The sequence below is a fragment of the Eucalyptus grandis genome, chromosome 4, assembly GCF_016545825.1.
Source record: "Eucalyptus grandis isolate ANBG69807.140 chromosome 4, ASM1654582v1, whole genome shotgun sequence".
Classification (NCBI taxonomy): Eukaryota; Viridiplantae; Streptophyta; class Magnoliopsida; order Myrtales; family Myrtaceae; genus Eucalyptus; species Eucalyptus grandis.
In genome coordinates, this window is record NC_052615.1 from 17528701 (window position 1) to 17589628 (window position 60928).

Consider the following 60928-nt stretch of genomic DNA (forward strand, 5'->3'; position numbering starts at 1 on the left):
GCTCCACCGGCAGCCCTTTTTTTTTAATAGTTTTATTTTTTAAATAAATTTAGCTTTTTCTTTTTAGTTTTTTTATCTAATTTTTAAAGATTTTGAATAAAAAATAATTTTAAAAAGCCATATATAAAATAAAAAAACCATTTAAAATATGACGTTAGCGCTACGTCAGCAATTTCCGTTAACTTTCTTGACGGTGTTAACTTTAGGATTCAATTGAACCAACTTGACAAGTTTTAAGACTTGATTGCATTTTTTGTAAATTTTAGGACTCAACTGCACTTTCTTGACAAGTTTTAGGACTTCTGCTGAACATATCTCTTTAAATAATTATAAGTGCATTAAAATGTGTGAACATTCTTGATTTATAATGAGTCTTTTGGGTCATCTTATCACTTAAAATTATACAAATAACATGGGGTGAGTATACTATCAGTGTAAAAAGTTATGTAAGACGCTTACTTTAGTGCCAAAAGCTTCTGTCGGATTACTTAAGTGCCAAATTAGAGAAAAAACGATCACTTTGATGCCACCGGCGAGAAATTCCGACCAAATTAATTACGTGGCTTTTATATTAAAAAAAAAAAAGTTGCAATGGCTTTAAAACGATGTCATTTTCCATCTTCCTCAAGAAACAACGTCGTTTTGCTGTCATATGTGGACATTCTCACAGAAACGATGCCATATAGCTCATATGGGGATTGAAATTAGGGTTTCTTTATTGTTCGCCGCCCGGCCACCATCGCTCGACCACCGTCGCTCGGCCACCACCGTAGTTGCTCGACCAGGTGAGTGAGGAGAGACTGAGATTGTTGCTCAAGCAAGAAGTAGCAAGAAGAATATGAGGCAATGTCGAAGGTGTTGCTACTAGTGTGCCGCCACCGCCGCACCTGTTGATGCCATTGCTAGTGCCGCTGTTAGTGCTGCTGCCGGTGTCATTGCTAGTGCCGCTGCCGGTGTTGTTCTTTGGGGAAGAAGAAGACGACATGCCTTCTCTCTCTCAATTTGGGGATTAGGGTTTCAAGTTGGGGAAAGACGCCAAACAGCATCGTTTTGTTGTTTGGTTGCTGACTATACTCTCCGACGAGCCACATCAACTTTAAAAAGTAATAAAAAGTGTCACATCGGATTTCCAGTCAATTTGATCGGTGTTAACACTGAAATGATCGTTTTTCAAATTTGTTAGCACTTAAGTGATCCAAAATAAATTTTTGGCACCAAAGTAAGTGTCGTACACAACTTTTGGCACTCATAGTGTACTTACCCCCAAATAACATGGTATATCTTTATCTACAATAAATTCATGGTTATATATTATAATGAGCAATTACATATTATCACTTCTTAGCCTCAAGTATCCACATCAGATCATCCAAGTGGTGGTTAGTCAATTAAAGGCATTAAGTACAATAATATATAACTCACATAAATGAAATTACGTGCAAAACATAATAATCATGAAATTAATATCATTGTGGTTAGATTATATAGTAGCCTAACAAAAGAAAATTAGAACATTATAAAAGAACAAATGAAAATATAAATTGAAGCCAACATCTTGAATTAAACTTTTGAGTAATAAGACTATTCCAATACTCGTGGAGAAAGAAACGTAATAAATGCAAAGAAGAGGCATCGTTCACCCAGTAGCAAAGGGTTTGAACCAAGATTTCTAGATGGATGTGGTTTGCCCGTTCTTTGTACATAAACTCTTGTGATGAGGGAAGATTTCGTGAGACTCTGCTTGGCAAACGGATCAATTATTCGGGTCGTTCTATCATTATCGTAGCCAGAAATCTTTCTCATTATCACAGCGGATCCTAAAAAAAAGAGAGTTTATATTGAGTAAAATATATACTTCGACTTTCTTGTGTTAAAACTTTGGCTGTAAACACAAAAAGACAAACAAGAATTATGTCACAACTTCTGTCTTCTATTCAAAATACGAAGAACTCCCTGAACAATGAAAAAAAATCTAAAAATAAAAGCCTAACGATCTCTCCAAGCTCTCAATATTCTCCTATTTAGAAAATCTAAAAATAAAAGCCTAACGATCTCTCCAAGCTCTCAATATTCTCCTATTTATAAGATACATCCAAGACTCCTATCACAAGGTAATTGTTTTTTTTTTTCGCATAAAATTATAGAATAACTCATAGAATCCCTAATTTGATATCCACCTTCTAACGCTTTCTTATTTGAATTTTTGAATCATAGAATTCTTCCTTACCTTCTTTATATCATTATTTTCCTTATTTTCTCCATATCTCATTATGCTACATAAATAAAGAGAATTTGAATAAATAGAAGAAAATCCAAATATTTTCTTATAGATATTGCATTATTTGTTTCCTAAAATAGATAAAATAACTATATTTTCAATTAAACTCGTGGCCCTCTCTCGGTTTTGACGAGGCTAGCAAGCCCTCATCTTTGGTCGACGAGGTTGCTAACCTTGGCTAAGGTGCCGACACCCCATCAGCGATAAGGCAGTGACCACAAGTAGGGGAGGGAGGGCTACTAGCCTTCCCGCCAGTATTTTTCTTTTTTTTTTTAGTAGTATCCTTTTTTTTTTTTTTTTCTATTTTGAGTTTGTTTTAAAGAAAAAATAGAAAAAGGAAAAATAAATAAAATAAGAAAAAGTGAAGGATGAAAATGTTGGTTAAGTCCTTCTGTGAGATTGACTTGACCAATCTAAGTCATTATTTGAAACAAAGTCCACTTTAACTTCTTTTTGAGAAAATAATAACACTTCATGCTCCTATTTGAAACAAAGTTCAAGCTTTTATTTAAGAAACTGAAGATGTTATTTGAAATTTTACTAATAATAAATGAAATTGATTGTTTTGTCAACTTCAAAAAATCATAGGAAGGTTTTCCAAATGAAGTGTTGTAGCTTGTGCGTAGAATCTCAAACACAATCAATCTTGTATACATGCATTGAGTAAGATTTACATCCACGGGGTGAAAGACACAATGCTAAGACTATTTCGTGTGTAACAATTAATGTCCATATTACAAAAGTGAGTCAAATACTTTACATATTATTTTATTTGTTTGCAATTTAAAGGATTTTGTTTATAGGCAATAGGTGAGTTATTTTTCTTGTCAAATACACGATAGCTACTATTGTAAAGCTAACCTGATAAGTATATTATCGTGAGAGTCTCATATGAGAATGCTAGAAAAAAAAAAGGATGCTAGAAATGTCATAATGTTAGTATGGCGCTCACTTTAGTGTAAAAAATATTTGCCAGAACACTTCAGTACCACTTTAAAAAAAAATATCACTTAGGGCTTTTTTCCATATTTGACATCAATTTTTATTTTCTTTTTCAATTTGCAGATAATCAAATAAGAAGAAAAGGTGGAAGATGACGAGGAAGATAATAAAAGCCATCACCTTAGTGGAAGCTGGATCTAAGCTCAGTGACCTTCCAGACCTTGGTTCATCCCCAACTTCACCCCCATGGATTCTTGACTTCACGGCCATGAAGAGCTCCACCTCTAGATCATGAGGAACACCTGTTGGTCCATCTCCAGATTTGCTATTGGCTATTTCAACAGTTTTTGAAATATTTTAAAGTAATGACTTTGATAGAAGTTATGACCATAATGAAAACCATCATTATTTCAACAGTTATATAATTGCTTTTTAACGGCTATATAATGTTGTACCATTTATTTTTATTTTTATTTATAAATACTCCATGATTTTACAAAGGCTTTATAGCAGTTTCCTAATGACTCTTTTTCGTTTGAATAAAAAAAAAAAAAAAATTCAAAGGACAATCTTGGAAGATACACCGAAAAAAGAAGAGAATATCATTTTCTTTTCAAATCTTTCCATCCGTTGCTGGCTTATACACATAATATTGTTCATGTTCCTTATTTTGTACAAAATAATAAAGGTGGTCTATTTTATCTTGAGAGTATAACTACTAGAGCGTATAAGATCAATTTTCATACTCCAAGGTAGAGTTATCCTTAATGATAGTGCCTGTACGACTTAAACAATTAATCTTACTTTCTCATCTTTTCAACCAATTTCTAACAATTCTTATTTTTCATATTATCTATTAATTTGGCGATGGCACCAATCTAGCCAACGCTAGAAAAGAAAGCTTCTTCACTTTTGAAAGGCAATAGACTGCACTTGATATTGGAGAATCAAATTGATGTTTTGCCTTTTATGTTTTGATGTTTTTGTGATGTTAAGTGACGATGTTCTACCTTTTATGTTTCATGTGTTGGAGAAAACTCATATGATATTTTGAAGCTGACAAAACTTATCTAAGTTCTATTCTAAATAATGTTAAACTTTTGTGTCAAAATCTATCATACATCAGAAATCTACCCACTCTGACAAGTTCCAAATTAAATGCAAGAATGAAAACTTAATCAGACTTAGGATTAATTTCTTCAAGGTTTTAGTACGTACAATATATATCAAGCTTTTGATTGGAAATATCATTTACCATCTTGGTTATCTTGATTGGAATCAATTTCAAAGAAGCAAATCATTTTGGAAGGCAAGCTTATTTGGAAATAATCTACTTATGGAAACCAAGATCCTAATTGTATGGGCAAACATGATTGATGGGCTTTCATCTCAATCTTCAAACGGCTCAAGGTCTCCTTAATTGATTATGTTCAATGGATTGATTGGGAGAATTCATTTGAAAAGTGCTAACAGTCGAAAAGGCATAGAGAGTATTTAAGGAGGTTCTTCAAGTCATTCGTAGAAGAGTGTAGAAGAATTCCAAAGTCTGAAACTTCCAAATCACTTGTCCTTCATTATTTAGTACTTAAACTTGTATTTGAAAGAGAGAAACTTAGAAAGTAATTTTGTGAGAAAGTAGAATCACCTCACTAAAGAGTTGAGATCACAAAGCTCTAACATTCTCTTTATATTCATAGTGGAATTCAGCTGTCAGCATAGAAGAGTGGACGTAGACTTAATTTAAGTCGAATCACTATAAATTTTGTGTTTATTTTTTTTCTTCCCCGAACTCCTTTACTTTATCTACTACAGTATACTTCTGTGTTTTGAAATAGTTGTTAAAGTCTGAATCTGCAAAGTCTATAATCATTTAGACTAAGCTTAAAAGTAAAAAATTTCATTGCATTTTAGAAAAATCTGTTTTCAAATCTATTCACCCTTCTAAGTGTTTTTACTATCCCTTTCATCATGTGTAACTCAAAAACAATCAGAAAGCTAGTTGCTTATACAGAATTTAGTATAAGAAACTAGCCAAGCTTTAATAAAACATAAGATATTATGTGGGTATGGTGTGGTGTCTGAATCTTCTATTTTCGAGAGACTCGCCCTCGCTTGATCACCAGTCCAAAGCTTGAGGTCACCACCACCGAGTCACCTACCATCACTATCTCGAACAAAAACTCTCCAAAATGGAGTTCAAGGTCGTTATTTCATTGAACACCTTCCTAGCAAACTCAATTTCACCCTCCACACCAACCAGCGGTGATGGAATTTGACAGTCAGCAAGAGAATGGGAAAAAAAAAAAAAAACAGAAAGTAGAAGATAGATGAGGAAGGAATGAAGTCATATTTAGAATTCATCGAACTTCATGAAGAAAGTCCGAACTGCGGTGCACTGTGAAAGGCTTTCCTCTATTGTCATTGGATGGAACAACTCTGGGATTGAATCGACTGCTCGACTACCAGCGCTATCATAGCGAGTAAGCAAGTTGATAGAGTCGTGCCAAAAGTCGCTCAAAGAAGAATGGCCAAGTGCTCGCCTGTCTTCTCAACACGAGCCACTCGTCCAAATTTGGTCGGCTCTGCCTTCCCGCTGTCGGGATGACTCATAGATCCTGTCGGCCAGATATGATCTGCCACAAGCTAAGGCCAGGGGAGGACGACCTACCTTGTCGGTCATGGAGTAGCTACGGCGGCCACGAATAGCAAATGCAGAGAGAGCACGACCCGCCCCATCGGTCATGCAGCAGCTACGGTGCCCATGGATAATGGCTCGTTCAACATCTTGAACGACGACATGGTGTGTTTTCCTTGTGTGCGTACACTTAAGGTTGGATTTTTTTTTTTTTTTTTTGAATCTATAACAAAACATCTCATATGGTGTTTGGCGTCATCCTTTGGACCGGATAAGACTAGACATATCCGAATAAAATGCCGAATAAAAATTCCGGGCTAGAGGCTATCTCAAATTAAGATAAAAAAAATAAAAGATGACTTAACATTTATCTTTCAATGATGAACACATCTGGTTTTGCTGACCACCGCACAAGGACAATGATATTGTTCGCTTTGGGTTGCAGGACTCACCTGCCCCATGCCCTCATGATTTTGTTTTCTTGGGGCTTTGCCCATAAACTTATATAGAACGTTACCTCACATTCTTCGAGCGATATGAGATTCGGTTTATTCTTGCCCTTTTGCCATCGCCATCGCCATCTTCAAGGCGAAGCCGCACTCCCATCCTTTGCAAGACCGGGTCGATGCAAACCCATCAGCTTCCGCCTAGTTCATCCCGAACCGCACACTTTCAGCTAGGTTTGGCTTTGATATCATTGTAAGGGTCAATCTTTGATCCTTGCCCTACTTGCTAACAATATTGTCTACTTTAAACTGTCCATGCCCTCACGGTTTAGTTATTCTGACTCATTGGTAGTTAAGACATTAACTCACCATCCCCAAGCGATGTGGTAATTAGTTCATTCTTATCCCATTCGCTTCGAGGCAAAGGCACACTCCCATCCTTCATAGGACCAGATCATTACGAGGACAACCTCCGCAACCGTGGCCGATGTTAATCATCTCATCAACCGGCCAATCTTGTTAATACACATCGTGATAACATGATATAAGAAAATTGACGAAATCGAAATTTAAATATTTCAAGAATATGGCCAATTATTCTCCTAGTATCTCACTTTCCCAAATTGAGTTTAAATCTTCATCATCATGTCATCATTCAAGTTAAATTCTTTCCTAGATAAATTTACACAAATTCTTCATATCAACGTCAACCGTATCACATAAGATGCCAAACACCCCATATAAGACGACTGACATCCACGTCAACAATTTCTAATTAAAATTGACCGGAAAAACTACCTATCAAATTCAAAAGTTTAAAATTTAATTGATATATGTATGTAATGGTTTCAGGATTTTTTTGTGATTATCCATAGTACACGCGTAAATATTTTTTATACCAATAATGAATTCAACAATGATCTTTTAAATATTTGCTGGATTGCTTCCCTTTTTTTTCCTCCCCTCCTTTGTCGCTGGATTCTTTTCACATGCTGGATTAGCCTTGGAAGATTATCGCTTTGCCACATGTTTGAATTTGGAAGTAGATGAACGGTGGAAACTGAATCTAATCATATCCCGATAAGCACGGCCGATTTCCTTATCACATTAGCTGTCAAGCAGCTAAAACAGGGGAGAGAAAGGGCAAGATGGTCATTTCAGCTGACCAGTGAAATCCTCATGGGAATCTCTAAAAGAATATAAGAAGGCCCACCAGGAGAGATTGCTTCATAGACTTGCAATCATCTCAGATCCCAAGAAAATTAAGGAGCCTCTGCTCTCATGAAAGTTGTTGATCCATGGTGATCCATGGTAGAAGATGAAGATGGAAGAGGAGGAGGAAAAGGAGAAGGAAATCAGCCTGTCATCATCCATAATCATGAGAATCATCATCCATAATCATGAGAGAGAAGATGGGTTGAGGAAGATGGAACAGAACCCTCTAGTTTCAAAATCTGGAAGCTTTGGCCAGAAATCCAGGTAAGGGGTGTGAAGTTCTTCATGATTCTGGATTGTTTTCTTCTTAATTTAAGATGAATCTCTTTGAAAAGGGAAGAGACTCAAAAGATTAGATTTAGGAAGCCCTTGGAAGCCCTTTTCATACTCATTGAAAAGAAGAGTAATAGGTTGACATAATTTTTCATTTATTTATTCATTATATTTTGTTTGCTGGGTTATAAATAAAGACTTCAAGATATGAACATCACCTTGTTATTTTTACTTATTTTGAGAACCCTTGATTTTTCCATCAAATTTAACAATTTCAAATAAAACTTGAGTAGTATAGGTTTGATGCAGCTCCTCATATTAGAATGCTGCAGCAAAGCTACACCAAATAGTTTTTGTCGTGATCCTTTTTGCTACACCAAATATGTTCTATAATTATTACTTATATTTTTCATAGTCCTTTGAAAGAGTATAGATCAAGGCTAGAAAATTGCATAAAAAGTCATAAAAGTCCTAAACCTTCCAATCAAATCTTTTTTTTTTTTTTTTTTTTAGTAAAGGGAAAATATATTGAGCTTTAACCAAATTATATAAAAGGCTTAGTGCCAAAAACTTACACTCATAATGATAACAAGTCAGAACGAATGGAAGAGAGCCGAAAGAAAACAAAGACGACTATGAGCAAGGCGGCAGCAAGCTAACCAGAAGCAAGAAGCAGCCTATATATCAGGCGCAAACAAAAATAGCAAATAGTCATAAACCTTCCAATCAAATCTTTTTTATGTGCATGTCAGTCAAAAAGCTCTTGGCTCAACATAATTTAACTGTATGTTTTTGATAAATGCTAAGAACTTCATGTATTTTAAAAGTTGCGACTAGATTGCTCCAAACTTTTTCTTTACACCAAAAATTTCAAATTTGTGCTTGTATGACACATATGACACATCGGAGCATTCTTAAAAAGAAATCAAATAGGAAAAACTTTTCTTTTACACCAAAATCCTAAAATTGTACTTGACGCATTACTCATCAATGAGAATTCTTAAAAAGAAGTCAAATAGATGCAATGTGGATACGACATGCAATTATCAATTATCATCTTACAGATGAAATAGATGGTTAGTTCTATGGGAAATTCAGCTCTTTATTAATTTGGATTAGACTCTAATAGGTGTTCTACATCTATCTTCAATTATTAGAATCTACTAAAAGTACCGGTGAATCACACATTTTAACCATTGAGAGTTGCCTTAGTGGTTACCCTTCCCATGTGGAAAGGGGAAGGTGGGGAGTTCGGTTCTGGTTTAGGGCAGGGATATTTAGTTTCAAGTGTATGGTTTGATTCTCATGTTCTGTAATTTGAATTGGACTTAAGTCGGTGTTCTAAACTATCTTCAAACTAAAGTTGTTTTCAACTTTTGGAATTTGCTATAAGTAGGATTGCACTAGTGGCTACCCTTCCCATGTGGGAAGAGGGGAAGGTGGGGAGTTCGATTTTAGTTTGGGGGTGGGGATATTTTGTTCAATTTTCGCACTCTAATTTGAATTGGACTTAAAGTTGTGTTCTATAACTATCTTTAGACTTTAAGTTGGTGTTCTACAACTCATGGGATCTGCTAAAAGTGGAGTTGCCCTAGTGGCTACCCTTCCCATATGAAAAGAGGGAGGTGGGGAGTTTAATTTTGGGTTGGGGTGGTGAGTTCAATTTTAGGTGTGTGGTTTGACTCTCTTGCCTATCTAAAGAAGCATAAGAGTGAGTTAAGAGTTAGATTATGAAAATTAAAAAAAAAAAAAATCGCACATATTTTTCCATTTGTCAAATAAGCTGAAAAGATATTAGGCAGATTGCAAAAGTTCTATTTTGGGAAATGGCCTATGATAAGATTCAAGAGCAAGAGAGAAATAGGCAGAATGAGATAGAGTCGATCATGGCCTCCGCGTTGGGGAATTGGTAGATGGAGTAAGAGAATTGGTAAGCTTGAATTGCAGTGGACCAAGGAAGAACATGAGGGAGGAAGGAAAAACAAAAATAAGAAAAAGAAGAACTCAAACATATAATGAGTTGACACCACTGGCCATGGTAGTTGGATAAGAGCTCCGTTGATCATTGCCCAAAGGTGAGGGGTTTGAAACCTAGTGGTGTCTTAAGTGTGACGTCAGGGTGGTAGGTGCCCACCTAGCGTCACTCATGGTTTACCTACCTTCGGCCGTACGGGATTCTCCAGTAGTAAAAAAAAAAAAAAAAACATGAGTTGACTCACGCCATATCATCATTATTTGCTATCTACATATTCATTGATAGAGGGTAATTATGTCACACAATACAATTTTGGTGTCACAAAAAAAAAAAAAAAAAAAAAAATCTAGAGTAAATATGTGGTTATAATTTTGAATTTTTATTTGCTTTTTCCCAATAATTAAATATGTTAATTTTACCCCACCTCTTTCTTTCATGTACATTGCGTTCATGCCACTTTCTTTCGACCTAATTTTACCGTGTCTCTTTATGACTTTGCTCCATTATGGACACGAAATATGAAGTACATTGTTCAACGTTTTTGCACGATGAAACTTTTTTCCCAATAACTAAATATATTTTACCCCACATTCTTTGTGTAACTAGTATTTTTCTTTCATTTACATTGCATTCGGGTCACTTTCTTTTGACCTAACTTTACCATACTTTTGAGTAATCTGAACTGTCTATATGTAGATAATGAAATCTCTTTGTGACTTAGCTCCATTATGTACACGAATTATGACGTACATTGTTCAGCGGTTTTTGCATGATAATACTTGTGTCATTAAAATTTGGATCATTACTTTGACATATGTAATTATCTTAGGCTTCATTTGTTTCATGGAAAACAAATGATTTGAAAAATATTTTCTGAAATAGAATTGCTAATATCACTTGAAATGATTAGTCAATGAAAAATATTTTATTATTGATGATGATTTAAATTTAGATATTTTCATAGACAACGAAAATTCTCTTCCTTCATTCATTTCTGTAGGTAATTTGAGCGATTTATCTTTAGAAACAGATTTTTCAAATCATTTGTTTTTCATGAAATAAATGCACTTTTAATTCAAACATTTTCTTGAGTTTATTTTAGACGTATTTCTCTTAGTATAGTTACACATATCTGTAGTACTAACTTAGCTAAATTAGGTGCGAGGATTGCGATCCACTTTCGACTTAAACGAAATTATGAACCAAAATAAATTATAGATTTAAGGGGCTAAATTCTCGATCTTTAAGATTATCTCAAAATAATTATCAATTTCAGGACATAGCTGTAAATTCCCTTATATTGAATTTGATTCTCCTTTTCTTTTATTGCTCCCACTAATCTAAAGCGCTAACCCCTAATCCTCCTCCTTCTGACTTAATCTGACAAGCATTATAAAGGTGAAGGTTAGAATAATCATGAAACAGATGGACAGCTTAAATATCCCTCATTTTCTTCACCTCCTCTTTCTATTTATCAAGTGAATTCATAAATGCAATTTATGATTATTTTTGTTAAGGTGTAATTGTATTGTGGGATGATTGATAATACAAACATTATTGTGATGGTACTCCATCAGTATGTTAGTGTGTCTCAGATGGAGGGTTATAAGACTATTGTTTCCTGCAATAGACCATTGAATTGGAGGATGTTTAATTATACAAAATAATTGCTAATTAAAATTTTCCTTGGTGGGCAGGTTTATTTAACGCATGTTGATGGGGGTAATCAATGTAGATTCTTGCTGCAACTATGTTCCTGGATCTGATTCTCACTCCCTCGATGATGATCAGGTCATTCATCCAATCCACAACCAATCATTTTATCTTACTTTGGAGCACAAGTGGAAGTTGAAGGTGGAATTTGGTTAGTATATGCTGAAAGTGATGAATTTTTCCTCTTAATACATCCAGTGGTTGATTATAGGGATTGAACCATGGACATTTGAACAACGCTTAGGCGAAGCAGTTTTTATTTTCGCCAGATGCCCCCACCAAGCTAGAAATCTGAAGGTAAGAACTGATTCTTCAAATCTTTTACCTGTACCATCGCCTCACCTTGTACTGAAAGTCCTCTATATTGTGGGCACTAGCATTATTGGTGACTAAGGAGTTTCAGACAACTCCCAAGGAATCATAAAGCCAGAGAGGACAAACTTGAGGGAACGCATAATAAAGCCTTATCATAATAAAGTTTTCTGATTCTTTTTGTCAAGGCGTAATTGTATTGTTGGATAATTGATAATCCAAACATTATCATGATGGTACTCCATACAGTATGTTAGCGTGTCTCAGATGGAGGGTTCTGAGACAATTGTTTCCTGCAATGGACCATTGAATTGGAGGATGCTTAATTATAGAAAATCGTTACTAATTGGAATTTTCACAGGCGGGTAGGTTTTGGTTGATGGGGTAATCAATGTAGATTCTTGCTGCAAATTTAATTGCAGAATCAATAATCGACTAAATTTGTTCCAGGCAAAATTTGTGAGCTGGCAAAGTTCTTGCACTTCTCAACAATAAAATGGAGACAAGATGACTATGTACAAAAAAAATTTATAAGACCAAAAGACCAAAAAGGTAGCTGTTGCAGAAGCTAACTCTCGGTGTTAGTATCCTCTTCCCTCTGCTTTGAGCAGATCCCGATGTTACTTAAACTACCATACTACCGTGGATCTCCTTCTCATCTGTAACAAGTCCTCTAAATCTTTAGTTGCTTGATCGACTGCATATATAATCATCTTTTTAATCTGTTTCACAGAGAGATCAGAGAAGGGTAAGAACAGCTGGAAAAGCAAAAAGATGCCACAGCCAAACAAAATATAAGGCATGATGTAAGGCTATACTTATGTGTTACCTCAAGTTTGTCCTCTCTGGCTTTATGATTCCTTGGGAGCTGTCTGAACTCCTCAGTCAAACGGAGGCACTCACCGATATTCTCAGGAGAGACAAAGTCGGCAGCAACTTTTGTGCATGACTACATGAAGAATGATGATGGTGCCCACAATTTAGAGGACTTTCAGTACAAGGTGATGGTACAGGTAAAAGATTTAAAGAAGCAGTTCTTACCTTCAGATTTCTAACTTGGTGAGGGCATCCGGCGGGAATAAAAACTGCTTCGCCTAAGTGTTGTTCGAATGTCCATGGTTCAATCCCTAAAAAGTTTCACAAGTTATCATCAACGATCAGATACTGTATTAAGAGGAAAAATTCATCACAGCATATATACTAACCAAATTCCTCCTTCAACTTCCTCTTGTGCTCCAAAGTAAGATAAAATGATTGGTCATGGATCGGATGAATGACCTGATCATCGAGGGAGTGAGAATCAAATCCAGGAACATAGCTTTACATAAATATGCCAACAAGAGCACAGCTTAATTGTTCTGGGAAATTCACCTCTTTAATTGGAGCGCAGTATGTATGCCTGAATTCGTTATGGTGCTTCCTAAGATATGCCTCCAACAGGGGGACGTCCTCTCTTCGGAAAATGTCCCACAATGCACCGCCTCTTTGCTTGATTTCTTGGTCCGAACAGAGATCTTTTCTGCATTTCTCTCCTTTCTCCCAGCCTCCCTCACGGCCATCTTGAAAATATACACCGCCGACAAGACATTGAAGTTCCATCACATCCTGTAATTTGTGCTTCTCTTTCAAGGTTTTCACTGCAGATTGCTGCTCCTCACTTAAGGATACCTCTGATGTGTGCGTCAGGATATTCACCTGTTAAGACAACACATGCGAGTGTCTGATTATGGTGGCAGATGGCAGACATGGACTGGTAGTAGTTTCCATCATATATCAATCAAAGAAGCAATTACTGTATTGGACATCACCAGTATAATAATATCGAGCAACTTTTGCCTCTAAATCGTGCTTGTGGCAACACATTTTCTCTACTGTTTTCTCAAAAACTTTCATTCCAGATGTTCTTATAAATATTCCATTCTTGCAAAAATCTAGAGATTTATTGCAACACTTTATGAATAAGGCATACCGCGTCTGACATATCGCAGTGAAGCTTGGTCACAGAGTCACCTCTTCCTAGCTCTTCAGCCAAACCATAGGCGATATAAGTCTTCGGCCCCATGTCTGGCTTCAAGACACTTGGTGGTAACTTCACAGCAAGGTTGAGGAAGCCCGATCGAGGGTCGGTATATGCATGAAATGGCAGTGCAGTTATGAACTCATCACAGTGGCGTGGTAAAAGATCCTCAAATTTGTCCGAAGGAGGCCAGTCCTTCAGCTTTAGCATCTCAGGCCAAAAGTTAGCATATCTTCGCCCCTCTGAGTAGCCTTTGAAGAATTGGCGTGTGCTAATGTCCACCTGAAAATTCAATCAAGTGCCATAAACAAAATATTCTAGGTATGAAAAAATATGATTTTAAATGCATGAACACAAAAAAAAGATACACTTGAGCTTGAAGCTTCCAAATATATGGTAAAATTACTTAGGAAATAATATTTAGTTATCACATGTATGGTAAGTACTGAGATAACAATATCTCCAAATATCCGTTACCATGAGTACATGGACAGGTAAAAATGTCTTTACATGTTATTTAAAAAACTAAAGGTGGGATAATGATATTTACTTCACAACCAGCTAGGCAGTCAATGGCTCTGACTTCAGAAAATTTTGAACCAGATGCTGAATCCATATTCTCACATAATGCACGCCACATTACCATGGGTTCCCAGCTCAAACCAGGGGTCCGCTCTAGAACATTTTGAACAATCACAGGTTCACCCTTAATCCAGTGACGTCGGAAGCATAGAAGCTCCTCTTCATCCAAAAATGCACTTGATGCCGGACAATACAAGTAATTGTCAGTGGACCCTTCTCTGGATGCGGCTTTCCTTAGCATCTCATCCCCAATTTCAGAGCAGTTATGCTTTTGAATGGTCTGTTCAGGTTTGCCAATTTTCAGCAAGTTTCTTGCTCGCAACTCCAGCCTGCGAATCCAATCTTTATCAAGTATGCGTTTGAGCTCTAACTTATGATTACCACATCCACCCATCTCTTTTGAAGCACAGTTGATGCTCCCATCAGTGTTGGCCTTCCATTCAATGGATTGAGCAACATTACTTCGAAAAATTTCTGTATTTGGCACAAGAATTGGCGCAGGATCTCCACCATGGATATACTCATTGCCTCTGTCCTCAAACTGAAGCTTCACCTCGGCACGGGAAGGGACTTTTCCCCGGCGAATATCTTGGCAGCAATTGAGACACAGTTCAAAAGAGCATTCTGGACAGCTTCTGTGGAAGTCCACAATTGAAGTAGCACAATTGTCGCTGCTCCAAAAATAAAAATATATTCTGTTAGTTACATAGGAATGAAAACATGCAAAAGTATGTGTTTGTACTCTTTGTATGGACACTAAACATCTTACCAGTAGACACGCTCCCAATTGTGACAAAGAGACATTGGCACTTCAATCTCATCAAACGGCATTCCTGAATATATTAATTATATAAGCCACATACTGACGTAAGATAAATGGGGAAGCAAGTTTTACCATCCACACCTTGTATGTTAGCTTCAATTCGTGTCTCCTGAATTTGCTCTTTGCAAATTTGCCTTAAAAATGGATGCAGTGCTTTTATTATGTACTTCAGGTGCTGGACCTTTTCATCATCAGACATGCTCATTTTTGACGCCTGAAATTGTATAACACCGTGAATTAGTCAAAAAAAAAATGACAGTTTCTGACAGGGCATTTCCATGAGTAATGGTATTAAGCATCCTAGAGTTTGATAGTTTGTTCCAACCCATTAAGTACTCAACAGATAGGATGCCTGGGCAAGTTCAGTTTTTAACATCACAGCAGCTATATAATCTAACAGATAACTAAACCATGAGGGAAGACCATGGAAACTCTCCCAGAAAATGACAGGTCATTAGTCTTACTGATTGTTGATTGTTTTCTGTTTTTGTTAGGAAGATCAAGCAGCTAGCCCAAGACCTCTTTGATCTAATTATGGGTGGACCATCACTTGACCAAGCACTTATTTCTAATTGATGAGAGATAAAGAAGTGGAAAATTAGTGACTGAGAAAAGATACAAACAGTCATCTCAAGAAATACTGATGAAAATTGGAAACACCGTTACGTCACCGGTTTGGTTTTCCATACACCATACATTTGAGTAAATCTGTTCTCATTTCATACAAAATAAGATAACCTACCTTTATGATGCCTCTAGAGTGCAAGCAACAGCTGCAATTGCAATTTCCACGGCAAAATGGGCAAAGTTCTGCGATGTCTATTTCTGACATCTGAGGGTACCTTTTAAGCGAAAAGAAGACTAGCCTCAGTAAGTAAATATGTAATATTCGACAATTAGACAGATAAAAGTATCGACTCCAACAACAGAAAGTGTACCATTGCTTGATGCACTGGATACAATATAGCTTCTGCTTACAGCTGGTACATGGGACTACGATCCTTCTTTCTTTCTTCATGCATTGATGACATCTCAATCGCTGTTTTCCTTGAGCCTGCTCGAAGCAAGTCACAGTTAGAATTGAATAAGAAGCCCAGAAACCTTTGTCCTGAAGTAGAAAGCAACTTTGTGAAACCAAATGGTAAATGAACAGACAACAAATAGGTTACCTCATACTTTCCCTTCGAGCAGCCAGTATCCCCAGTGTAATCAATTTTCAGAGTTGAATGAAAGGAGCCAGAGGAGGATGGCGATGCCGAAGAGGAATCATGCAGTGAATCATTCATCAGATCAAACTTGTTTTCTCTTCTCCTGCGGGTTCTCATTTTGACTATACGTGCTTCTTCCGAATCTTCACTGGATCCATTGTCCATGGACTCAACATCAGAAAGTCCCTCGCTACTGTCCCTCCGTGGCTTGTAAGTTCGGAACTTTCTGGTTCTGCTGCCTGCTTGAGGCTTTTCAGACTTGCTCAATTTCTGCATCTTGAACGAGGACTTTACTTGGTCAAAGCTTTCCCATCTAGTCCGGGACGACCCATTCACCGAACTTCTCTTTCCGGTCGCGCTCCTATACTTCTTTGCAATATTCTTACCATTTAAACACTCATCAATTCCATCCAACTTTCTCTTCTTCATTCCTTTATCCTGTGACACAACTTCAGTTCTCTTCGCATGTGTCACCATAATAGGCTTCCCCTTATCTTCCAACGTCCTACTATCCATTCCATCCAATGAGCTCCTTGGGAATCTTCTGCTTGTCGCAAGCTTCTCGGCCTTTGAGGATCTCGGGATGTTCAGGTTGGCATTACCGGCATAATGACTGAGCTGCCGGTGCTTGGGGAACACGGCAGCTACCATTCTCACTGCAGGAATTAGATAGATCGATTCAATCATATTAACACGTCCACTTTAAAACCAACCACACTTTTCGCGATTTTCATTCTTCTTTTTTTCAACGTTTTCATATTAATGCCCCAGAATCTATTTCAAAGCAGCACTCTCGACATAAAAAGAAACTCAATTCAAAAGAGGAATGCGCGTCAGGAAACACAAAAGTTCAGAGAATTTCCAATTCCGAGCAAAGTCCGAAGCTTGGAGACGCCGCATCTAATAAAATCAGCAGCACAATGAGCCAAGTCAAACGAGAATCGTATACAAAACTCAAAAAAGAAGAAAACCCAGAAAAGGAAAAAGCAGAGGCCACTTCATGTTTATCAAAATCCGACAATCAAAAAAAAAAAAAAAAAAAAAGATTCGTTTTTGCCCAAGCAGAGCAACTCGTTTCCAGAAACAGGACGGAGCGGAACTGCGCAAAGTCAATACAACAGTCAACGGGGGGCCGAGAAAAGAACACCAAACGAAGAAAGATATACCGGAACAGAGGCCGCAAGCGCTCGCGCCGATCGCCGAACTCGACCCTCTGCCGATCGCCAAACGAAACAGAACCCACGACACCGATTCTCACATACTGCAGGACGGGCACCAAAAAAAAAAAAAAAAAAATAGAAAAAGCAAAAAGGGAAAAGCGCGGCCCCGTTGACTTGAAGTCAACGCGAAGTCCAGACGTGTCGATACCGTCGAAAAGGCGGATCCAGAAGAGAACAAAACAGAACCACCCCTCCTCCCCAAAGCGCTTCCAGAAAAAAACCAAAAGAAAGGAGGCCCGTAATCGCGTAGCGGAACCTATCGAAACCAAAACCGAAACCAACCAAAAAAAAAAAAAAAGAAAAGAAGAAAACAGAGAGAGAACCGCGAGAAGAACGGGCGAGGGGGGCGCGGGAGTCGCTCGATGCAACTCACCCGATCGGAGGAGCGCGGCGCAGGTTCCGGCTCCGACGCCGGGGGCGGATCAGCAGCGCGATCGCGGCGGCGGCGGAGGCGGCGATTGCGGCGGGGGGAATGCGATCGGGGGGTAGGCGAGGGAACGATCGATCGATCGAGCCGGCAAGAGAGAGAGAGAGAGAGAAGATTTGGTAGAGGGAGGTAGTAAATAAGGAGTAGGCGGGCGGGGGGGAGCTGGAAAAAAAAAAAAAAAAAAAAGAAAGAAAGAAAATCGGACCGAATCTTCGGTCGTTAAGGCGCACGCGGAGGCGCCGTGGCCGGTTATCATCTGCTGCTGCTGCCGTTGGTTTTACTTCGCAGATTCGGAGGAAGAGGAGGAGGTCGCCCCCACGTGTGACGTCCCCCACCTGGCCAACTGTCGGATTCTCAACACACCCCCAATTTTTTGCTATTTTTTTTATTTTTTTTTGGTTTCCTTTTTTGGCCTTTTGTGATCGGGGTAGGGGGAGATTTATCAAAGGAATGGCGGGGGCGGCCTCCCCGCCTCCGGGAATTTTCCCACGTGGTCCCCGACTCCCGACACTAGCTTTGAGCTCGAACGTCTTTCGGCTCTTGTTTTTTTTTAATCGAGCTTTTCAGCTCTTGTTCACGATCCAGCTTTCTATTGAATCAGCGTCGGGAGACGTGGACGAGGGTACAATATATATAGTTAAAAGAAATTGGCTTTGGTTCGGAGCTGATGGCGTTTGACTAAGCCGGCGTTGCCAAGGTTTTCGAGGCCGGGTCGGATCTTGAGAGCATTTCGGACCGACCCAGGAAACAATTTCCTTTTTCTTCTGAGTCGTGACCGATCTCTCGTTTGGATTTTTGAGGTTTTTTGTGTTCTTTTTTTTTTTTCTTCTTCGTTTGATCTATTACCATCGTTATTTGCAAGGGTGGGTTCGGGATAGGGCCTTGAATCGGAAACTAACCTTGTGACTCTCGATCACGAAAAGATTTGAATCGGGAATTGAATTATTTGGTTTTTTTTTTGGGGGGTCCAAATCTAACCCAATCGAACAAGAGGGGAAAATAATCAGTTGCCTAAAGGCAGAACCAAAATTATGCTCCCGTGGAGTACATTCGCGAGATTGAAAAGATAATATATAGTTGCCGATCTCTTTTCAATAGATGATAGAGATATGAAGCCTTCAAATTTAGATATGATTGATGATCAATATTGTAGGAAATTATTGCATGGATAAAGTGAATAAATTCAAATGTATCTTAATCATTCAATCTATTATGGTATGCTCATGTTATTTGTTTGATCAATCGGATTCGACGGTTTAGATAAGCATTGAGAGCACCCGATTCTTCTCATAATATTTTGAATTTTTTATGGACATATCAAAGAAAAGCCGAGATGCTTGTATTTTCATTAACCTTGTCCAGCCTCTCTAACCGTTACCTAAGATTGACCATAGCAAAAAAAGAAGGAAAAAAGAAAAAATTTCAGAAAAAGTTAATAAGTTGTCAACATCAACACTAATATGCTACATAGAATAACCGACACTAACTATCGTCAAATTAGCGTTTTCTAGTCAAAATTAGCCAAATTGACATAATGGTAATATGTAAAAAGGTCTAAGATTCAATTAGCACAATTAAAAGATAAAATTGAATTGACATGAGTGCAATAAATTTAAAAGTTTATGGTAATTTTCTCCTATATTTCATGATGAAGTGGGTTTTTCTCAGCAAGCTCTCAACTTTATTTAAGTTGTAGAAGTCACCTTCCAATGATGAAGTTTAGTCCAATATAGAGATAGGCCAAGTTTCAACCGCCTAATTCATTCAATTAATCAAAAATTGTCACCTGGCCAATTATCATACTCTTGAATCTTTCGAACGCAAAGCACATTAGCTCCCTCACCGGGTCACACTCACCATAGGAAGTAATTCTTTTAGCGGGAGGTTATCATATCGACTGCCTAGTGCAACCCTCAAATAATAAGTGGTTTTTGAAAAAATATTACTTTAATTATTACTGATACAAAGACCTAATGCACATATATCATGCTTTAGATTATAGGCAATGTTATTTTAGTCTTATTTGGAATGGAAATTGAAAAAAAAAATTGCCTAAAATCTCATCAATAAATGGTATTACAAACAAAGCATAGGGATGAAACTTGATCATTTCAAAAAGTACAAGGCCTTAAGATGCGATCTTTATTTAGAGATTTTCACAGGCAAGATTCCCGCATTAGTAGTAGAAGCTTGCTCAGTAATTTCCAACGAATTTTTTTTATGGAAGTCTGATAGAATGTTATACTGTCAACCCGAATGGTACGAGAATCAAAATTACAATTAAATAGAGTACAAGGATCAAAAGGGAATTCCCCAGAAACTGCAGATCAAAAATGTACTTTCTCCTCTCTTTTTGGTATGTTTTTCAGACTTTTTAACTTTAAAACTGCCCACCTAGGATGCCAGAAATGTATGATGCCAAGAAAAGTTTGTTGGGTCTCAACAGTCAGTCTCACTACTGACGCTTCTTCCTCCTCCAGGCGGAAAGTAAAACAGCATTTACATTTCTGACAATCTATCCATCCAACGACGTCCCAGGCGGTCATAAAGGAATTTGCATGGCCGCCCATCTTTGGTCAGAAATGACAAGCGAGAAAAAGAACAAACTGAACAGGTGAAAAGAAATTAAGAGGGTCAAGAAATAGAAGAGTAAAATTCGTAGCTTGGAACGATCTGAGACGGTGCGCACTATTCGGTCGATTTCTCGTTTGTACTGATGTCAAGCCGCAAATTCAGGCGGCAGAACTTGAGATTCTTCACATACCTTCACATTCTACGACTAGGGAGTCGGTATAGGGCCTTGAATCAGAAACTAATGTTGTGACTCTTGCTCACGAAAGATTTGAATCGGAAATCAAATTAGTTGGTTTTTTTTTTGGGGGAGGGGGGTCCAAATCTAACCCAATCGAACAAGAGGGGAAAATAATCAATTGCCGAAAGGCAGAACTAGCAATTATGCTCCCGTGGAGTACATTCACAAGATTGAAAAAATAATATCTAGTTGCCGATCTCCTTTCAAGAGATGATAGAGATATGAAGCCTTCAAATTTAGACATGATGATCAATATTATAAGAAATTATTGCGTGGATAAAGTGAATAAATTCAAATGTATCTTAATCATTCAATCTATTATGGTTTGCTTATGTTAATTGTTTGATCAATCGGATTCCACGGTTTAAATATTTTGAATTTTTTATGGACATATCAAAGAAAAGCCGAGATGTTTGTCTCTTCATTAATCTCATCTAGTCTCTCCAACCGTCACCTAAAATCGACCACAGCAAAAAAGGAAAAAGAAAAAAGAAAAAATTTCAGAAAAATGTAATAAATTATCGATATCAACACTAATATGCTACATAGGATAATCGACGTTGACTATTGCCACATTAGTATTTTCTACTCAAAATTAGCCAAATTGACATAACTGGCAATACGTAAAAAGGTTTAGAATTCAATTGACACAATTAAAATTAGGGGTGATCATGGTCCGAGTTGGGCCGGTCCGACGCCTAACCCTAGGATCATGGTCCGGGTTGGGCCGGTCCAACACCTAACCCTAGTTACAACCCCCACAGTGTTAGTTCCCAATTTTTGGGACCGAGAACCAACCCGATCAAGTCTAGGACGAGGACTGGACCGACTTTATGGGTTCGGTCCGGTTCCAGAGTCAATCCGAGACTAACTGATAATTTTTTTATTTCATTTTTTTTAATTCCTTAAAAAGTAAAACTCATTTTTTCAAATTACATATCAATCAACATTATGATCTTGAGCAACAAACTATAAATATAAGTACATAGTCAACATAAATTTAAGATAAGGTGATCATAAAAATTCCACACTAGTTAAAAACAACAAACTATATAAATGATCAAGATTGCTAATAGAGATAAAGTGTTTCCATCACTAAAGCGTACTATAATTTTCTTGCTTTTGATTTGTCTTTGAATCATTCTTCCTTGAGGGAAATGGGATGAGATGGGAAGTTTAAGAGAAAAGAATTTTAGGCCACTTAAGAGAGGCAAGCAGTGGGGCCGTTAAGCGGGGAGCGGCATAGGCGTTGAGCGAGGCAAGTGACAAGTGGCCAACGGCGGCAAGCGACCAACGGCAAGCAGCGCAAGCGTCGAGCGAGGCAAGAATCCAGCGGCCAGCGCCGAGCGGTGAGCAAGTCGAGCGGCCAACCGTGAACGACAAGCAACGAGCCATGAGCGACGATTGGCGAGCGGGTGAGTGTGCACGGCGAATAGGGCAAGGTTGCTCTTGCTCACAAGGGAAAGTTTTGTTTTTAAGTGAAAAATGAATAGAATAAAGACGGAAGAATAAGACAAGAGGCTAAGGACATTTTAAGCCATTTCACAGTGCTATTTACACCGTTTCACGCCGTCATTCACGCCATCATTCGAGCTGTTCAAGTGAAGAACACTGACTGGGTTTGCTATTTATAAGAAAAAAATTATTATATATTAAATATCTAAAATATATTATATATGAATATATTTTATCGACGGTTAGTGCGGGATTGGACCCTAAACTTCCAAGTGACCGGGACCAACACGCACAAGCATGATCTGGGTTCGGGAATCTTAGGACCAAGGACCGACCCGGTCCCCTTGGAAACCAAACCAGGACCAATAGGGTTGGGCCGGTCCAGGGTCGACCCTAGATCGCTACTCACCTCTAATTAAAATATTTAAAATTAAATTGGCATAAGTGCAATAAATTTTAAAAAAAAAATTGGTAATTTTCTCCTCAATTTCATTCGAAGTGGGTTTTTCTCGGCAAGCTCTCAACTTTATTTAAGTTGTAGAAGTCACCTCCCAATGACGAAGTTTAGTCCAATATAGAAATAGGCCAACTTTTAGGTTTCAACCACCTAATTTATTCAATTAATCCAAAATTGTCACCTAGCCAATTATCATCCTCCTGAATCTTTCATACGCAAAGCCCATTAGCTCCCTCACCGGGTCACACTCACTATAGGAAGTAATTCTTGTAGCGGGAGGTTATCATATCGACTGCCTATCTCAACCCTCAAATATTAAGTGGTTTAAAAAAAATTACTTTAATTATTACTGATACAAAGACCTAATGCACATATATCTTGCTTTATATTATAGGCAATGTTATTTTAGTCTTATTTGGAATGGAAATTTGAAAAAAAAAAAATTGCCTAAAATCTCATCAGTAAATGGTATTAAAAACAAAGCATAGGGACGAAACTTGATCATTTCAAAAAGAACAAGGCCTAAAGATGTAATCTTCGTTTAGAGATTTTTACAGACAAGATTCCCGCATTAGTAGCAGAAGCTTGCTCAGTAATTTCCAACGAATTTTTTCTCATAAAAGTTTTGATAGAATGTTATACCGTCAACTTGAATAGTACAAGAATCGGAATTACAATTAAATAGAGTATGAGGATCAAAAGGGAATTCCCCAATTACTGCAGACCAAAAATGTAATTTCTCCTCTCTTTCTAGTATGTTTTTCAAACTTTTTAACTTCAAACTGCCCACCTAGGATGCCAGTATGACATTTAGCGCCACGTCAGTAATTACATTATAATTTTTGTCTAATGTATTATTGCCCAACGTGAAATGTATGATGCCAAGAAAAGTTTGTTGGGTCTCAACAGTCAGTCTCACTGCTGACGCTTCTTCCTCCTCCAGGCGGAAAGTAAAACAGCATTTGACATTTCTGACAATCTGTCCATCCAACGACGTCCCAGGCGGTCATAAAGGAATTTGCATGGCCGCCCATCTTTGGTCAGAAATGACAAGCGAGAAAAAGAACAAACTGAACAGGTGAAAAGAAATTAAGAGGGTCAAGAAATAGAAGAGTAAAATTCGTAGCTTGAAACGATCTGACACGGTGCGCACTATTCGGTCGATTTCTCGTTTGTATTGATGTCAAGCCGCAAATTCAGGCGGCAGAACTTGAGATTCTTCACATTCTACGACTAGGGAGTCGGCTTATCGATATCACAAAGTACCACGATGACGAAGCAATCAGAAACCAGAGCGGAACAAAGAACCGAAAGACTTTGGAGCCGCTGAGTATTTGCTATCGTATCTTGCTATCTCATTAGGTCGAAGCATTTCCAAAATTCGTCCGGTAATGACGTAATCGAAGATGAAGAAAGTACTTCATGCACGATGTGCTTAGAAAATACCGAGCAAAAGCAGCTTTAGACATCAGAGGAGACGACGGGCCTGCACCAACGTCGCACGTGATCGGACTCTTGATTGTTGCGTTCAAGCACACCTACCTTCCTGAAAAGACTTCGGTAGACATCTTGATTCACCCATTTTTCCGTGCATTCTTCGGAAAATACATCGACATCTGAAGGAGGATCAATACCAAGTCATCATCGACAGGCTTCCATACGAAGAGCCTTTTCATCTAGGCAATAACTCGGGGCGCGAATTATGTCAAAAAATTTCCTATTAACTGAATCTAACGGGGCTGACATGTAGTAGTATGCCCCATTTGTTACATCTTGTCATCTTGATTTTTGGGTCTCACATTATGAAAAAAATTTGGAGCATCATTGGATGTTTGGGCAACATTTTGAAAAAAAAAAAGATGTATTTGCTGCTGTTTTCCATCAGCTGGGCAATTTCTCCTCCTGCTCAACGGGTACACACGGTCTCCAAATAGTTTCCGTCCCGACATCCATGAGCGCAATCCCCTTCACAGTTAAGTCGGCCCTGATTCGATCGCTTTTTGCAAAATCCTTCTCTTTTCTGGCTAAAATTCTTTCCTCGATCAGACGTGATATTTGCTCTTCTGTCAAATCAGCCCGTATCAACGCCTTGCCTTTCAACTGCTCCAGAATCTACATTGAAGAAATTTCACATTTAAAGCGAATTTGATCCAAGAATAACTCAATAAGTATTCATTCATAAGAACTTGCATCACCTCAGAATAAGTGATAGGGGGCAGCAAACCCAGAATATCTAAAACGCCCTTTACTTCTTTCTCTATCTCAGTAAGGGATTGAATTATTGCCAATTGCCGTTGCTTCTGTTGCTTCTTCTGGAGTGCATTAGAGAACGTACCAACTTTAAAAGTTAGAGAAAGTAAAGCATAAACGATACACAACAGAGAGAACGTTTGAAAAGGTGCAGCTTCTTTTATGGGAAAGAAACAGTAAACCTAATTACCTTGAGGGTGTTCGTATTGTTGTTTATGAACTTCAAGGCATCCTGAAAAGCACCTGTCAGCACATGTGAGGTGTTCAAGTCGTCGGCCATTTTGTCGAGAAAATCCTTCTGCAAGCCTTTGATGCATTTCTCGGCATCAGGAAGAACCCGGACTGTTTTGCCTTTTGGTTCTGTACCCTCACTGGGAGTTGCCTCTTTGAACGACGACAGAGTATCTTCACAGTCTTGTAATGTCTAACATTGAGAAGACATCCCAAGTAAATTTTCTATCAGAGAGCAGAGTCCAAGATTGCTTGCATGTCACTCATACAAATACATCCAACATAATCAAGGAAGAGCATTTCAGTTGCCACTTTGTACGACGACAGAGTATCTTCAGAGTCTTGTAATGTCTAACATCGAGAAGACATCCCGAGTAAATTTTCTATAGAGAGCAAAGCTCAAGATTGCATGCATGTCACTCATACAAATACATCCAACATAATCAAGGAAGAGCATTTCAGAGTGACTCAGAGTAGTGGCTGCTGGCACTAGAATTTGGCCAAAACCATCCAAAAATCCATACAGATCATTGCAGAGACAATAGGAATGGTTTCTTCTCTAACAGCTTCAAATCCCCACAGTATCTTCTAATTAGTTCGATCAAGCTAGCCCACCCTTTCATTAGCTACATATGAGTCTGAGACCAAAGACTATTGTATGAGTAAGCAGCCAGAAAGATGAGAAGTGATTTGCAGTTAATAAAACACGATTAGCTACATATGAGTCTGAGACCAAAGACTATTGTATGAGTAAGCAGCCAGAAAGATGAGAAGTGATTTGCAGTTAATAAAACACAATTTATACCTGATATATATAATAGACAGCCTCCGATGCACCCTCCAACTGTAAGACTGAATAGTTGAGAGGAGATCTATAGTGTGCACTTATCAAGAAGTGTCTCAAAGCCAGTGGATGGTATCGCTCTGTAATCTATAGTTAATACAGATTGAGTATTTTTAGACACCAGGAATGACGAGAGCTCAAGATAGATGTTAAAACATCAAGAAAGAAAATGGAACAAAATTTGCAAATAGTACCTGACGGATCGTAAAAAAGTTACCCAGTGATTTTGACATTTTCTCATTGTTGTTGGTCACATGCCCATTATGCATCCAATAACTCACACAGCTCTCTTGGCATGCAGCACGACTCTGGGCGACTTCATTCTCGTGATGGGGAAAGATCAAGTCAATTCCACCACCATGGATATCAAATTTGAAAGACAGATAATGAGCACTCATTGCGCTGCATTCTATATGCCACCCTGGTCTGCCAGGACCCCATGGGCTCTCCCAACTTGGCTCGCCAGGCTTTGCAGCCTACAATAACCATATACCTTCAGAGTTACATACCCAGATAGTAATTGAAACAAAGAATTTACTGATGGTACAATGCATTTGCACACCTTCCATAATGCAAAATCAGCAGGATTGCGCTTTCTAGAGTCCACTGCAACACGTTCACCTGCTCTGTGATTTTCTAGCTTCTGCCCTGACAAGCAGCCATAATTTGAGATCTTATCCACAGCAAAGAACACATCTCCATCCACCACATAAGCACAATCATTGTTAATAATCTGCAAACAGCCATAAGGAATATTATTAGTTAAAACTCTCCCTCTTGATCCTAGCGACTTTCAAAATACACGCTGCTGAAGATGCTCCATGTGAAAGTAGAACTTTAGAATAAATAAATAAATATAAAAGCAACTTAGGCAGAGATTTTCATATGGCTATCAACTCCAAATAACTCATCACATGGAAACATACAGTCAAGTCAAATGTACGAACATCAGTTGCTTCCTCTTCTAATTTATATAAAAAATTAGCCCATAAAACATGGTCCTTAAGTTTCTAATTTAGATTATTATTACAGGCTTCTAGTATATCATTGACTCAAATTTCCTAATTAGTAAGGCCCTGTTTGTTAACGTTCTTTTTTTCTGTTTATGAACAAAATTGCTATTTTTTCGTTCAGGAACAAAAAAAAAACAGAAACGCGTTTGTTTACCTTTTTGTTCCAAATCTATTTTTTTGTTCCCAGGAACACATTTGGAACAGAAACAAAAAACAAGAAAAACACGTTTCTTGTTTCTGGAACAATTTTTAAGAACAAATTTTCTCGTCTCTTTTTCTTCTCTTTTTTTCTTCTTTTCTTCTTCTTTTTTTCTTTGGCCGGTCGGTGGCGAGGCTCGGGCTCGCCCAGATCCGGCGAGCCCAAGCTCGCCCAGCCACCGGCGAGGCTCGCCGGCCTAGTGGTGGCCCAACGAGGCCAAGCCTCACTGGCGCGGGGCAAGGCTGGGTGAGCTCGGGCTCGCCAGATCTGGGATCCGATGAGCCCGAGCTTACCCAACCAAGGCAAGGCCGAGCCTCGCCCAACCACCATGGCGAGGGCCGCGAGCCTTGCCGTGGCTGGGCGGCGAGCCTCGCCGTGGCTGGGCGAGGCCACCGGCCCTCATCGGCCGGTCGCCTGGCCATGGCCGAGGCTGGCGACAGGCCAAAAGAAGAAAAAAAAAAAAAGGAAAAAGAAAGAAAATAAAGAAAATAAAAATAAAAATAAAAAATTAAAAAATTAAAATAAACAAAAAAAGAACACATTACCAAACGTATTTCGTTCATTTTTTATTTCCCCGGAACAAGTTTACCAAACGCCGCCTTTTATTCAAAAATTGTTCCCCGGAGCAAAAATAATTTTTTTCTATTTTTGTTCCCTGGAACAATTTTTTAACAAAAACGTTACCAAACGCGCCCTAAAAGTATAATTTCAAATATTCTTGTGAAATTATAACTTCGAATAGCTTTGAATACTCTTTTGGCAAGTACAAACACCACTTCTTTTTTTCTTGGGAGTACTTAACTTCAAATTATAACTCTTTATATGTGCATCCTTTCCATGTGGAGGATAATAACATTTTAGAGAAATTAAACTCATGCATATTGGTAACATATCTTCATATTCATGATTCACTTTACCTAATAACAACGAGAGAATCTGATACAGTATCAAACACAAAGCTCTGAAATCCTTGCCTTCACCAACATAAAGCAAAGACCTCTACTTTAATTTCAAATTTATCTCTCCTCAAATTTACAGACATTCATATGGAGGAACATATTTTCAACTCAAGCCATATCTTAAGATACATGAGAGTCAATGACAGATGGTAACATTTGTTCTAACTTAGACAAATGGGAGAAGAAATTTCCAAATCAAACATGAACAATTAAACTTCGGAATTCTTCAGTGACATCAGTTTTTCTCATCAATAGCAGCTAAATTGGTAGCACAACTGTATAAAGAATCATTTGATATAACTTTACCTTCTGAAGTTCACCACAGAAACCAGGAACTAAAGACATTCGCACTAAAATATCAGAGAAATTATGAGAAAAATATAGAAAGGCTGTGAACTACATACTGTAGCCACAGCAGCTCCTCTCTACATACGACAACTTATGTTTATTCAAGCTCTTATTGAACCGCTCTAAAATATAAGCAGCAGATATAGAGTTGAAACTAGAAACCTGGGTTATCATGTCCTTAATCTGTTCCATGTGATCAGAAACACGTGGCTGGTGAGTAGGGGGGAGGCACTGCAGATCGGCCATATCAGTTAAATACTCTTGGCAAAAGCGATTACTTAAATCCAAGGGATTCTCTCCAGTCTCATTTGACCGACGAATAATCTGCAGATATCCACATGTTAGCAATGTCCAGTCAACTGATTCAAAAACACCAAGAACAATCCAGGTATCCTTGGCATCCACACAACATAACCGAATTTCTAAAATAATACATGAAAACAAGGAAAATCTAACTTTAACAATAAAATGCCAGAATTTCCTGATAACCACAGAATTAAGTAATGAACACTACAGTTCAGTGAAACAGAAATGCTTCTCTCCAAGATAAAAGACTGCTACTTCCATTATTTTAAACTGCCAGAGTTAAATGATGACATAAAATCTTTCTGAAGCTACTTTCAGCAACCGACACATCAACAGGTGTGGCCACTCGTCAAACTTAAGAGAAGTAAATCCCCTTCAGTTGTCAAATGGTGAAACATTATGCAAGTGTTAGTAGTGAAATTTGACTAACAATCTGGAAGAACAGACTTACTTGCCAATAGCACAACAGATATTCCTTCAAAATGTGCATAGCTCATACCACGCGTCTTTAGAAGTATAAAAAATAAAGAAATGAATTCAGCTAGTTGTCCAGTGCAGCTAATCAGGTGGAGTTTCCTCGCCATGATCTCATCCTTAAAGTTCCAATATTCATATAGCAGTTTCAGATTTCCCGTCAATAGAACTATGTAGCACGTCAGGAAATCAATTTCACCCTGGAATTTACAGTATAAAATCTAATAACAGCATTTGATGACACACCAAACAGTTGTGTAATGTATAAGTTGCTACTAAAATGAAGGAAAGAAAGAAATAATCGAATAGCAACCACTACAACATACCATAGTTCTATTGAGTTGAAAAGCATCCAAACTAATTAATTCTATATGACTTAATAATTACTTACTCTCATGTCCATGTGTAGAAATGTCAAAATACCAATTTTTCGGGGTTGAAAAAGCATTTCCACAACACAAAAATTTTAAAATAATTTTTTAATGGCTGATCATGATTTTCCCCTCACACCTACTTGTCCATTTGATACTTGACTTGTTTGTCAGGTTAATTCTCAGAAGTTGGTCAAATACTGCTATTGATGTATTAAAAGTCAGACACTTTCACATTCACAAAGCATGTTGTTCCTTTACATTGAACAGATCTTTGCTTTACACAATACACAGGATATAACGTGTTCTCAGTAAGAACCAAATCGAACTCTCAATTCTCCACAAGAACAACGTACAACTCTGATTTGCCTGTGCAAAGCTACGCAAGTAAAGCAAACAAAACTTTAGAATGTATAAATGAACCCTTTAATCTTCTGATAATAGCCTCATCTTCTTATTACATAAGGATTCTTGTCGCAAACAGTCAATTAGCTCCTGCACTTCTCATATTTCAATTGAAATGTGGGTAGTCCAGAGCTAATGAGAATCACTTCAAAAAATTCATGTCTGCATATTTTCTTTTTTCTTTTTCACATAAAAAAAACATCGACATAAAGACAAATAAAATTAAGCATAATCACAGTACCAATCAGAAGATCACACGTGAGGAAAATCTAATTCAACCAAAAACCACAATGTACAGCCATGAAAGAGTTTACATCTGATATTTATATGGACCAACATTCCGACCTTGTCATCAACATCCGTAAAATTGCGCACATAGGTAACTTCATAGCCCAAGTGCAGGAGGTATCTGCATGAAATCATTTTAAACAACACATAGTTAACATTCAACAAAACCCCGCTAGAGACAGCATGCAATGCTACAGAAATAAACCTGCTAGGTCATGATTTCAGTCAGCAACTCCTCATTTTACGAGGAACCAACCAAGCATGACCCTCCACCGCCTCTACAGAACCAATCTGATGTGCGAGGTGGATTTTTACTTCAAATATAAAGAAACCTCCTTTCCATCTCATCTGCTCCAAAATCCTCAATAAGGCCACTACTCTTGTACATTCTCATTCACCCAACCCATTCTCCATGCCAAAACAAGGTGAGATGTTTCGAAAAGCATACCATCCTCACACTATGAAGCATGCTAATTAAGCTTAAGCACGGACCAGAATGCGACGACTTTGTTAGTGAGAAAACTCTGCCCTCATTAAACTAGAATAGATGTCAATCAGAAAAAATTTCATCATCAATTATAAGTATACAACGAAAATGTTATCCATTTACAATTTTTGTAGGCATTACAGATGACCATTTTTAGAAAAATATTTTCCAAATCCTCCATTTTCGGCGAAACAAATCTACCCTAAATTTTTTTAATTAACATCTTCCCTAAATAAACTCCATAACTAGCAAACGAGAATAACCGGCGAGCTCCAAATGGCAAGAGGCGGCTGCCAGTCCAATCAATTGCGCGACCCATGCGATCGGAGAGACCGGTGTCGTTACCTTTACCTTAGAGGACGTCGAAGGCGACGGCGGCGCGGCCGTGGCCGAGGTGGCTGAAGTCGTACGCCGTGACGCCGCACACGTACATGCCCACCTTGCCTTCCACCGCCGGCCGGAACGCCTCCTTCTGCTGCGTCATCGAATTGTACACCCTCAGCTCCTTCTTCTCCGCCGCCATCGTCGCCGGGCACCTCCTCCGACCTCTCTCTCTCTCCAACTACCGATCGCTCCGATCGGTAACCGGATGACGGGTCCGGCGACGGCGACGGCGACGGTCAAAATTCCTGGGAAAACGCCGGATGGGCTCCCCTCTCGAACAAGCAAAGCAAGAAAACAAGCAAAGCAAGAAATCTCGATTTTTTGTGGGACGACGAAGACGACGAAACCCTAGCCCTAATTCCCCAACTATGCCGTAAAACTTACGCATGCATTTTTTCTGAAATTTTTTTTTCTTGACAGACATTTTTCGAAATTACTCAACTTTATTTGTAATTATATATATATAATTACAAATAAAAATCTGAAGTACTATCATTTTTTTTTTAATAAAAGCCCAAAACGGATTTTATTTCAGTTCCTAAAATGGTCAAATCATTTCAAATAAAAACATAAAATGGCCAAAAATCATCTCCAATTGTTGACTATTTCGATCATTGAAGAAAATGTATTTTGATAAAAAAAATTTCATTTTTTCTTCATCACTTTCTTTCTTTTTTTTTTTTTTCTCTTCCCTCCCCCAACGATTGCCATTGATGAGCAGCAAAAGTCGCCTTCACTGGCATCATGTGAGGGATGCCTCACCAAATCTAGCAAGTGATCGCCTTCATCCGACGTTAGCAAGGGCTACCCTTGCCTAAGTTCGATGACCTCCACCATGGCCGATGGAGGGAAAGGAGAGAAAGAAGAAAGGAAAAAACAAGAAATAAACGGAAAAAAAAAAAAAAATTAAAAGACAAAAATGTCCTTGATCAAAAGGTTAGACTATTTTTGAAATTAATATGACTACTTCAAACTCTTATTTAAGAAAATAAAAGCACTCCAAACCTTTATTCAAAAGTTTCTCTTATTTATACTTTAAAATATTCGAGAATGCAAAAGTTCACCTGGTAAACAAATTCGACTAGTGCTAATATACTACTACTACTATAAAATATTATACTAGTACTAAATTATGGCGAGCGTCTTTAAATCAATTTTTTTTTATTTTTAAAATATCCAATGTGTATCTGAAATGGAGCATAAAATGAGCAAAAAAAAAAAAGAATGATTTGTTCATTTTATTGTTCCTTCAAATCAATCATTCCTTTTGACTTTGTCAAAATCCCAAACCATTCGTGCAGTTACATTAATCACTTCTAGGTGATGTTTGGTAACCATCCAAACATTACCAAATTCTGATTCTTTGTTCCCAAAATCAGTTTAGGTTTAAAATCGCGTTTGGTAAATTTTTGTTCAGGAAGCATTGGGAATACAATCAAGAAACAAAAAAAAAAAGTTGATTCTTGTTTGAAACGAATTTGAGAATCAAACCAAGAACTCTTCTTCTTCCCTTCGACCATCTCGCGATCGCCGTCCACCACCGCCCGCCACCATCCGCCGCTGCCGATTGCCGGCCGTCCCACCACCGCCACCGCTAATCCGGCGAGCTCGCGAGACTCGCCGGACCAGGGCGAGGTCCGGCGAGCTCGGCCGGAGGCAAGCCTAGCCACCGGCGAGGCTCGGCTCCAAGCGGGCCTCGCCGAGGCCGCCGCCTCGCAACGCCCGGCCCTAGATGGCCAAGCAAGGCTCACCCGGCCTCACCTAGCGTCGGCGAGGCTCGGCGACGCAGGGTCGGCCTCGCCGAGGGCCGGCGATGCTCGGTGAGGTCGCCCTCGTCGGCGATCGCCGATCCGGCGACCGACCACAAGAAGAAGAAGATGAGAAAAAGGAAAAAAAGAAGAAAAAAAGTAAAAAAGTAAAAAAATTTTATTTAAAAATTAAAAGAAATTGATTTGGAACAGAATTAATGAGCACGGTACCAAACGCAATTCTATTCTAGAATTAAAAAATTTTGGACGGTTACCAAACGGCTTAAAATGCTTAGAATCAATTCCTGGGAACAGAATCAAAAAAGAATCATTTCTTATCAGAATTTACTCCCGGGAACAGAATCGTTATCAAACGCACCTCTAGTTATATTATTCAAATAGATAGCTAGAAATCTCTTGTGAAGAGATGCAGACTTGCAACAAGCAGTAATGCTAGCTCTAAAGCGAGCACGAACCAATAACAATTTGTGCGTCAAGTGGAACGGACCAAATGATAATATTAATGGTGGGAAGGATGGTCATTTGCTGCCTACATGTGGTAGGCGATTATAAGTGGATGTAGTGATGAAATTGGATTTATTCACCATCTTGAATTGGAAATTGTGGGATCAGTGAAGAGAAAGGTCGCTAAAAGGGACTGGCAGGGGCTTTACGACGATGATAAAAATGGTACGAGTTGATTAAGAAGGTTGACTACTGAAGACCTTTTATAGAAGTCCGTGTATTAGTTAATGTCGGTGAGTTTAGCTGAACTCTTTTTATTTTTAGGTGCGGGATGAGATATGATGAACAAGTTTTAGAAGGTGGAGGGAGAGAAGAGTAGGTACTATGCTTTCTGCTTTCAATTTCATTGCAAAAACTAGTTTTTGAGCTCTACGTCCGACGGTGCACTTAAAGCCATAAATCATGGCTCTTCGTGGATGAAAATTACAATTAATTCCTTTAATATAGTTAGAGCGCACAGCAAAAATTGGGAGATCGCTAGAAGGGAGCCCAAGCTTACCCATATTAAACCATTTTAGCCTATCTAGATTTTCATAATTTAGTATATTTAAGCACTTATTTGGTAGTTCTTCTGTAGTGGCTTTAAATGTAAAAGTGTGCGGTCAATCAAACGCTTGTTTGCTCTTTTTTGCGCCTTTTTAATTTTTTATTTTCAACCTTTTGTGATCGGGTTAGGGGGGAATTATTAAGGAATGATAGGTGGCCTCCCTCTCCTGTCCGGACCCAACGTTGTAAGGTTTCGGGCCGTGGTCGGATCCTGATAGCATTTCGGGCCGACCCGTTAAACAACAATCTTGCTTCTTCTTCTTTTTTTTGAATGTGATCCCTCGTTTGGATTTTAAATTTTTTTTCGTTCTTTTCTTAATGAGCGGTTTTTTTTTTTTCGTTTGCTCAAATGTTATTTGCCGGGTCAATGGGTTCGGGTTAGGTCGGTATCCAGCCTGGAATCGAAAACAGACCTTTGGAATGGCGAACTGAATCGGCTGGTTCTTTTCGTCCAAATTCTAACCTAATGGATCGAGAGGGGAAAACAATCATGCTGGAAAATCACGACAAGCACCGGAGAGCTTTCGAAAGCAAGCATTCTTGATAGAAATGTTTCAGCCTTGAGCTTTGGTTATCTCTATTTAAATGGAACGTTCGTTTTTCCTGCATCCGAATGTACATGTCCCGATTTCTCTCCGACCGCATCTGACCGACGAATGTTCCAGAAGCTGCGAGCAACGTACATGAATAGCTACGTCAATAGCGAGCGGTCCGTGCTGAGTTCGTTCTTGATAGCAAACGCATTAAAGAGAGCGTCTAAGTAAAATGACTCGTCGGGCACCCAGGACGGGAGGGCTTCTTCAGCTAAAAGAACTTCCGGTACGGGATAAGGGATATACTTTTTCCGAGCTTATCGTACGAAATGGGAAGAACAGGAAGCACGCTCTAAATGGCCATAGAAATTGCATAGCTTGCTTCTTTCCCAGTCGAGAAGCCGTCGGAGCCTGTTGCAATCCCATGCGGTCATGCCTGTCAAACCCTTCGATCGGAAAGTTTCCAGGACATTCATCCTACTAAGAAAACATCAGAGCCACGAGCGCTTCCATTGTCTAATTCTAAGGCATTGAAGCTAAGACATCTCACGAACTACTTAGGTATTCAGCAGATAAACCGCTCGACGAGCTACCTATCCTCTTTACAACAAATTAGTCACCGTGTTTTGTTTGTTGTTCATAAACTCTTGTTAATTCACACGAAACCCTTCATTTTTAAGGGCCTAATTTACAGCTGAAGTAGTATCTGCCCGAACTTAAGGCCGGGAATCTTCATGAACCTCAGGCAGAGACAGTGATGATGTGGCACTGATTCTGCTAGGCAGCGGAGTGTTCCTGCGGGACGACCGGACACTCTCATTTTCCCACTCCTCACCAACATCGTCATCATCTTTATCTTCGTCGGCACTTTTCAATACTGGGTAGAGATATGCATTTTGAAGGAAGCTCTTCAAGTTCAGGTGCGGTTCCCTCGCAAGCTCTAGAACGTCCTTCATCATCGCCTCCTAAAAACAATGGCCAAACCAAAATGAGAATAAGGCTGCGTTTGGTTGTATTTCTTTTTTGTTTTTAAACACTTTTTCTTTTTTTTGTTCTTTTGTTCCAGGGAACAAAAAAAAAACAAGAAATACAAGTTTTGTGTTTCTTGTTTCAAACACTTTTGAGAAACACTTATTTTTTTTTCTTTTTCTCTTATTTTCTTGTTCTTTTTTTCTTTTGGCCGGTCGCCGGCCTCGGCCATGCCGGCGCCGGCCTCGGCCATGGCGGCGGCCTCGGCCATGGCCGGCGACCGGCCGACGAGGGCCGGCAGCCTCGCCCGACCACGGCGAGGCTCGCCGCCCGGCGAGGCCGAGGCTCGCCGATCCCAGCGAGGCCGAGGCTCGCCGAAAGCGGGCGGCCGACCTCGCGCCGGCCTAGGCGACCTCGATCTCGCCCGGATCCGGCGAGCCGACCCTCGCCCGCCGGTCGCCCGGCCAAGGCCTTGGCCGGCGACCGGCCAAAAGAAGGAAAAAAATGAAAAGAAAAAAAAAAGAAAAAAAAAAAAAAAGAAAAAATAGAAAAAATAAAGAAATAAAAAAATTATCCAAATTTACCAAACATGTTTCGTTTATTTTTTATTAGGAACAAGTTTCAAACGCGTTGTTTTGTTCAAAAATTGTTCCTAGAAGAAACACTTTTTTCTATTTACGTTCCCTGGAACAATTTTTAAACGAAACGCAAACAAACGCACCTAAACTTTTAGCTTTGTTTTGTTTTCACTTTTGCTTTTCATTAATTATTAGAATCACAGACCTAATAACGTTATCCAAATGATCAGAGATCTAAAAGATACTACCGTATAGAACAATTATACAAATAAAGAAACCTCTTTCGGGCCTGTCTTCTTATATTAGTTCTCTCTTATCCAAATGGACTGGCATGTTAGTGATACCAGAAAAAGATCTCATCAGGGCTAACCTAAGATGTTCTATGTTAATGCCTCCACTGAATGATTAGTCAATATCAAAAGCAACAATCATCTTCTATTTAGATGCTGGGATCCAGCAAATTCAAAAGATAGCAAGCAAATTAGCACATTAAAGAAACTCAACCAGAAAGCTTCAGTTACTTCTATGGATATAAACACTGGTGTTGGCAAAGCCTAAAATTACAAACCTGTAATGGATATCTAGCAAAAGCAGGTTCATAACGGCCTTTGCAGAACCGATGGAAATAGATGGTGAGAAGCGGAAGGGCAATGAGAAATGGAGTCGGAATGGCAGCTTGCTTTGTAGCCAACAGTCCAAAGAGAAGTGACTGTGATATAAACAATGCAACAATAACACGAAGATGAACATCAGGCCAGAATGCTGCAGCACTTTCATACTCCTGATTGTAGACGTTTATTACCTGGAACATTCAAAAGATGTTAGGATTAACACAATGGATACATAGAAGAAGAAAAGAAGAAGAAAGACTTAACATGATTGTTCAAACATGGGTAACAAGAAAAAAAAGGATGTGCAAAGAAAAACTTGGTTTTGAGTTTAAAGAGCCTGGAAGATATCCCATTGGGAACCTCAAATGCAAAGTCGAACCCATCCCTATTGGTGCTGCAGAAATTCTATAACATCATTGATCTTGAAACAAGAATAATCTCAACCTCATGACCTGACCTGTAGAGTCTTGCCAACCTATGTTTTCAGGTAAAGAATCTGAATAAATACAGACCGTCAAAAATGAGAATGCACAAATCTGGGTGAACAACGTAAGGACTGCCTATTTGCAACTCTGTGGGTCACCGTTTGAAATTTTTCCGTCAATCTTACTGTTACAAATTCCATAGTGATCCCTCATCCCCAAGGATAACAATTACTCACAGTTACGTTCTTATAAATTAAAATAAAAACGCACGTTGTCTACTTATGGATATTTTTGGCTGTTGGGTTTGCAGAGACATACCATAAGCATAACTAACAGAGAAAATGCAAACATCATTGGGACATTAAGGCTATTTAATGTTTATGGAAATATGATCAAAAGAGTTCGCTTGTCGGCATGGAAGTTCTTTGACTTAATTAAGCAGGCATGAACACCAAGACTCAACCTAATGGACAGATAAAAAAGTTTGCTTGACTTCGTAACTGAGATTAATCATGATTGAAAGTCCTCTAGCTTCCTACATTTCGGGCATATGAGCATATGAAACTTCAAAGAAGATATTCCCAATCATTATTTTCATAATACCTGATGACGAAGCACGACATAAGCCAGGCCAAAGAAAACGAGTATGAAAGGAAGCAAGGCAGGTGTCACAGGAGCATATACAAGGCCCAGTAAGATGTAAAACTGAATTTCAGGTTCTCCAGTGTCGAAACCAATGCTTCCAGGATCCATTGCCTCCTCCCTATCCTTTTCAGTTTTCACCAAGAAAAAATTCTTCAAGTGGTAGATAATCAAAGGCATCAGCATTAAAATCTCTGCTGCTGTTCCAGTCCAACCACCGACTATAATGTAAGTAATGAAGAAAGTTGCTTTCTGGGGAATGGCCACCCCAATTGTTTTGGGAATTCTGCCAAGAAAGGTAACATGTATGAAAACTTCTCCAGGACAGCTAGCGAGTTCATAAAATTGGAAAAAATAATCTGCTCCGTAAAGTGCTGCCTAAAAGGCGAGTTCTATCACCCAGAATAATGTCATGCCGAGGTCAATGAATTTTAGCTCACTCAATCGTTCAAGTAATCTTTAAATCAGGGCCCCAGCGCAGTAGCCAAAACACCATAATATCACCCCCCCCGGGCTTCTCTCTCCCTCTCATGCGCGCACAGTGTATGTGCAACCAACCAGAAACAGAGTATAATCATGACCACAACTATTTGTTTGAATATCACTGTATGTGTATATGTGTGTGTAAAAAATGTATGGTTGTATGTATTTGTGCATACGTACGTGTGCGCAATACACTTTTTCCTCCTATCTACCCAAGGATGGAAGGGTGGCAGGCGCTGAATGGCAACTGATTTGGAAATATAAAGGAGACGTGAAAGAACAAGATGGACTTGACATACTCACTGGCCGGCTGATGAATGAACGAGTTCAGTTGCTCAAAGGCAGAACCAGCAATCACGCTACCCAGGAATACATTCACGAGATTGAAAAGATAATATTTACTTGCTGATCTCCTTTCAAGAGATGATAGAGATATGAAGCCTTCAAATTTAGACATGATCATCAATATTGGAGGCAGGAAAAGGAGAAAAAGCTTCAACACAAGCCCAGGCAGACAACCCTGGATGAATGACTTAACGAAACCACTGCAAGTTTAATCATCAAGATAAAGTCAATTTCCATCAGCACCTGTTGCGAAATCAATTCGATGCAATTAAAAGCTAATAAGTAGAGAGAGATAAGAAATTAATAACCTGACTTACATTTTGGTAATGGGCTTGAGAAAAGGAGCTACTTTCTCGATTCCATCAATGCTTGCCAGAGATTGCACAAAAGCAATGGGTATCATGGAAAAGAAGGTGAGGAAAAAGAACGCAACGGCCATAATTAGTCTTCTGATTGTGAGAGAAACATATGGGATGGCAAGGTTTGGCCAATACACATCACGTGGCTCCGGAGCCCAATCAGTGAGCCATAGAGTTGGATTTCTGCACTGTTGAGTTTGTGCACAGACAGCTGCACCCCATCTAGTCTTGAAGGAAACAAATGCAGCAGGCATTATAGACTTTGGATCACTTGCAACTTTCTCTCTTTCTGCTTCTATCTGAACAGAAGATTGTCAATTACATTAATGCGGTCCTCGATTAAGATCATTTGGTACTCACAGAAACGAATATAGGTATCAGATGTGCTTACTTCTTTTGATAGTTTCTCAACTTCCAAAGGATAATAATCAAGAGCATCAACCTTATTTCCACAGAGCCCAAGAAAACCAATCTGGTAAAAGGAAGATATGAAGAAGTGATGTAAGTGACACAACGCATCAAGGAAAAATAACCATTAAACTATCGGTTGAAGATGCAGTCTCTCATACAAATCTCTGATATTCTATAGTACCTTTGTTAAGGGTCTTTTTGAATTATTTCTGGTATACTTAAGCTGGCAAAAGTCTAGCCTGTTCTGCATTTTTTTCTTCTTCTTGACCAACTCAGCAAGCTTGTTTGCGTTGTACACCACCTGCAGAAAATTTCGAAGTAAGGAATTGAAGAAATAGAATTATGTCTGAATAAAAGCATCCACTGACGATTATACGGATGGCAATGCATATGATACATTAAAATATGATAATAATCTGTCCAACAAAGTTGAGAAAAGACTTAAGTCTTTGAATTTTTCAAATGGCTAACACTTTCTCACAGGTTAACAGAAGGCCAGTAGGAAGATCAAAAGTACAAAGAGTGGCCAACAGCAACAGCCAGCAACTCTTTCTAATGGACAAGGTGAGGCAGCAAAGGGTCAAAAAGGAGGGGGAGAAGGGAATCTTTTCTTGCTCGTGTACCATGCCAGCATAGATAGCAGACATGTTATTACCTAAAGTCTCTAGCGTCAAAGCAAAAACTAATGCGGCAATAAATGATATGTAAAGCACGGAACAAGATTCATATAAACCAAAAGGGAAAGGTCACACAGACAGAAGCTATCACAGATCCTAGGAAGGAGCATGATGAGCTAATGGATTTACATAGAAAGTATCCACCATAATTATTCTAGAAAGACATTCAGTTTCATCAAGCCAACCTGATGGGTCAGATAATGATCCGGGTGATTAACCAAGAAGAAGTGCTCCACAAGCTCACTAACAGACTCATCTGGATCTGGGGGAACATTTCTGACAAGTACCTGTAAAAATACGGTTCCAAGGAAAAATGTCTCATGTTACGAAGAAACCCTTGGAATTCTAGCCTCCAAGTTCCAAAATTACAGATTACAACCAAATCAAGGTTAATTAAAAATCATTTATTTAGTTTAATCAACACCAATGATACATGGAGTCCACCCTACCGAAAATTGATCAGCGCGTGGCCGTTCAGATGCAAGAAACTGCAGCCGCATCAAAGCAACTGTCTCATACTCCTTACGCAACACATAGCATGTCCAAAAGGTGAAGACATAAGCCATTATAATATGAGCCCAAAACCTGCCACATGATGCATTAAATGAATAGTTTGATAATAAGTCACTACCGAAATGTAATCAGAGTTTAGTAAAACATTTTATTGAAGATAAGTTGTGTAAGGACCTTGGGTCTGTCACTATACATATTGTTCACTTTGGATACTAAGTTATTGTCATTTTATTTTTCTTGAGATAGCCATACTACCCCAAGAAAACGTATATATATAGTTAGAGGAACCAAGCCTTATAAGTCAGCCCAAAACTCCCTCCCTAAGTAATGTGGGACAAGAGACGTGCCCCATCCCTGCACATGTCTGGGGACTAAGGTGCACCGCCATTCCTCCTCCTCACGCACCACCACCTCGGCCATCACACTCTCCACCCCTTAGGAGCACAGCATCCTTACTGTGGCCCCACACACGATCGTGCATCGGCTCTTATACCACCTATAAGGACCCTAGGCCCATCACTATACATATATTGTATGCTTTAATTATTAAGTTCTCACGATTTTGTTTTTCTCGGGGCAACTCATACTCCCAAGCCTTATAAGCCAGCCCAGAACTCCCATTCTAGGTGATGTGAGACAAGAGACACACCCTCTCCCTACACATGTCTAAGGACCGAGGCACAGATGCACTACCATCCCTCATCCTCATGCACCGCCTCCTAGCGCAGTCACACTCTCCACCTCTTAAGAACACAGCATCCTCGCCATGGCCCCATACACGGTCAAGAGTCCACTCTGATAGTATCCATATCATTGTTAAATATCTTAGCAAGAACAATTGATCATATCCAAGAAACAAGAAAGGATGAACTGCATTAATATAAGCAAGGCAATGCATTGAAATTAGCATGGCTATTGAGTGAATATTAGCAAAGACAATTAGGCTAAATATTATCAGGATTTTTATTTGATTATCAGCAAGGATCTAATTATTCTACCTATGACTATGATGAAACTCTTGCTACAAGCTTCAAGATATTTTTCTGAAATATTTTATATCAAAATTTTACAGCTAGTGATATGGCATGAATTTCCTGTTTAGAAAATATTGATTGACTTTCATTCTTAAACATTATCTTTGTCACATATTTAATCACTCAAGATATCTTAAATAATTGGCAATCATCCCAAATGCAAGATTCTTTCCTTAGCTAAAGCAATCTACTTATGGAAATCAAAAGTTTTTTTGGATGGACAATTAAATCAATGGAATCTATGATTGTTCAACCTGAATTGCTACCCTAATCTTCTTAACAATCGTCTAACATTGCTTGGAGATTGATCCTCTTGAAGACTGTCCAAACGAAAAGTTTTAGATGTTGAGGAGTATAAAAGAAAACCAAAGCCTCGAAGAGAGACTAATGAAGAGATAAAAATTCCAAATTCTAAGAAAGCTTCACGTGTTCTCATTGTCTTTCATGAGCATTCCATTGTAATCTTTTGAGAAGTGTTGGTAGAGTGATAGTTTGTGTTTAGATGTGAGATAGTGAGTCCTATCAGTTTATGTAATAAGTAATACCTACTTTGAGGAGAAGTGCTTAAGTTCAAGCAAAACTTGCTAATGTAGACTCTAGCCAATAGACTGTTGGCATAAGACAATGGACATAGCCTTACACTAAGCTGAGCCATTGTAAGCTCTGTGTGCAATGTTTTCTTTCTCCCTAGTTAATTCATTTATTGCTTGATAGAAATACTATACTCAAATATTACCAAAATCTAATCATTTTCATACTCTCTAGGATTTGTTAAAATCATCTATTCACCCCTTCTATGTGATATTGTTAGCATAGCATAGGCATTATAGTGTAGCAACATGGTCCCAATAACAGCCCTCGTAGTTTGGTTTGGAGAAAGAGACCAAGGATAAAAATGGGTGTTCATTCAAATTTGATACAAATTTATATTTTTTGGGAATTAGTTGAAATCCTTTATTTTTCATTTCAACCCAATTGTTCAAATTCAAGATCTCCCACCACATGGATCTCTTGGAAAATCATTGGCTTATCAAATTATCTATCGAGCCATGAAAAAGATTCAACAAAAGACTAAAAACGTAAATACCTTTTTATGAAAAAAAATCAAGCTCTACTTCTGTGTTGCTCAATATGTTCCTAAAAAAAATCTGATTTGGCCTAATAGATTGAATTAGAGAATCAAAATCAAGAAGAAATGGGCATATGCTAGTAAGTCAATTGATAGGTTTGGTAATCCAAACTAAGGAATCCCTTAGATATGATGCAAAATGGATGATAATTGAGATTCAAGCTGTGAGATGTTGGTGCAAAAGGAAACCTGATTAAGGGGGAGCAAATTAACACTAGCTCATACATGAGCGAAAAATTGTTGCATTGCACATTTGATTTGTGTTAAAAAAAATCCCACATTAGATAATTGATGTGGTGTGGAGTAATTAATATATTTTAGTTGGCAAATAACTCAATGACTCATGCTTTTGAGTGAAGGTGTATCTAAGTAGATATATTAATGGGCTTGAACTTTAGACACCCTCTAGGTAACTCTCTAGGTGAAGTGTATCAAATTGCAGTAGTGCACTTCCAACAAATGATATCAATGCCGTGCTTGATTGAGTTAAATCGAATCAATAGCAACAAAAGAAGTAAAAGTGAAAGTCGACAGATTAGATGGGAAATATTTTGGTTTTTAGAGGAATATATACTTACCCCTATCCGAGGAGAAGCCAAACTTGATGAAGCAAAATTTTTGGGAATTGCTAGATCATATGGGTTCAATGAAGGCTCTATCATACATGTACAAGAAGCCCTTTGGGATCAACAAAGTCTACTTGATACAATGTCTCTTTAACTTAAAGATGGGCATAAATGATCATATCAAAAAATTCAATATGATCATTAGTCATTTAAGTTCGGCTAAAACTGACTTAAATGAGGAGGTACTTACTTTGATTATATTATTCTCATTGCCTATTAGTTGAAATACTACGTTATTGCTATCAGTGATTCCTCTAAGTCAACAAGCTTGAGACTTGATTGGTCCACGGTTTGATTTTAAGGACATCCGTAAGACATAATTTGGTGAAGTGTTCAAATGGATTTGGACGTTATTTAGCTCAAGATGAATTGCAATCAGAAACTCCTATTATGACAAGTACTAGCAGAGTAATCGAAATAGATGTTGCTAATAGCAAAGTGAAGCCTATAGAGCCAATACTTGTAGTAATTAATAAATTAAACAAGGTGCGTGTTCTATCTCCCGACAAATATGGATGCAACTAGAGTTTTGCATCTGTGATTGAGAAGATGGCATCAAAATATCCCTATGAAGCAATGGAAGGCGAACATGGAGTTGGTATTCTGATGAGATCTGTGGTTATAGTAAAATTCAAGTGTGGCTTGGACTTAGAAGATATATGTGGCAATTGAGCCCATGAGGAGCTATGGGAGGGTAGCAGCAAAGTTCAGATTTTCCGGCAAAGTGATTATGACTTAGCTTAATATCAAGCCAAGGTTGATGTTATTAAAATTATATCTCAAGTTTGAGCTCGAAAAGTAAAATTTCTTAATCCAAGTAAGTTTCCTAATTTGAACAAGTTTCTTAGTTGAATAGTTCCTAGTTGGAGTAGGTTTCCTGCAAAGGGTTTTCCAATTTTGAATCCAATTCTCTTATATATAAGAAGTGGTTAGAGTTTCCAAGAGGACCTTGTGCTTGCAAATCTTGTGGTAAGATTTATGAAATTCCTTTATGAGATTAAGAGGTTATTTCATGAGGAATTGTAAGTGATAAACACTATATGAATTATTAGGTATCATTGGGGGTTGGTAAATATTGAGAGTGTTTGAGCAACTTGAGTGTGGTTATAATCCTTATGTTATCATTTAATCTATAATAAAATTATTTACTACCAACCTCTGTACATGAGTCACACCAACCGAATCACGCAAATGTGATATGCAATTTATTTTATTGTTCCATTTATTTTGTTGTTCGATCACTTATTTCCACAACAAAAGCCAAAGTTAGTCCTTTCAAGATAATTGGTTAGAAAGGGGAAAAAAAGAAGTCAATTGACGGTCTCATGACATTCCAAGACTGTAAGTGTCAGTTATATGTAGCATGACTTCTTATATTTTGCCTGGATGAACAGACATCATGGAACCTCTGCAGAGGAACTGTCCAAGATTACGGATTTGGTGAGACATATAACAGTTGTTTTCCAATTTTTTAGTGAAACTCTTAAATATACCCTTTCATCCCTGGCTCAACTGTTTCAATGCAACTAAAAGACTTCAGAAGATTAAACTTACAGCCTATAAAGCAAGCCTGATGAAAATAAGCAACAAGCCCACTGTAATTCTTGTGAAGCCCAAACTGAATACCAACTATCAGCTTATCACCCCCGGAACACAGACTTACATTGGCGAAGGAAAAAAAAAAGAAGCAAAGAATACCAGATCAAAATAAGCAAAAGCTCCATACCTATTTGATCCGAGTGGGACATTTGAAATTGAGAGTTTGTCTATATAGCTAGAAGTTACGTTCTTAACCCTGGCCTGCTCTAGAGTGCTATTCATCCAATTTACGGGAACCAAAATAGTCCACGCCAGGATTGTTAGAGGAACAAAGATCTTCAGTCTGCATCAATGACATGGAGAAATTAGGAGAACAGTTCCTGATGCATCTACAGCTGTGCATTGCCAACTGAACAGATTTTTAGCTACACAGGACACTTTTAGAGAATATATTCTGGCTCGTATGGTACGTACATGAATAGATTGCACTCCACAATCCTCATAACAGAGAAAAACGAACAGGGCAACATGCTTAGTGTAACAAGAGCTTACTTGGCTGTCGGTAAATCAACCTACAATTGTACAAGTAGCCGATGTTACATCAGTTGTTCTTTTCCCCTGTTTTTAATTCATGAAACTTCATCCGTTTCTACAATTTTTAATTGCGCCAAAATTGCCCACCACGTTAAAAAAAACTACATGCAGGTCCTTTTGATGGATCTATGGGCCCATTTGGTATTCTATAGAGGTGCTGCAGTGGAGTAGTGGTAGCTGAGTTGTGATATGATGTTCCAAAAATATTAAAGACGCACTGCATGCTTTAGAGCTGCCCCCCCAGGAGCAACATCTCAGAACAAAGTGGGGCAGCTCCCGGAAAAAGCACCTTAGAGGTACTGCAACTTGTGAAGCTTCACAATGTCTGAACATTCTGCCGAGCACTTAATTGAAGCTGAAGCGATCTTTCAAAAGCTATAGCTTTTGCCCTGCGAATATATCAAACATCATCTAAGTCTACCCTAACGTGCCTCTTTTATGACAATTGGCATACAGGTTCTCATTCCTGTACCACATCCACTAGCATGCCAAGATTTACTCAACTTAAGGCTAGAACTTGAGTATAATATCGTTTCAAATGGAATTATAGGAGCATCTACCCTGCCTTTAATCCACATATGCAACCGAAGATCATCAAAGCAAAAGCAAACACAGGCATTCGTGCAATTGTAATAGAAAACATATGATGGCATTATGTCCTGCATCGAATTGCGTAAACCCTTGATGAATTAACAAGAGATAATGACACTAATCAATTGCGGCTTGACACATCCATGCAACAGGAAGAGAGGACAAAATCTAATTCGGCTTACCCCAACAGATAGATTCTTAAATAGACAGCAGAATCCAATCCCGCATGGTCAGTAAGTTCTTCTTCAGGCATTTTGAGCGCATCTGGCATCCAATTTAAAAACCTCATGCATGAACGGAAGTCCAAGTTGACAAACTCGGGAACAGATGGCCCCCCACGAGTCGAGCTGGTCCGTAAGCCCTTGAGATACCATTTGGGGAAATATACTCTATCATTGTAAGGTTGAAGCCTTAGAATGGCAAATGCTACGGAAAACGCCAATACACTGAGAATACTGATTGCTACAGCAAGTCCTATATCCGAAAGAGTTGCCATATGTCCGTTCCCTTATTCATAAAAAAATTGTTCCACCTGCAGAGAAAAAAACATATATCAGCACAAGCTGTCAATTCATATTTTTGAAAGAGATAATGAGACGTAATATCCTCATGAAGTTCCATCATATACTTGAGAACGACAATAAGGTATAATAGCAAGCTAGCTCTAATTGCAGTGAGAAGCATTCAATCGACTATCCCATGTTCTAATGCCTCAGCTGATTTTGGGCAGGTGTATAGCTGATTTTGGGCAGGTGTATCAATCTTCCTCAAAAAATCAACCTACAAGGGAAAAAATTGAGGCAAGTTTGAGCATCCGTTCTGCGACCCCTAGCTACATACAAAGAGTGATCTCATAGCACACGACAGACATGTGACTATTGATATTGCCCGTCTAACCACTTCACTTACAACTTGCCTCTCTCCTCTCAAACCTTAAGTGGCAAGACCAGTCCCCACGCTCAAGTTCCTTAAACATCAAAAGTTGAGGAATTACTCACAAGTTCCTGGAATAGGCAAACTGGAATTTTCTCTTTTGCTAGGTAGTGGGTAGTAGGTATACCTCTATGCAAATCGCTCTTATGATCGTTTCAAGCACCAAGCTTCATCACTGAGCAGGCTTGCAGATTCACATCGCGCATGCTGTATGCCACAGAACAACTACTTCAGCTTTTGCTAGACAGATTCATGTTTGTGAGGATGGTTGCCTCAGGAAATCTGATTAGAAAATGAGAGAATGGTTATAATGCTTGAAAGATAGGATGGAGCCATTAAGTTAATTTTTCAATAGAAAAGAAGTTGATAATTTTGTATAAGAGTTTGTAATCAAGCTTTACAAATAAATTTTGTTAAACTATTGAAAAATTCAGTGTCCTCGAAACTGATGGTAGTTTTGTATAATTGCTAGTAATTTTATTCCATTGACAAATTTCACAAATAAATATTTCTAAATTATTGGAACAGCTTGTACTTTTGAAACGCCCAAATAAATAGAAAAAAAAAAAAAAAGACATTACCACGCTTACTTTAAAATCAAAACTTTTCACTAGATTACTTAAATGGATGTTCTAACGAAGTCCTCTTACGTGACTTTTTAAATTAATTTTTTATTACGAGGTGGCTTTCTTGAAAAATTTCTAAGTTCAAGGTGGATGATTTTCGATCGACATGCAAAAAAGGGGTCAAAACGTGGTTTTTACCCTTCTGTTCTCCAATTTCATTTGAAACTGAAACCATAAATTCTAGAAAGGGAAATGCTCTTCTAAAAAGCTTGAGCAGTGGATGGGTTCAAGATGAGATGAGTAGAGGAGATGTTCAAGCTTATGAGATAACAAAGTGGGGATCGTCCCAATCGGGTTAAGTGAGGCTAAGGTGATGACGAGTCTGACAACGCAACACGCGGAATTGCGATTAATTTGGATGAATCACAAAGAAATTGCTGGGTTTGGGACGGGCCTCGCCAGAATCCTGCAGATCGCAGAGAAATTGAAGATGATGGAAACGACATGCTGGGGACATAATGAAAAATCACCAGCATCTTCCTTCATCGAGAGAGAGCTCTCTTCTTGGCCGTTACTTTTTTCTTTTCTCTGTTTTGCCGGTTCCTCCCTTGTTCCCGGTTCGGCCCTCTCTCTGCTTTTCTCTGACCTTCCCCTCTTTGCCCTCCCCAATTTTACAGCTCCCTCTCTCCAGTTAGTTTTTTCTCCCCCACTTTTCCAACATGAAATTAAGCCGTTTGTCATGCTTCTACTCTCCATTCTAAGATTCACCTCAAATTTTGACCCAAAATGCAAAGTTTTGAATTAGGGTTGAAGAAGAGGGGATTTGGTTGATTTGGCCGAATTAAAAAGAATGAATATCTTTGTGCAAGAATGAGTGATTTCAACACATTTCTAAACTCTCCCCTGAGGTTTATATCTAAATAGCACCCTTCCAACATGGAAGGGGCCGATGGTGCCACCGGGAATGGGGAGGGGTCATGTTCCCGAAGAAAGGTGATCTCCGGCGAGATTCGAAAGTCACCAAAAAAAAAAAAAATGAATGAATATCTTTGTGCAAGAAAAATTTCAACACATTTCTAAACTCTGAAATAATCTGAACAAAAAAAAAAACTCTCAAAATAAATACCTTTGAATTATTAAAAAGTTGGTAATTATGATACGATAAAATAAACAATGACAACCAATTCAAATAAAGTTGATAACTTCATATAAGAACAAAAAATTTAAGCTTGCATTGTTCAGTGATAAGTTTCAATTTAAATGATGGTAAACTATCAGAACAATACCGACCAAAAAAAAACTATCAGAACAATTGGTGAGTCTGTAACAATTTATTAAACATTGGTACGATAGAAATGTAAATCCTAGAGTTATCGTTGGCTTACAGAAGGGATCCATGGATTTTCTCACTGACGCAGAGTTCTTCGTTGTCCCAAAAGATGCACAGTCCGGCACCGGTTAAGATATGATAGAAGAAGTCAATGAATCCACAAGTAAGGAGTCCTCTAAAATTCAGGAGCACTAGGTACCCGGTTTCTTGCTGACGTCCCTGACTCTAAGGTTGCCGTAGTTGCTTTGCTTCATGGATCGATACCTCTTTCTTCCCCTGGCATGACTGAAGAACATGGACGCAATTTAACAAAGCACCCATACCAATAATTAAACACCATTTCCGAAAATGATGGCTTTCTTTCCTTTTGTAAACAAATACCATGACTCATTGGAAGGCCGAAAGGCAAAGTCTTGGTCGTCCATGAGAAATGACAAAATCGCTTAATGGCCGACAAAGATTATTGGGGAAAAAGATGCGCCGGTAGTCCACTTAATACATCACATCCAATCTCGTTTCTTTTTTTTTTCCCAAAATTTAACTCTATCACGGAATATTTTTCACTGAAAATTCAGTTATTATTAAAGGATTTTGGGTTTGTAGAAAATATCACAAATAGATAAAGGAACCGATCACCTTACTTCAAAAGGAACTAAACACACACAAATTAAGTCATAATTTAATCGATAGCGCAACTTAACAACATAAAGAGACGACACCAGAATTTAATCAATGATTAAATACACAGGAACTGCAATAAAAATGACCTGCTGGAATTTAATTAACAACATGAAATGGGAAACTTAAGTTACAATGCAGGAATTTAAAGATAATAGAAAGATAACATGTTTGTTTATTTGTGTGTGAGTCTCTGGTAGGCAAAAGCTAGTATTTCCTCATGTCCATCTATCCACATTCATTCTCTTAGTGTTCCAATTGGCAATCTACCAACCTTTTAACCGATATTCTTGTCAACTAACCATGTTACAACAATCGCTAACTATCTGCGATCATGTGTCAACAATTGACTAATGCTCATTGATGTATGTCAATATCGATAGCATGTCTTATGATCAAAGACAATGGCTCACATGTTAAATAACAACTTGTAATCAAGCCGCATGCCTATCCATATTGACGATCTAGTTAATTTTTTGTGCAAACACATTCACAAAGAGGATAATTATTTTATATCTGATTTACGACACGTCATCATGATCAAATATAAAATTATTATAAAACAGTGATGATACAATACACTAATGTGTTTTAGAAATTCTCGCGTATTAGAAGAATAATTAGAAGTGGACGTGCGAAAGTTCTAGAAATTTGTGAGCGAGGATGACAAATTTTCGACAATGACTTGTAATGCTCAAATCATGATACTAATTGTTCCAATTCATCAATAATTTTTTTTCATATGTGTTGGTAACTTAATAGGTTTTTTCAACAGTTTAATAGTATAACTTAATTTTTTTCCAAGCACCATCAGTTTCATACCATACGGGGTATAAGTTGATTGTGATAATTGATAATTAACTAAAAACAAATTGTGCTGTAGTTAATATCATATTTTTTTAAAGAACAAAAAATTCCACTGCGATGGTGGACCTAATAAATAAGTCATTTCTGCGAACGTGTCAGTTGCAATCATTAGTTTACTATTTTTCAGGAAAAACACGTTTGGTATTGTTTGATTTTCCTTGTGTTTGAATCATGACACCTACATTTCCTCTAATCTTGAGAAACAAAAATCGAATTAAAAAAAATCATATTGAAACAATTTGAGCTTACGTTTCTGTCACCTTGTCGACTTATGAACATCAGGTTACAAATTGGAATTGCTCATATGTTGGCATTTGACATTGCTAGCATGAAGGTCAAGATGACTTTTTCATAAGTGTTGGTAAAACTTGAAAGAGGGATAAGCAACCTAAGCACCAATGTGTTACCACTGTCTCAAGGTATAACTCCCAAACCGCTTATAATCACTAGTGATAGAGGGCCGGTAAATTTTGACAAGTAGCACAAATCGACATGAATTTAATATATATGTAAGTTTTGTGTCATAGTTACCAAAATATAGTGCTTTCCAATTACACGAATTGACACGATCGCAAAACCTGATTTAGACATATGAACATGAATTGGCAAGTCCTGTGATAATGTTATATAAGCATTGAAAGAAAATAAAAACTAGTTTATGTGATCTTACGCTTCTTCCAAAGTGGGGATGAGGACACCACTATTATCATAACTTTCATAGGTGCTCACTTGTGTTCTATAACTTTTTTCTTTTATCACTTAAGTGTTATGACTTCTAAAAAAACACATTCACTTGAGTGCCATATTTTTTAATTGATCACTTGAATGCAATAAATTTTTTTTAAAAATTTCACTCAAGTGTTGTAAATTCGACATGACATGGCACTTGTGATGACTATTTTCTAAAAGTTATGGTACTTAACTGATCAATTGAAATATTATAGGGCACTCAAGTGATCAGGAAAAAAATTAGAACACTCAAGTAATCGCCATACGAAAGTAATGGTACTTAAGTGATCGAATAAAAAAATTATGGAACTGAAGTGAGTGTCGTACAAAGTCATAACACTTGTAATGTCCTTTTTCCCTCCAAAGTTATGGCACTCAATCACAGTACGAAAATTATGGAAATCAAGGTAGCTTTTTGCTCCATTTTACAATTTAATGGATTTAATTTCTATGTTGATGATACATGACTAGACTTACAGACTATTAGATTATCTCATTAAGTAGGGGTGAGCATAGTCCGGGTGGGCAATTCCCACCCCACCTTGGAACGAGGAACCGCTCACTAATAACCAATTTCAATAAATTGGAATTGGGAACCACCCGTCGGTTCCATGAATTCACCCAAAAACCGAACCGCCTATCCGATCCAATTCTCAGGCAGGTCCATGGAACCTATCTCCAATCCCTCCAAAATTGCATTCATCAATTAATATCATGGTAAACCTAATTTCTACGTAGAACATCAAAGCTCGTTTGGCCTTAAATTTGGGTTGAACATCTCCAATAAGTTTCCTCCATCCTCTTCATTTGTTTTTTTTTGTTTTGACTGAGAAAACAAGTAAATAAATGATTAGAATGAACAAAAAGTAAGGGGTCCAATCCTATTATGCACCCAACAGACAAAATGAGTCAATAATGTCCAATACTGCAAATATATATACATATATTGATCAAAAAAACTACAAAATAATTAAGCAATTGAGTTGAAAATTCTTTTTTTTAAATTATATATATTTATATATACCAGTCCAGTTCAGTCCGAGTGGGTGGTTCCATGTCCGAAACAAGGAACCAAGCCGATACTCACCGATTCTAACAAATTGGAATCGGAAAGTGAACTAGTTCTTATGGGAACCACCGGTCCGATCTGATTTCGGGCGGTTCCCAATTCCTTTGTACACCCCTATCATTAAGTACTAAAAATGAAATATTCAACGCTTACTAAGATTACGCACATTTGATGATGCTAAATTAATTGTGACTTATCTACAATTCCTTGTTTGGTGAGGAAGTTTTGATATTCTCAAGTCAATTTTTAGCTGCTATCAAATAATATTTTTCATTTAATCACAGGGTTGCCTTAGTGGCCAAAAGTCTAAAATTAAGTTAAAAGTTAAAATAGGAAAAAAAAATAATTATATATATATATATATTTTGTTATGGCAGATGCGGAAGTTATGACAAAATTGAAATTAAGAAGAATAAAAGAACACCAGGTTTTACGTGGAAACCATTATGGGAAAACCACGGGGAGAGAAGAAGCAAAAATCTACTATAGAATACAAGGATTACAAAAGGTGGCTTTGGAAAGCTTAAGACTCTTTTTTCTCAACTTCTTATATATGTATATATATATGCAAGAATCAAATCCAAAATAGGAAACCTCTTTTTAGGAAACCTTCTCCAATTAGGAAAATCATTCAATTAGGAAATATATTCAAAATAGAAAACTTACTTGAATTATGAAACTTTCCTTTTTGAGCTCAAACTTAAGACATATCCAACAATCTCCACATGAACTTGACGTTGAGTCAAGTTACAACTGCTTGACTTGAATTCTATATAAGCAACAAACAATCTTCTCCTCCCATTTGAGCAAAACTCAATTGTGGCAAATACTAACCAAATCCAAGCAATGCTTGAATTTGGCTGTAGGCAAAGGCTTCGTTAGCATATTAGCTAGATTGTTTTCTATATCAATCTTCAAGACCTTAATATAACCATCAATAAGAATGTCTTGATTAAATGATATCGCATATCATTGTGCTTTGTCCTCTTGTGATACATTTGATCTTTAGTAAGATGTATAACATTATGACTATTGCAATGAACAATAGTCACACGATGATCCACATTGAGTTCTCTAAAAAAGCCTCTTAACCATATGGCCTCTTTAAATGCTTCTGCAATAGCCATATACTCTGCTTCTATAATATACAAAGCTACTATATGTTGTAAAGTAACTTTCCAACCGACTACATAACCTTCAATAGTAAAGGTGTACCCAGTAAAAAACATACTCTTATCAAGGTCACCAACATAATCAGAATCAACGTATCCTATCAGAATGTCACCAGTTTTTCCAAGCTCTAAACCAAAATCAAAATTGCTTTTCAAATTTCTCAAAATCCACTTCACAGATTGTTGATAGACTTTTCTTGGGCATAATAAATATCCTCTTACCAAACTAACAGCATGTGAAATAGTGGGTTGAGTACAAACCATGACATACATAAGACTACCAACTACACTAGAGTATGGAATAATGACATATATTTTATGTCATCATCAATCTGTGGACATAAATTAGTTGATAATCTAAAATGAGTAGCAAGAGGGTACTTACTAGTTTGGCATCTTTCATGCCAAAATGATTTAACACGATCTCAATGTATCTTTTCTAGGAGAGATATAATTTTCCCCTTTTATGATCTCGCCGAATTTCTATGCCTAGGATTTTCTTCATTGCATCTAAATTCTTCATCTCAAATTTAACACTCAATTGTGCCTTCAAATTCTATATATCAAATGTGTCTTTTGTTACAATCAACACATCATCAACATATAATAAAAGATAAATGAAAGAGCCATTAGGAAGTTTGCACAGATATACATAACTATCATATTTGCTTCCACAATAGCCAAGATGCACCAAAACGAATCAAATCTTTTCTACCACTATCTAGAAGATTGCTTCAGGCCATATATAGACTTTTTCAATGGACAAACATGATCTTTCTTACCTTCAAATTGAAAACCTTTTGGTTGACTCATATAGATTTTCTCTTCAAGTTCATCATACAAGAAAGTTGTTTTCACATCGAGTTGCTCTAACTCTAAATTATGCATAGCAACTAAAATAAGAAAACCTGAATAGAGTTGTATTTAACAATAGATGAAAACACGTCATTAAAATCAACTCCATCAATCTGACTATAGCCTTTAGCAACTATACAAGCTTTGAGCCTAATGTCTTCAACTCTAGGAATACATTCCTTTCTTTTGAAAACCCATTTACAACTCAAGATTTTTTTTCCTATTGATACGTTGACAGACTCCCAAGTTTGATTCTTTTCAAAAGATTACATCTCTCCATTCATTGCAACTAACCACTTTGCTGAATCTTTTGAAAAAATAGCTTCTTTGTAAGTTTCAGACTCATTATACTCTACTAACTCTACAACTGCAACAGTATAAGCAACAAAATCTGAGAACTCATAATTCTACAAAGACTTCCCTATTCTTCTTTGTCTATCTTTGGCAATAGAATATTATTCCTCTTCAGGTTCTTTAAACTCAATATTATTAATAAACAATTGAACTGGTTGCGAAGAAATTACTTCGAGCTCTACTTTCTGATACGGGAGCATCCAACATAGCTCTATCGACCAACTCAGAGCCATCGATGCTTATCCAAGCCAAGAAAGAAATTGGGCATTATGTGCTTCAATGGATCATTTTGAATGAAAAATGTCAATTACTTATCGATACTTTGTGGTATATCGATAACTATCAATGGGATGCCATTTTAGACGTCTTGCATGACCAATTAATGAAGTTTCAGGAGGATTATTTTCTAGTCAAGGGAGGAGCACGAATTTTGGAACGCTAAAGGTTCAAGAATGCGGAAGGCCAAAGGTTCAAGAATGCGAAAGGCCAAAGGTTCAAGAATGCAAGTTCCCGTCCTCATAAATGCATTTCCTAAGTTCTTAGGTGTCTTTATTGTTATATAGTTTTCAAGAGTCAATGATTAAAGTTCCTAGGTCATTAAAGTCTGTTTTTTATATTTCCTAAGTCTAAAATCCTCCTATAAATAAGGGAAAACTATCCAATGTATGGACATATGAATTTGATGAATGAAAATTGTGAGAATTCTTCTGCTTGAGTGAACTTCTTCGGAGAGTGGATAACTCCTTTCGGTCTCTTTATCCTTAGACCGTAGATCACTCTTTGGTTGTGAGCCAAGAAGCCCTTTATTCTCGGCTAGTGAAATCTTTAGGCCTTGGTGGTGTGCTTTTCCTATCCCAAAGTCCTTTATCCTTGGCCGATGGAAGCTTTAGGCCTTGGTGGTGAACTTCACAAATCTCGATCCTCATCTTCAGTTGGTGGCGTGGCCTTTATACCTTGGAAAGAGATCGTTCTATCTTTTCTTACTCCCCTTTGTTTCTTCCCTGTATACAATACTCCATACACTTAACCAGAAAAATCCCAAAAGAAAAAATTTTCGTTCTGGAATCACTCGCCCCATCACGCATCACTTTCTCTGCAACACTTTCCAAATTTTCATCAGAAGAAATAGACGATTCTTTCTTAGGATGAAGCATAGAAAACTCATAGAATTAGTATCTCTGTTGATAATAATCTTAGATGGATTAACACACCAAAGTCTATAACCTTTTACACCAAAAGCACAACTAAGAAAGATATATTTTTTTGCTTTAGGCTGCTGGATATCCAAACACTCGAAGAGAAGAATAATCAGCAGATTTACCTAACCATACCTCCTTGGGTGTCTTGCACTCAATAGATGTGCAAGGAGAACGATTTATCAACCAAGTAGTTGTATTGACTGCGTCAGCCTAAAACTCATTGCCCAAACCAACATTAGACAATAGACACCTAATCATTTCTAATAAGGTTTTATTCATGCGTTTTACAATAACAATGTGCTATAGTGTATTCACTGTAGTATGATGCCTCATAATACTTTCAACTTTGTAAAACTCATTAAACTCACATACACAAAATTCCAACTCATTATTGATTCTCAACCGCTTGATCTTCTTACCAGTTTGCTTCTCAATTAATGCTTTCCATTATTTAAATGTAACGAAAACATCACTTTTCTATTTTTAAAAATAAACCCAAACCTTTCTTGAAAAATCATCAATGAAAGTGAGTAAATACCTTAAACCAAGGCCTTTCAAAGGAATTCCATGTACAACTCCACGAGCTTGAACAATGATCCCAAGTCTTTCTAGTTCATATATTATCAATGCAGCCATTTTACCAAAGAGAGTAAACTTACCTCTCTCTCATGACCTGTAAATCCAAAAAGTTTCTTGGACATTCAATCCTCTTAGAAAAACATCAGTCACCGGAGCCTACATCTATCACGAAAGATTGTCTCAGATGGGCATTATTTCGAAAGTATTGAAACTAAGTACATCTTGAGAACTACTTCGGTATTCGGCAAATAACCCGCTCAACGACCTACCTATCTTGTTTACAACAAATTACCACTGTGTTTTGTGTGTTGTTCATAAACTCATCTAAATTCACAAGAAACCCTTCATTTTTAAGGGCCTAATTTACAGCTAAAGTACAAGTTCTTGACCGAAACTCAAGGCCAAGAATCTTCATGAACCTCGGGCAAAGATGGTGATGATGCGGCACTAATTCTGCTAAACAGTGGAGTGTTCCTACGGGCCGACCGCTTCGTGGGAACAAGGACACTCGTTTTCCCACTTCTCACCAACATCATCATCATCTTCATCATCGTCGTCGGCACTTGGATACTGGATGGAGATATGCATTTTGAAGGAAGCTCTTCAGGTTCAGGTGTGATTCCCTCACACGTTCCAGAGTATCTTTCATCATCGCCTCTTGAAAACAATGGCCAAACCAAACATCACAAGAATAAACTTTTAGCTTTCTTTTGTTTTCAATTTTGTGTTTCCCTAATTATCATTATCACATACCTAATAACGTTATCTAAATGATCAAAGATCAAAATTGCCACGCATAGATCCTCGAGCGCATGTCCATCCCTCAGTGGTCAATAAATTTTGCAATGTTCCCAAGACACATCGCCAACCCATTTATTTTATAATGCGCATGCGGAAGCGAATTACTAATCCCCTGACATAACATACATGGGATAGACAAGAAGGACAACAACTTTCAAATCAATTAACACAACTTTTATAAAAAATCTAGTTTACAAACATCGGTCAACTTTAAGATCTAAGTACAGGAGGTATATCTCCGAAAAGGACTTCCGAGTCACCCATGCTCCTGACCCTTCTACCTCAAGCTCCGGGTTCTTCAACCTAGGGACCTGAAAATATTATCCCACAACAGGATGAGAAGACATCTTAGCAAGTTCACTCCCAAAACTTTGACTAGGAAGGAAATACACCCAAAGGCTACCTAGGCACGCATAAGATAGAGGACTTACATTTGCCTCACTTTCTTCCTGCAAGTCAGTACGATTCATAAAATCAACCAATCACTTCAATTCAAGTCATATCAAACACCAATCAGTTGATTCACTTGACTTCATGTCATCAATACCATCCACCATATTCGATCAAATCGAACATTGCTCACCCTAAGCTAACAACAGATGGTATATCTTACTGAAACTGATCAAGTATACTGCTCACTCTAAGCTAATATATCAAGGCCTTCAAGCTAATATAGTATACTGATAATGCTCACTCTAAACTGATAAATAATATAACTCTCTCTAAGCTGATAAAGTATACTGTTTGCGCTAAACTGACATATCAAAACCCATAGGCTGATATAATATACTAATAATGCTCACCAGAAGTTGCTAAGGTATACTACTTGCTCTAAGCTAACATATCAAAGCCCTCAGGATATAATTTACCGGTATATTGTTCGCGTTAAACTGACATATCAAAGCCCATAAGCTGATATGGTATATCATTCTGATCATCTAACAATTTCACCATTTTTATCATACCCGATAAAATAATTGTGTATAGGTACACAGTCGGCCTTAGCCAAAATACAATATTTTCCTTTCCAAGAATCCCACCATTAATTATAATCCATCAAAATATTTTTGGCGTTATAAATCGGCACTCGGTGTTTCTTGATTAAATATTTAAAATTCTCAATTTTGGGATAAAATCCCAAAATTATAAATTCCACTTAATTAGCACAAAATAGCAGCTAATTAAATAAACCAACCACACAATTGCAATCAGCATGAAATTCGGTCGCCGGCTATCGATTTATTTTCCAGAAAATAATAATTAGTTAAATAATTACCAAAATTAATTATTAAATACCAATAAATGCAACTTAAGCCGGAAAAGCCTAAATAAATACCAAAACGTGCCCAGAAAATTTCCGAACCTATCTAAATAAATAATACGACCTATCTACTCACTAATTGTACTACTCTAACCACCTAACATGCAATATCAAACGATTAAATCACTAATCCGTTCTAACTAACCACATAACCCAACCATTAAGCATAATTAACTCCCTAAGCATATATTAGTGAGTAAATTTATTGGATTTGCAAGCTAGTGAGTCTATGGTGACAACGATGCAGAGACAAGTGATATACTCCGAAATGGCAGCACCAATGGGGACCAAACCAAGGCTAAAATTGGCCCCGCAAAGCTCACAGTTGTTGGGCTAGCTTTGAGAGGCTGCTGGCCTCGGCTCGATAGGTTGTTGAGTTCATGGACGCTGGAGTCCACTTCGGCTTCGCAGGAGGAGAGGGTTGACTGGAGAGGGAAGATGAGTCACAGACCTGGCAACAAAGAAAGAAGATTGCTGGGTGCTTCATTGAGGAGGGGACATGGAGTGGTGGAGCTACAAGGGACAGTTGGCGGCTTGGTAGAGGCGCCGGGGGGGTAGTTTGGTGGGTTGACTTTGGTGTGTGGGGGCTGGTATTTGACCGAGCGTGGAGGCGTTGTGGACGCATGGGGCGTGAGGGGGATCATGGAGTTGCTTCAGTGCATGGGCCGATGGAAATGCACGTAAAGATGGAAGGAGCTGCTACAAAAGAGGATGAAAGAAAGTCGAAGACACAGGGGTCGGCTTCAATAGAAAATAAAAAGAAGACATCTAAGAGGGGAGGTCAGCCAAGAGAGGGGAGGGGGAAATGTGCGAGAAAAATAAAAGAACAAGGGAGAGAGAGGGATAAAGATGAGTCCCAAAAGTCAAAAGGAGAAAAGCAAAAGAAGACCATGGTAGGGAATTGGTCGGCTGAGGGAAACGTGCAAGAACGAGAGAGAGAGAGAGAGAGAGAGAGAGATCGAAGAAGGGGGAAAGAAAAGCTAAATAAAATATTTCATATTTATCCAATCTTAGCCCCAAAAATCCCCATGCTAAAATACTTGATCCTCACTTGCTTTCTTGCATGTGAATTCCCTAAATAGCCAATTTTGGATAGCCAAAATTGGTCATTTCCCTCAATTCCGAAATCTATTTCATTTTTTCGAAATCCAATTTCTTAACAAATCTCTCCAATTAATATCCAATTTTGTTGAAGAATGAGCCCACACAATTTCTACAATTTCCTTACCAAATAACTCACTTTGGAGGCCAAAAATCCCTTCAATTTGGTCCATTCAATTTATGTTCTTTTATGAATCGTCGAATTGATTATCTATAAAAAAATCCCGCCACTTGCCGAAAATTCCTCAAAAAATAAGGTGACGTTCCTAAAATAAATCGTGACATAACCGAACCTTCAATTTCTGAAATCAGGTTGGATCCCATTTGTTAATTTCAATCGACGCAATTTTAGCATGACCTAACCTATCGGGTAGTTTTTAAAAAAAATTAGTGCAATTAACCCATAGTCGATTATTTTCGAGCCACAATGTACATCTTCAACACATTGGCGATTCTCGATTGTCATGAAAATCTCAAGGTTTCAAATACAGACGCAGGACGCCAAAACGACATAAAAATCAATCTAATGTCGATCGACGAGAATTTTGCAATCAGGTGGAATCACTCACACTTGATCACACATTTCAGTCGAACCGACCCATCTCGATCTTTGATCGATTTTTAACTATGCTGTAATGACCCTTGCAGACTAGCACGGTCAAACAATCGATTCCTAATTGAATTCTCATGTCTATTGCATTTATATTCCTTAATGGCTTCACATGATAAGCTAGTTATCTCATGAGTGGCCAACTCTAAGAAAAGAACTATAGGCGCGTCAATGAAAAGCCCAACTTCTTCAATCGAAAACAGAATTTGAAAATCAGGATGTCACAAAAATAAATACAACCAGACGGTACAACTCTATACAAATCCAAAAACCTCTTTTCCGGCCTGTCTAAGCCATCTCCCTATACAAGTCATCTCTTATCTGGATGGATTGGCCATATTAATGATATGAGAAAAAATCGCATCAGGGCTAACTTTTTTTTTAACGTAAAACCTTTGTTCAAATTAACGTAACATTACATCCCGCTTCCCTAGTATCTGATATAAGTAGATCTAACAAAATGGGAGGGGGGAAGGCAGGCCAAGAAGAAGGTAAAGACCCGCGCAACTGGGCCTTGGCAGCCTAATCCGCAATAAA

General features: G+C 38.0%; 4 protein-coding genes and 1 long non-coding RNA gene across 10 annotated transcripts in view; 1 reads left to right on the forward strand and 4 right to left on the reverse strand.

The window, feature by feature from the left end:
• Positions 1 to 7545: 7545 nt before the first annotated feature.
• LOC104441426 lies at positions 7546 to 13632 on the forward strand. Of its 3 annotated transcripts, XR_005550555.1 has the most exons (4): positions 7546 to 7780; positions 11462 to 11774; positions 12240 to 12369; positions 12523 to 13632. It is a non-coding gene; the product is annotated as an uncharacterized LOC104441426 (long non-coding RNA). The 3 variants fall into 3 exon arrangements; XR_005550553.1 differs by having other exon boundaries at positions 12240 to 13632; XR_005550554.1 differs by lacking the exon at positions 12240 to 12369.
• On the reverse strand, positions 12166 to 18208 carry LOC104441424 (lysine-specific demethylase JMJ25). Of its 3 annotated transcripts, XM_010054574.3 has the most exons (13): positions 18013 to 18206; positions 16381 to 17075; positions 16150 to 16265; positions 15954 to 16053; positions 15293 to 15425; positions 15158 to 15221; positions 14357 to 15059; positions 13759 to 14088; positions 13161 to 13484; positions 12995 to 13067; positions 12831 to 12916; positions 12619 to 12738; positions 12166 to 12511 (listed from the first exon to the last, which is right to left on the reverse strand). In XM_010054574.3, exons 2-13 carry the CDS (start codon positions 17068 to 17070, stop codon positions 12419 to 12421), a joined length of 2832 nt encoding a protein of 943 aa, XP_010052876.2. In that variant the 5' UTR covers positions 17071 to 17075; positions 18013 to 18206; the 3' UTR covers positions 12166 to 12418. The 3 variants fall into 3 exon arrangements, with proteins under 3 accessions (XP_010052876.2, XP_039167512.1, XP_039167513.1); XM_039311578.1 differs by having other exon boundaries at positions 12166 to 12738; positions 18013 to 18208; XM_039311579.1 differs by lacking the exon at positions 18013 to 18206 and adding an exon at positions 17586 to 17914 and having other exon boundaries at positions 12166 to 12738.
• Positions 18209 to 24490: 6282 nt separating this feature from the next.
• Positions 24491 to 31655, reverse strand: LOC104441430 (cysteine--tRNA ligase 2, cytoplasmic). Of its 2 annotated transcripts, none has more exons than XM_039311580.1 (9): positions 31319 to 31655; positions 30536 to 30602; positions 28797 to 28958; positions 26678 to 26848; positions 26310 to 26591; positions 26077 to 26202; positions 25231 to 25464; positions 24986 to 25102; positions 24491 to 24902 (listed from the first exon to the last, which is right to left on the reverse strand). In XM_039311580.1, exons 1-9 carry the CDS (start codon positions 31486 to 31488, stop codon positions 24672 to 24674), a joined length of 1560 nt encoding a protein of 519 aa, XP_039167514.1. In that variant the 5' UTR covers positions 31489 to 31655; the 3' UTR covers positions 24491 to 24671. The 2 variants fall into 2 exon arrangements, with proteins under 2 accessions (XP_039167514.1, XP_039167515.1); XM_039311581.1 differs by having other exon boundaries at positions 30536 to 30599; positions 31311 to 31445.
• Positions 31656 to 35252: 3597 nt separating this feature from the next.
• On the reverse strand, positions 35253 to 47436 carry LOC104441428 (calcium permeable stress-gated cation channel 1-like). Its single transcript, XM_039311253.1, has 12 exons — positions 47288 to 47436; positions 46410 to 46759; positions 45230 to 45385; positions 40651 to 40786; positions 40387 to 40488; positions 39706 to 39825; positions 39505 to 39585; positions 39072 to 39412; positions 38709 to 38954; positions 37888 to 38212; positions 36817 to 37050; positions 35253 to 35666 (listed from the first exon to the last, which is right to left on the reverse strand). Exons 2-12 carry the CDS (start codon positions 46721 to 46723, stop codon positions 35418 to 35420), a joined length of 2304 nt encoding a protein of 767 aa, XP_039167187.1. The 5' UTR covers positions 46724 to 46759; positions 47288 to 47436; the 3' UTR covers positions 35253 to 35417.
• Positions 47437 to 57550: 10114 nt separating this feature from the next.
• The window catches only part of LOC108959010 (cysteine--tRNA ligase 2, cytoplasmic-like), a 7879-nt gene continuing 4501 nt past the window's right edge, over positions 57551 to 60928 (reverse strand). Inside the window, exons 6-7 of the mRNA XM_039310762.1 lie at positions 57791 to 57808; positions 57551 to 57670 (exon numbers count right to left, since the gene is read on the reverse strand). Coding sequence (XP_039166696.1) covers positions 57551 to 57670; positions 57791 to 57808 — 138 coding nt within the window. The remainder of the gene's footprint in view (positions 57671 to 57790; positions 57809 to 60928) is intronic.

Coding starts and splice junctions, on each gene's coding strand:
- LOC104441428 (XM_039311253.1), bottom strand. CDS start 46,723: ATGGCAACTCTTTCGGATATAGGACTTGCTGTAGCAATCAGTATTCTC. Junction 40,787..45,229: donor GTCCCACTCGGATCAAATAG/GTATGGAGCTTT, acceptor ATCATGTGGCAG/GTTTTGGGCTCATATTATAA. Junction 39,586..39,705: donor CAAAAAGACCCTTAACAAAG/GTACTATAGAAT, acceptor TCCTTTTACCAG/ATTGGTTTTCTTGGGCTCTG.
- LOC104441424 (XM_039311578.1), bottom strand. CDS start 17,070: ATGGTAGCTGCCGTGTTCCCCAAGCACCGGCAGCTCAGTCATTATGCC. Junction 16,266..16,380: donor GCTCGAAGGGAAAGTATGAG/GTAACCTATTTG, acceptor TGCTTCGAGCAG/GCTCAAGGAAAACAGCGATT. Junction 15,222..15,292: donor AATTGAAGCTAACATACAAG/GTGTGGATGGTA, acceptor TAATATATTCAG/GAATGCCGTTTGATGAGATT.
- LOC104441430 (XM_039311580.1), bottom strand. CDS start 31,488: ATGGCGGCGGAGAAGAAGGAGCTGAGGGTGTACAATTCGATGACGCAG. Junction 26,592..26,677: donor CTGATTTTGCATTATGGAAG/GTGTGCAAATGC, acceptor TGGTTATTGTAG/GCTGCAAAGCCTGGCGAGCC. Junction 26,203..26,309: donor ACTTTTTTACGATCCGTCAG/GTACTATTTGCA, acceptor TATTAACTATAG/ATTACAGAGCGATACCATCC.